Source organism: Pieris rapae, chromosome 11 (genome assembly GCF_905147795.1).
Source record: "Pieris rapae chromosome 11, ilPieRapa1.1, whole genome shotgun sequence".
NCBI classification, from domain to species: Eukaryota; Metazoa; Arthropoda; class Insecta; order Lepidoptera; family Pieridae; genus Pieris; species Pieris rapae.
Window position 1 is genome coordinate 4848368 of NC_059519.1, and position 72089 is coordinate 4920456.

General features: G+C 32.5%; 3 protein-coding genes across 3 annotated transcripts; all 3 read left to right on the forward strand.

Annotated features, from left to right (window-relative positions):
* Positions 1–16150: 16150 nt before the first annotated feature.
* LOC123689536 lies at positions 16151–18480 on the forward strand. Its single transcript, XM_045629963.1, has 3 exons — positions 16151–16223; positions 16750–18291; positions 18431–18480. The coding sequence occupies exons 1-3, from the start codon at positions 16151–16153 to the stop codon at positions 18478–18480; spliced, it is 1665 nt and encodes a 554-aa protein (XP_045485919.1).
* A 4436-nt stretch (positions 18481–22916) lies between these two features.
* Positions 22917–56865, forward strand: LOC110998944 (lateral signaling target protein 2 homolog). The gene is made up of 15 exons (XM_045629985.1): positions 22917–23158; positions 36309–36449; positions 45573–45710; positions 46405–46595; positions 47527–47674; positions 48007–48112; positions 49326–49481; positions 49960–50062; positions 50173–51239; positions 51652–51868; positions 52537–52641; positions 52994–53193; positions 53847–54039; positions 54490–54617; positions 54818–56865. Exons 1-15 carry the CDS (start codon positions 23096–23098, stop codon positions 54949–54951), a joined length of 3090 nt encoding a protein of 1029 aa, XP_045485941.1. The 5' UTR covers positions 22917–23095; the 3' UTR covers positions 54952–56865.
* Positions 56866–60293: 3428 nt separating this feature from the next.
* Positions 60294–65217, forward strand: LOC123689537. Its single transcript, XM_045629964.1, has 7 exons — positions 60294–60412; positions 61078–61292; positions 61937–62167; positions 63073–63216; positions 63870–64036; positions 64485–64577; positions 65148–65217. Exons 1-7 carry the CDS (start codon positions 60304–60306, stop codon positions 65215–65217), a joined length of 1029 nt encoding a protein of 342 aa, XP_045485920.1. The 5' UTR covers positions 60294–60303.
* Positions 65218–72089: the final 6872 nt, after the last annotated feature.

Sequence of the window (72089 nt, forward strand, 5' to 3'; positions counted from 1 at the left end):
ACACACGTACACGAATAAACACAAACATTGGACGCTAAAATACTTAAATACTGTAAAAAAAAATTTTTTTGACATTGCATAACTACTTAAAATTGCATATGCACTTAAGTCATAATAATAACCTTCTTTTTGTCTCGGTAGTTATAACATATAATAAACAAGGAAATTATACAACTTTGCTTACGATTTTTTTATACGTCAAAAAATATTCGTATATATGTATTAAATATTTCGTATTTTATATTTTGTATTTTACATGGTCATGCTAGTCATGCAACGTGCAAATCATGCATGGACACTGTGTTTTCTTTGCGAATAATTGGGTTAGTCTAAACATTATTGTTTGGTATATATAAATATTTGATTGTCATTAAATGATTACTTTTTATCAAATAGAAAGTATTTGAAAAATCATTTATTATAGTCACATTTATGTGGAACACGAATCAAGTTGTAATAAATAACAATACAGGACCAAACTATGGACATGAAATTAACATTTTTAAACTTGTACGGACCTCAAAAACAAAATGCACAAGGAGAAATAGTGATAATGAGGCAAAAAGGTAAACACTGAACACGTATCGAACTAAATATAAATGTCTCGGAGACACATTAAGATAAACAGTGGAATGTTAAAAGCTATTTAATATTATGTTCTTTTCAAACTTTATTATAGTCAGTGTATGGCTGTACGAAAGTTTGGTACACGATTTTCATACATAATCGACTAAAATCTTTTGAATTACATACATATACATGTATTAACTAATATAAGATGTTAGATGTAGAATTATAATCGTTATATTTTAAATTACCTTTTCTTTTTTCTTTTTACAATATTTATATTACAAGATGTGTATTTGAATATAATATACATAATAGAAGAAACTTACGGATTAGATCTGATTTTGTGTAGCGACTTATCTATACTAACAGTAAAAGAGGTTAGTGAGGGTGTAGGGGTAATCTCGAGATCTACTAGACTTTCCGAATACTATGAGATCCGAAAAATCAAAATACTTATGCCTGGTAGTTAGATTTTCAAAGCAAGTCGATCGAACGAAAGTATTTTCAACAGACATACAAAAAGTCACAAAGAGCGTGCCTAGCTTTTGTTTTTATTAATAAAAACAAGCACTCTACTGTGTATATTTTTCAAATACTTTGTGATAAACATGCGGTTTTTAAGAATATCTAAAATTATTAACAATCAATACTGATTAATTTGGTATGTAACTTTTCAAGGCATATACGAGATCAGTAGCTCAAATATTGTCTCATTTTGCATTACAATATATATATATAGGTACTTGTATGAAGTTTGTTCAACTCGTCCCTCACGAAATTTAACATAAATTGTGAGCATTAAGAAAATAATTAAATAATCAATAGTGGTCACACTTTTGACGTTTGACATATTACACTATGTTAAATGATGTTACAATTACGAGAACGAAGAATTCTTATAAAGTTAGGGGTTTAAAAGCAACTTTCTCGCACCCATACTGTGCTATAGGACTTACAAGCCACAGGTATTTAAATGAAAGCGTGATAAACATATTAATGTTCTGAGACCCCTCTTATTATAAATATTGAACAATTTGTATACCAGTGTTTTAAATATTTAATAACAATCATTGTACCATTTCATACTTCTTTGCAGAAGAAAAGTTTATAAAAACATTTAAATATTTTAAAAAGAAGAAAAAAGGTGATAGTATAAAAAACGTGACATTGAGAGTAATCTGTATAATCATAATGAAAAATATTGATTCGTCAGTCACATGCTTATACATTATATAAGTATATATTATATATACTTATACATGCTTGAGACAAATCGAATGGGAAAAGGAAAAAAATAATATAACTCTGATTATATCTTTTATTTAATTTTTTTATCTTTGATTACTGCTATGTTGTGTGTTTATGTGTGTGTGTTTTGTTTGTAATAAATAATATGTCTATGTCTACATGACACGAAGCGGTCACAGATTAGTCGAATCGACAATAACATAGCATGACTTATACCGTTCTGGCCATCAGTTACATAGAAGACTCTTTTCAAATGAAATATAATATATATGTATATGTGTTTTAAGAATGAGAACTAACACATAAAAAAAACTTGATTAACATAAATTTTTAAAAGGTCTATAGTTACTCTCAAACAATCAGACCTTTGCTAAGTATTAATATTAATAATAGTAATATACATAATAGTAATAATAGTAATATACATATATTATAACTAAACCAATATTAGTTCTACAACTGCTCTCGTGTTAATTGAACAAAAAACTTCATTTGTTCACACGGTGTAACAACAGAGACAAAATTTATTCGTAAATTTACTGTGGGTAATTATATCTACCAGTATACCAGCATAGCCACAGCAACATGCACATAAAATATATTAGAACTTAGAAATTATTTACATAATAGCAAAAAATAAAACATTGGTAAACAATAAAAACTAAAACTAAATAGAAACTTAAATCTAGGTAATTAAGAGGTAAATTAATTAGGTAATATGATACTATAACAACATTACAGAGCACATAGAATTAAGCCCTTTCTCCTGAGAATTAAAAATAATAGAAAGAAGAAAATTTTTTATCAAATATAAGTACTAAAGTCAAATATTTTATACAAATAAACAAATTATTCTGAGCGGATAGCGGTAAGTCAATGTGAATCTGCTTACTGCAGTAGACTGACAGATACATCTGGTAATGTTTTTTAGCGTCAATTGTCACGAAGTACAGACTACAGTCGCGAAATAGTATAGGTTCTAATATCGCGTACAAAGATTCACTCTTGACAATATGGAGCTCTCCTTATCGGGCTTGTACTAATAAATCGCGTAGTCGTCGCGAAATAAAGTCGTCACGATATCGTATCGGTATCGCTGCCCACGGACGGGAGATATGTAGAATAAGGCTTTAGATATAAGGATGCAGGAAAAAAATGTTTTTGGCGCAAAATTAATGCATCAGAGTCGGAATTTTTTACCAGTTCTTGCCCGTCCTTGATTTGAATAAAGAAACGGATATTTTAATTTTAACTTTTTAAGCTTGAAATAAAAATTAACCCCACGCCGTCGATTTTTTTAGTCTTAGGCATACCGGTTTCTTCGATATGTTTTCTATCCACTGTGCGATGTTCAATGCGCTGATTAACTGAAAATCCCAGTGCACAGCCGGGAATCGAACCAGCATCCGACCACTTCTATTAAGTATTATTCTTATTTTTTGCACTGATTTTTATTTTAACCAAGCTCAAAAATCAACGTGTTATATATAATAACACAAACGAAATCACTTAATACAAATAACTTTGTAATTTATAGAGAGAAAAGATTTATAAGGAATACTCAAAAACTAAAGGACTGATTCTGAATTCCAAAATACTAAACACATATTACTAAATAATTAGATTTAAAATCGTCCTATCAAAACAGACCCTAGGATTAAATCAAGTCATCCCAACATAGTTTCAGCTTGCGTTTTATCTTGTTCATATAAAATGTGAATGACGTGAGCCCGTATTGTTAACAAGTATATGTTTATATGTCTCATAACTTACCGTGAAAACCGCCCTTATCCCTGTTATCAATTTCGTGATTTTATATTGGATTGTCTATGCGCGTAAAAGATTTTTTAATCGTCAAATTTTTACCAAGACAATTTGATATATAATCTAGATGCAAGCTTAAAAAAATTAAAGTACTCTCATGTCACATTACTTCTTTTGAGTGTAAAATATATTAAACTTAATGAATGTTTCTTCTCGTAGTTTTTTTTTTGAATTAGATTTTTCTACACTCAGGATTGAATCGCATAGCTCAGACATACAAAGATCATTATTTAAGCCTTGACTGTAAGCAATCTTTATTAAGGTTGTTGAAGCAATCGCGGAATATGCTTAAACCGAGCATTAAGAAGTTTCATAGAACTAAGCTAAATCAGCTGCATTATGAGCTCACCACACATAGGTACACCTCACGAACATACTTACTTTCACACCATCACACACCACAGCCGAATTAATTATTACATATTTAATATTTGTTATTGTTATTTATTTCTGTATTTATTGTTATTATATATATTTTTCTTTCGTATACCTTTATGTATTGTATATTAACTATGAATTTATTTTTTGGCTATATATTTAATTGATTTATATAAACTTATAATTCTTGTCAGTTGTAGGATTATGAAAGAAATAAAATATGACGTCATCATTGCAGCGACACATCACACAATTAGTGTTTAACACTGCGATGACGTCACACGCTGAAACGGGCTAACGAAGTATTTCACTAAAGATAGTGGCTCGGCTTGTCGAGAATCCTCTCTTTAGGTTGGAGGTAGAGCAGCACCTTCCTTCTTACTCAATTCTTATGAATATATAAAGATTGCATTTGAAGTTTCTGTTCCGAGGACAGTTGACAGGTCGCTTTAGCAGAAAAAGTTATACTCGATAATAAAATGTAAGGGCTTTTCCAACGGAAAGAATATATTATGATCACGGGATATTAGGCACGATGCACAGGGTCTGATAATACTTCAGAATCTTTATCGGTGAACATGGTAACGTTCATGCCGTATACTGATGGTATAGTACCTACTACCTACTTTATAGCAGCTGTTATTCCTATTACTAAACTATTCCCAAACCAACCTTCAAGATTTACTTTTGCAAACCTCCTGGCGTTTTGTCAATAGGCGTTCGTAAAAACTAACACTAAATGCCAACTCTTTTGCCTTCTGTCCCATAAAAAACTTTGGTTTGAATCTTTTTATAAGACCGAGTTAGTGATCAGAACTGCACCTCTTTTTCCCCTGAACAAGGCAGAGACATTCCAACGAGAGACAAGGAAAACATCGAACTCTTATTATATACTTAGACCACAGAGTCTAAACAGAGAGGTAATTTAAGAATAAATCATCATTGCGTAAAAGTGAAAAACCAATTTAGTGGGTCATTAATTCTTGAGAACGTCAAATGCAAAGGCATTTATAAAAATAAACGTCAGACGAATTCAAAATAGGCGCAAAATCAGAAGTCATTAATGTTCAATAAGTTAAAAAGTTATCTGGCGTATAATAAATCATTTTTATTCGTCTCTCGTCTTTTTTCGTTTAACGAGAGTTGAAAAAAGGCAATCAATTGAGTTCTTTTTTCAAATTGTAACCTCGTGAATAATTTGGGCCAATCAGAAGCGTCCGATGCTCGTTGTTGCCACCCTCCCGGGTTATGATTGGTCAGTTTGGGATCTGATTGTTCCATGCTTCAACGGATTTCTTGCGATCTCATTCTTGCGATCGAATGACGAGATAGTGTAGATAACGTGTCGATAAAAATTATAAAACAAACGTTTAGTGGTGTTATTTTCAATAGCCTTTGGTAGTGGTGTCTGATATTTATAAATTATTAACGTATACAATAATAACTACTATGTTATTGTGTACTCTTAAGTAAATTGTAAATTGTGTGTAGCTTTAAAGAAAAACGATCAGTTTAACAGATAATTAAGGTATAATTTAGTTTAAATAAGAATTATTCTAGTAATAGATTAACACAGATTTATATGTACTATAGAGAAGAAGATCTTAGTCTTCTTTTGTTCTATGCCTTGATTCATCCAATATTTATTGCAAAGGACAACTGAATCCGGGATCATCAATACACATTTTTTCCTAACATGATACAATAAATATCTAGAAAATATGTGTCGCAGCAATGACCTACTGTCAGCTGTCATCGCCATTTCACAGAGCTCATATAAAAACAGCAGGTGTTACATGGCAGAGAGTGTTACAGTGCGGGATTGAAAGGAGGCCTTTGCCAAAAAGGGGCACACAGAGACCTTAATTATTTGAAATGGAAACGTGTTTAATAGTATAAGAACTTATCTAAACTAAAAAGCCAATATTATCATAATATATAAAATAATTAGTATTTATCGATATATTTTACAAATAGCCCTTCACTAGCAATATCTAATTGAGTCAGGCCGCATAAAGTTGAGTATCGCCTATTCAACTTGCAGACATACGATATTAATTTCTACAATATTGGAGGTTTAAAAATATATTGAATAAAATTCATTCCGTTTGATGTTTGCGTTTTGGTGTAGGTAAATTTAGATAGCTTTTTATAGGTACGTAAAAGGCTAGGGTCAGAAGGCTCATCTGATGTTATGTGATACATGGACACAGATATTGCCTGAGGGCTTATCGGTCTTTCAAGAACTGGTCTTTTTTTCAGCTTTAGTTCATTTGAACATTTACAAAATTCGTAAAAAAAGTATGGTTTTGTAGTTCTAATACTATTCTCATGTATTCTAATGTTCTAATGTTCGAACCACGGACCAATGAGGCTATGACGTAGGTATAAACTCATATGTTGGATGAAAATATGAGAAAAGTGTGAGACCCCAATAGTTGATGTTGGGCATTTTTGCATAACTGAAGAGTCCCAGACTGTATTTTTATACTAATAGTATACCAGTAAAAATTTGTTATAACGACTACGTATCGTCTACTCATATTTGGTCGTAAAAACCGATAATTGTAACAGCCGATGACTATTAGGAATCTAATACATAAAATTCAGCCGATACCTTTGATTTTGGTTAATAAAACCGGTATTTTCTAAACGGTGTTGTCGTAATTTTGGCTGTATATCAATGACGATTACCTACGTAAGGAGCATATACTTATACAAGTTTTTACCAAAAGCTAATGTGCATATACATTTGTGAAAATACACCGGTATTAATAGTCCATACATAATACATATACATAATTGTCCATTTTAATTAGGAAAAAATACGGCATCACCATCAATCACCACAGACAACAGCAGAACCTTATCCGCTTCCCGACATTATAGTATGTCGCCAGCTGCATCCACTTCTCCATGCCAATTGTTAACTTGTGACGATATGAATGTCCTACCACTGTGGGAGCAGCTACCCACTAAAATATTTCTGAACCAATTCTACTTAGGGTCCTTCAAAAAAAGATAAATTCTTAAGCCAGGACCAACCCTGTCGAGTTCACACCCAGTACGCTAACAACTAAGTTTTTATAAATACTTTCCATGGTAAATGCGGTAAAATATATGCAAAACTGGAATAATAGGATGCATATCCAACGATTGAGACGCTATCTTTAAATTACTTATCGATAAACAGTTATCACAACACTAATTTGAGCAATCGAAAGTTAATTTTATGTATCGAAGTTTAATATACTAGTAATGATGCTTGTTACAAATGATAGATGGTGCACAAATTACAACAAACATAGACATGGCATGGTTTTAGCCAAAAATAGACTTTATGTTTTGATATTAAAGTTTTTATTTAAGTGTATTGCATCTACCATATGGTATGATTTATTGAATGTACATGCATATTAAATACCTAAAAACCATGCATCGTTTAAGCGAGTCAATCGTGCGGCTTATGAAATTCTGTTCGGTAAAACCTTTATATACTTATTCTATCGAAATCGGATATCATTAATGACATAAACAAGTGATGGTGATAAAGTCTTGAGAGATGGATGGACACAACTATTACCTATGTTTCTGGTACACACTTTGTCTGTGATAGACCTAGTTAGAAAAAATTTATGAGTATATACTTTCAGAATTTACCTATTTCTGCGGCACAAACTGACCAAAATTAAAATGTATTTATAATAATTATCGTTGCAACATATTGGTCATCTATAAAAAAAAACACAGTAAATTATTTTACGCCCAAAATTAATATGCAATCTCAATCCAATTTAACTTATCTCTCTCTCTCATTTAATTTAAATCTTGATGAGCATTTCAATCCATTTCTAAAGAAAAGCATGCCAATATTCATGCCATGAAATTGAAATAGAGAGATGGTCCTTGTTCTGTTGAGTCAATTCTATGTGGTTTTACTATATTAGTTTTTATCCTATGTTAAGTATTCTAATTCAGACTTATTTGCACTTATTTACAACTAATAAATTTATTTAGTAGTGTTAGACTTCTTTAGGTTTTATCATAAAATAAATGTATAAACGATGTAACGACATCTTGTATTGAGTAGAACATAACACTAGCGTTGCTTACGTGTGCAGCGCGGAAGACAGCAGACTTACTTACAATGTTGATATAGTTTTAAACAAGTTCCACAGATGGCGCTAAAACAGATGGCGAAAATAATATATCTTATCATCTCTAAAACTTGTGGCGGGCTTGTAGCGGCCCTGGGCCTTAAATTTATTTATTGACATTATTTGTATCTCACTTGGGATTTTGTTGAAACAACGTATGCAATGCCTTGGAAATTACTTATCCGTTGTATGCAGCCTCGTGGTTGATGCGCTAATTTTGTCTTTATTATAATATAATAATAATAATAATAGCCTTTTATTCAGATCAATTAGGTACATGGATTTGTTAAGTTAACATTAAATTCTAAAGATTTATATTATGCTTAAATTTAGTGTAGTATTTGTTTTGTTATCTTCCCTAGATCTGTTTGCCAGTCGGCAAAGGCCTCCTCCAACCTTTTCCATTCAGTTCCGTTAGATTTTCTTCTTTTCTCAAGGTGTACATTGAGGGATGCTATGTAAATTACTAATTTTTGGTGGTTGTTGTCTTTATATGTTGGAGGGTTGTGGTCGCTTTCCCCCTCGAGGACCAGTCGGCTTGGGGGAGTTCGTTGTTTTTTGTTTCTTTGTTGGCTGTTTTATTGTTTGGTTTTGGTTTCCGTTTGTCGTTCTTGAGTTGCTATTGGTTTTTATTAGTAATAGGCATGTTCGATAAGGAGCTGGATCTGTATCGCATTAGATCAAAAGCATTTGTCCTGTTAGTCTTCATTGCGTTTTCGGTTTGTTGTTTTTTTGGTTGATTGTTACCTGAAGAGGGTGAAGCGGATATTTCCCTTTTCCTTTTCTCTTGGCTGTAGTTGTTCTCTTTTACAATAAGTTTGTCGTATTTCAGATATGCTATATTGCCCTTTTGTCTCTCTTCAGTTAACTTGGCTTGCAGCTCCTTTCTTTTTTGTAACACATCCTTTGAGTAATCTTCCGCAATGTGTATAGTTTTTAGATTGTTTTTATTTTTCAAAATTTCAGTCTTTTTCCAGTTGCTTGTAAACGAGCACAGTATCGGTCTTGGTTTGTTGCTCTCTTTCTTTATTTTTCCTAAGCGAAAAGTTTTGTTGAAATCATATTCTTCCGTTTTAATATTTAAATCTTGATTGAAGGTATCTTTGAGCTTTAAGATTAATTCATAAGAGGATTTTTCGTTTTCGTCTAAGCCGAATATAATAATATTATTGTTTTTCTCAGACCTCTTAAGATAATCTATTTCTTTTTCTAGTTTTTCTACTTTAGTTTTCAGGTTCTTATTTTCTTCTATTATAGGGATTAGTTTATCATCTATTTTTTCCATAATACTATTTGTTATAGACTCCTTCAATTCAGCGTTTTGACTATGCATCTCTAATTTAATTTTTTCAAATAATATTTGGAATTGACCTTCCATCTTATATTTGTTGTTTACGTGTAGCGGAACGTAATAGCTATATAATATTTCTCACAAATGGCAACACTGTTTGATATGTCAGATTACTTGACGTTTACGGCAAGTGTCACTGAGTAACAATTTGTTGTTTTTGTGTTTTCTAACCTCCAATACAATAGTTGATATTGTGGTTGTAGATTTACGGTGGATTCCAGTGATCACACTTCCCTGTTTGTTTTTTAGTCACTTCCAGAGGTCCCAGTACTGTATCGACGGATACTAGCAGCCACAAATTACGTTCACTATTTTATTTCACTTAATTTTACTCGGAGTTTATCACTACGGTGTTGACAGTTCTGATGCCGGAAACGGAAAATTTTGTCTTTATTACGAGTAATATAATAATGGAAGCTACTATTCTTTTTAGAGATATCTATATTTATCCGGTTGTTGGGCGGCGCGTAGACCGCGACGGCGACCCGCGAGCTGAAGGTCCACGCCGAGGACATCGCATTCGGTTACCGCCACATCTGGCAGCAACCTGTCTGGTATCCGACGTCTCATCATGACCGCCAGGCCACGGTAGGCGTAACCACGGGCGTCGACGCGGTGATGGCGCTAGACTTCGTAGCCCGGCATACGAAGTCTAGATGTGGGGGCTAGGTGCGTCTCGCTGACTAGGGCGATGTCGATGTCTTATGAGCTGAGTACGTGTTTTAGATGTGTGACCTTATCCCCGAGGCCACGCGCATTGCAATGTAGGAGCCGGAGCCCACATCATCGGCGACTGCGGACTCGTGTTGGTTCCTTGAGGGCCGACGCCGTTCCCCTGAAGAGCGCGGCTGGGTTGTCCCCGGCTTATACAGCCTGGAGCCATGTCAAATTATGATAGATTCATCACAAACAATATTACTTTCTGAACATCGTGTTATCATGGATATATATATACATAGATGGCGCTGCGGATAATGGATTTTACTTATTCTAGTGGGAGTTATTTCATACATTTTCTTTTACTGATCCAGTTTTATATTATTGTCAAGTATAAAAACACATTCAAAAATTATAGCAGTTTATTCATGTTAAATATAATAATTTACACGTTTTATATTTGTTTGTGCTTATTTTATAATTTCTTATTTAGGTAATATACACACTATTTTTCCTGATTTAAAATAATCTAACAATGCGTTATCCAGCCCATAAGCATTATCGCTGTACGTGAAGTATCATTAGGCTACTCTGCTGTCTTACGTTTACTCCCCGTTACGCCCGTGGGCTTGCGGGGGGTTTCGCACCCCGCTCAACGGTCGTCGTGGAGGGCCTGGAGCGGCCCTGGGCCTTGGAGGTGCTGTGGAGCGTCTTTGCTTTCAAAGCACTCGTTGTTGTGTGTCGGTGGGGCTGGAGAGCCCCCCCACAACGGCAGTAACGCACCGGACTCGCGGTCATACCACACCGGGTGAGACCCCCGGTTGACCCAAGGGAAGCCCAGCGAGGAAATGCTGACGAAGTCCTTTGTGCGCGCCGAATGAAGTATCATTAGATTTAGGGCCTGTTTCACAATGTATGGATAAAGTGCCAAATAGCTATGCAACACATAAATTATTCGAAAGATAAAAGTTCCAAATAAGTAATAAATAGCTTATTTGGAACTTATCCGGACATTGTGAAACAGGGCCTAAGACTTATTAAATTGTGTTTCAAACTAGATGACGGTGACTTCTGGTTAAATCAGTAAAATAATCAGCTGATCTGAATTTTGCTTTATTAAGTATATCAAAGCAATATCTATATAAGAATACTTCATTTTTTTTTAAATTTACAATATACATACTTTTAAATTTTAATATTCTGCGCTAAATTTAGTAAAGGCATGACACACAGGTGCAATTTTTAATTTAATTGGTAGTATACTTTGTCTTAAGTCATTTTTAATATTTAAATATCATATAGGTATAACAGTAAATAATATTAACTTATATCAATACAAACAGGGTTTGATTTGAATTCATAGCGTAGATCATATTTTCATGGGACTTCAGTGAAAGTCGGTGAGTGAATCCTGGACATCCGATTGGTATCTTTGTCTCTGGTCAGAGTCTTCGTCCGTATAATCGCAAGGTATCAGTAACTGTTGAAAAAGATTAACTTTTTAACTATAAACGTTATTGTTTACAAATCAATCAATTTTTTTCATTCATATAAGTATCTATGCATGTACATTGTACGAAACCATAATATATGTAATATACTATAAACGCCAGTGTTAAAAATAATATCTCCTATTAATTTTCCTCTGTTATTTGATAATAACCGAATAGGCCATAGATTATATATTTAATTGTAGATACTCATTTAAAAACTCAGGACAGAAGGAAATTTCTACTGTGTGAGAGCGCACTGAGACGAAAAGGAGAAGGTATGCTCATTTCTTACCAGCTACTTAGTGTACAATACGCACAAATCAACTTGGCACCTGATTTGGCGATAATGACATTTGGCAAGGTGTAAGTGCCTAGTTAAATTGCACGCACAAATCAACTTAGTACTTTAAAAGTTTTGATAGCGCGTGATAGTAATATGACAGCGACACCAGAGCCTTCCTAAGTTAAGCGGCCTTATAGTAACTACTAGAATAGAGCCTTATATTAAGAGGCAAGGAATATGGACCACCTCGAGTATAAAAAATACTAGTGTCTACGAGTACTAATTACTACACAAAAATTATACCCGATCCGAAAATGCTTTCCCCTGCAATAAATATTTCAACTTCTGCATCTGGCATGGAGTCAGAATCTGGTCCAGAGTCTGATCTCTCTTATGGTCCCGCTTTCCATTGGTCCACCCTCGGGAGTATTGGAATGTTTGACATGCAACTGTGGTTAGTATGCCGGCTATGAGGATGAAAGTGATATTCGTCATATTGACAGCTGCAATGAGAGTATTATCGTTAGTTATGAACGCATACTAGAATGGCATAAACTTAATATTATATTATATGATACATGTATCCAAGTTCTGTGAAGTTGTAGGTTCGATCCCCGACCACTAATGGATTTACTGTCTATGTGCGCATCTTGCTCGCACAGTAAAGGTCAACATCGTGAGGAAACTGGTATGTCTGCAAACCAAAAATCTATGCACGAGGCATGCTTTGAAATAAAAATAAACTAAGAAACGGATGCAATCTACTGCCAAGATTCTGTAGGTTTGAAGCGCCACTGGATTATTATTATGATTTAACTAATAGGTACGGATTTAATTTTATATATGTTATATAAAAAATTAAATACTAAATACTTGAAAACTAGAAACGTCGAATCTATCTAACAGATCTCGTAACTGCATATTTATGAATATTGTATAAATATGCCGATAGATCTGTTAAAGAGGTTTGATTTAATTAATATAAGTAATAAAAATATATTACCTATAATGTTCTATAGTCAAATCAAATCAAATCAAAATTTATTTATTCAATTTACATGCGACTTAAGGCATGCTTATGAATGTCAAAAACGTTTACAAAATTCGCGAAAGAGCAAAACATGTATAGACAGAGAGGACATTAAAAAATATAATTGAGTCGTTAGTCTTTGACCCATAGTAAGTAAATTGATCTATCATTACTATGGTTTGAAATTATCATGAACATGAACTTAGGTGTCGCTAATGTTACATTGAAATTAAATCAGATTCCAATCTAGTGCTTTTTATATGGAGGATCACAAATAAAAAGCTTTAGTTTGTAAATGGCACCCGAAGGTCAATTAATGTATTTTATATATTTATCTATCTACCCATTAGTACGTTTAAACGTATCGGTCATCAGAAGTTATATTGTGTTTTTAATTTGAAAATTGCACTAACCTTTGCGAATTAATTATACATGCAAATTGAAAACTCAATTAACGGCGACGCATAGACTAGTTACACAATTTGCTCATATTAATCGAAAACTAACGATATTTTGTATAAAAAAATGTTCGTTTGTCGCTATTATACTTATTTATAGAAGTTGAGGTTTAAACAGGAAAACATAAATAAAATGTGAAGAAACACTAAACTACAATTGTATTTTCCAATAAAAACTGTCTCTAGCTGGGAAATATTTGACATTTTTTTAGAAAAAAATAGCCTCTTGGTGGTCTGGTCTGTTTTAAAAAAAAATATTAAGTTTTGTTACAAAATGTAGGTAATACGAGATTCACAGGATCATTTATTATTTCATACAATTGCATCGCATTCGTATTTGCCTACTGTTTATTTAATCAATTTGAAGTTCTTAACTAATTACTGTAAAGCAACTTTAGTACATTACACTATGTATCCATTATAAGTTCGTTACTAAATTCCTTGGGAAACTTTAACATCAAAATCTATTTTAAAACAATTGTTGAAATAAAATGAAAGTTCAAATTTATAACAGGCATTTAAGAATTGCCGTAAATATTGGTTTGTATTTGGTTTGTTAGTTGGAAGACTACTATTTAAAGCCTTTACATATTAACCACTTATTGACATTGTTAAATAACAAAATATTCATATACATAAATAAATTTACTGTATATTTCTGGTGCTTTCCTCGCAAAACACCGAAAGATTTGTTTTAATTTTATATTCATCAATGTTTAAATATAAATAATAATATATTTAATAAAAAATATTAATAAAATAACCAAGTAAGTTCTAACATAGGTATAATATATAAGTTAGCGTAACTGTATCGGACCCAAAAATATCTGTTAACCATATATACCTAAAATATTGATATTGATCCAAGATATGCTTAAAATATTGTCACCATTACAGCATTTTCTATAATGTTTTTCTTCTATTATCTTGATGTGCAACGCAAAGAAAAGGTCGCTTTCCATTCTAAATTTACCATCCTATTTTTAGAATAATAAACATGTTTACTTTAAAAATGTAATGAAAATCAGACTATTTTTATAGAAGCTGTGCCCCGAATTTAGTCGCGGTACTTTCGTTTTTGTTCGCAGCGCTATATTTATGTTTCATTCCTCGATAAAAACATCAAAAAGCAACAAAAGTTTAACTATTTTTACGATATTTTTCACTACTGGTAACCAGCATTCTTTGCCATCCAAGCCGAAAGAGTTGTTTGGTCGTCGTCATAGGTCTTAATCACTGAGGCATAGATAGATACAATATTTGATACGTTATTTACGAGAAGCAATTGTGTATTTTAATCTACACATATGCATTATATATTTGAAATAATAAAAATTCTAATTTCAAAATTCTCCAGCTAAATATAGATAGCCATTTTCCATTCCGTTCAGGTGTTAAAACGCAAATAATGAAACGCCTCCAAGGCCTCATTTTCTTCTCGATTGTCCCTCTTGTCTATAATTATGAAACACCCTTTTTAATTTTGCAAATAGCTTAAGACAATAATGCTTTGGAAACTTAACGCTACCCGTTAGGTTTGCAAATATAATAGACGATATATTTATTAGATTATTAGATACAAATTAAATAAACTATAGACAAAAATACTTAAAGACAGGCGTGACCCAACTCCGAAGTTCACTTCTGTGTTATATTCACACCCTTTAGTGCAATTTAGTTTAGTTTTTAGTTTAGGGTATACAATAATATAAAAGGGTGATATTGCATCTGTTTCTTGAAGTTAATGATAAGGGAATGACATATTCAGGCTTGGTCACGTGACTTTTGTATACAAATTTGGCGTTTGTGGGTCACGCAGTAGAAAACAATTTTTGCTCTACGGACTATAGAGCGAATGCAATGTCTAAAGCCGAGAAGTGATCTAGAAAACCTTATTCCCTTTAATATTGTGAACATGTGTGAATGTGACGTATCACATAACAATGAAAATAACGATACAGTTATTTCCCCTTTTTCTTTGAGCTCGCTACTTGTTATTATAATCATCACAGGAAATGCTTTTGTATAATGTAATATAGACGTATTGCTTGGTGTAGTGGTTAACATAAATACAAGTATTTTTTATCCGTACAAACTTGGACATTTCGGGCTTACATACTCTTGCTGAAATTTTATGTTTCATGAATCATTCAGGACAAAGATAATTTTATGAAGGTGTGTATAAAAAGATTATTTAAAATAATAATCTGCTAGTGTTTCTATATTAACAGCATATTTAATTGTAAGTATTTTATTACGTCAAGTGCCTAAAACATTCATATGTCGTCTAATGGACGAAAATGACTAGGTGACGCAAGGAATCCTAGTATCGGTGCTACTGCAGTTTCTCTTTTAACTATACATCCTTTTTTATTGTAAGGAATAAAGTTCTTTCGTGTAATGTACATATGAAATTTGACCGCGATCGATTTTTAGGAAAATATTTAATTTCATTTAAACTTTTATAAACACTACTAAACGTGCTCAGAGAATTAAGTGAATATTATTATATCTATTATTTTTGACAACTATACTGTTTATTCTATTTTTTTAATATTTATTATACAATCGAATTGACATATAAAAAAAGGACTAAAATAGAAATGGGCTGGACTTACTATAAGAGGAGCAGATAAATGGAGCAAAATTGTAACACTATGGAGGCAAGCAATTTAAAAGGTGGGCTAACGAAATTGTGGAAATGGCTGGAAAGACCTGGACGAGATTGATATACGATAAGGAAAAATGGAGGAAAATGGGGGAAGCCTTTGCCCGTGTGCACACAGAATAAGTTATCATAGAATACAAAAACAATTGCTATGTTTATATTTTGTATTCAATAAAAGGCTATAAATAAATAAATAATACAATCGAATAACTGAACTTTTTGGAGTAGGTATATGTACTTTTTTCCCAATGTGTTTAACTTATGGGAGTTTTGGAAAAGACACCAGCATCATCCTATCACGTCGGGGTCACCATTTATGGAATGTTCTATATTTTTATAAATCACAACCCATTTTTATCTTTGTTAAATTGTTATATTTCTTCACAAACAACAGTAATTAATTTAAATTCTTATTACGTAACAAGTCTTAATTTCCAGAAGCCATTAAAATTTATTCAGACTTAACTCCAGCTCAGCAAAAATATCTGCAAAATTTAAACGATGAACTAGTGCGACGTCAGGCTGCGGGAGATACTGACATCACTATTAAATACAGATCTGGAATACCCACTATTACCAAAATGTTTTCAAAAAACTCGAAGTAACAAACACAATCAAACATCTCAACACAGATACGAATACCTATGAAGTCTTAGAAAACCATAATCAGCTACAGCCGCACAAGTCACGCTTATCGTTCTTATACCTTAATGCTAGGAGTATCCGAGTGAAAGGCAAATTTGATGAACTCAAATGCATTTTAAAAACAATTTCTAAAACTGTTCATATCGTACTCATAACAGAAACATGGATCACTAATGAAACTCAGGCCCAAGAGATGAATCTACCAAACTACACTCATTATTTCAATTATAGATCGGATTTTAGAGGTGGTGGAGTCTCAACTTATGTCCATAACAGTATAAGACATAGTTTGTCTGAGTCAACATATAAAGACGGCAACAACTACCTGTGGGTCAAATTAGACAGATATGCCACCGAAATTGGACTTGTATATAATCCTGGAGATACAAACTTCCTAAAGTTTTTAGAAGATCTTCGATCGCAACTAGTACAAAGAAAGAGGGCTGTAGTTTTCGGGGATTTTAATATAGATTTAGTGAAAAAGAGTGATAAACAAACTAAGCAATATATGGATGTAATGGACGAGGCTGGATATAGCATCATAAACAAAATTCAGAAAAAATATTGTACACGTGACTCGAAAACACGAAAATCAATAATCGACCACGTATGTACAAATCTAAGAGATGACTGTTTTCATATGGCATTTATTGAGACTGGAATGTCTGACCATAGGCAACTTTATATTGAATTAAAAAAATCCAAAGCCCCACAATTGATATATTCTGAATATGAAGCCATTGATTATTCAAGATTTTACAAATTATTCAAGACCTACAATTTAGATATAGCAACACTTGATTATTCTCTACTAGAAGAGACCATTAAGGACTGTGTAAGGAAATGTAAACAAGTGAAGAAAAAGATACTTAATCCACCTCAGAAAGATTGGATAAATGGAGAAGCTATTAATGCAATTAATTATAGAAACCAATTATGGGCTGAACAGAAAAAAGATCCTACAAATATAGTTGTTCAAGCACAATATACTACTGCAAGAGACGAGGTCAAAAGAAAGATAAAGGAAACTAAAGATAATTACTTCTCCAACGAATTTGTTAAATACGCTAATAACCCAAAAAAAATGTGGAGTCTAATAAATAAATTGGCTAGTAACAAATTAAACAAAGATTGCACACCTTCAAAACTTATAATAGACACCAAAGAGTTAACTCAAACAACCGATATTTGTGCAGCTTTTAATACATACTTTTCTACCATAGGGCTGAAACTAGCTAATGAAATACCAACACAATTTCACACTAATTTTACATTAGCACTTCCTCAAAGTCTTAATGCTGAATTATCTAACTTCAGTCCATGCACAACACTTGAAATAACAAATATAATAAAAACACTAGACACAAATTGCAGTACTGGAATAGATGGAATCAATACTAAAACCATAAAATGCATTATCAATGATCTCTCTGAATATCTCTCGGTCTGCTTTAATAAGCTGCTGCATAAAGGTGAATTTCCGGATTCTCTAAAGAAAGCCAAAGTTACTCCTATTTATAAATCAGGCAGTAAAACTGACCCCGGCAATTACAGACCAATATCCATTCTACCTTCAATTTCAAAAATATTAGAAAAAATTATTTATTCAAGACTTGATACTTACTTACAAACTAACAATTTTATTTTTAAACGCCAATATGGTTTTAGATCAAAAAGCAGCACTTTATCAGTCACAGTCGATCTTATCAGTCATATAAAGGAAAACATTGACTCTAAAAAAATGGCGCTGGGTGTCTTTATAGATTTGAAAAAAGCGTTTGATACCGTAAGCCACAATCTATTGCTTAAAAAATTAGATCGTATAGGAATAAAAGGTTGTGCGCTAAAATTATTCAAATCTTATCTATCAAACAGAACCCAGATAGTCAAAATAGGTAATGCTCAAAGCTCAGAAATACCAGTAACATGCGGCGTCCCACAAGGGTCTATACTGGGTCCACTGTTATTTTTAATATATATTAATAACATTCACGAGCTCGGTTTACATGGCCAAATCACTCTCTACGCTGATGACACCTGCTTATTTTATTTCGGTATAAATATCCAGACTATGGTTGCTCGAGCTCAGTCAGACCTAAATTCTCTATATTCTTGGTTTCAACAAAATCTGCTAACCATAAATATCTCAAAAACATCTTATGTAATATTCAGAGCAAAAAATAAAATCATTCCTATGTTTCAACCGTTAAAAGTTCAAGACGTTGAAATCACTAACAAAAAATGGGAAAAATATCTGGGTCTTAGAATAGATACATATTTAAAGTGGAACTTTCATATATCACACATAATTACCAAACTAAAATCACTTATAGGCAGATTTTGGTCAATATCAAAATGTATTCCTCAATCCGTACGTCATTTAATTTATAATTGTTTAGTCAAGCCACATTTCATATATCTAATTGAAATATGGGGTACGGCATGTAAAAACATAATTTCTAACTTACAAACACTACAAAATAAATTAATAAAATCATTATTTAGATACAATTTTTTAACACCGACTAATAAAATCTACCAAGAAACCAAAATTATGACAATTAAACAACTGTATGTATATAGCACCTGTATTTTGATAAAAAAAATTTTAAATAACTCTATCCATAGTTGCTTGTCGTTTAAAAAAATCAAACACACAACGACACGCAATACTCGTCGAGCGAGTTTGCTTATCTTACCGAAGCCGCGTACAAATTATTTGAAGAAATCTATTAGGTATGAGGGTGTGCAATTATTTAACCAATTACCAATATTGGAGTGTTTGACAAATTCAAAAAGGCATTAAAGATGCATGTTAGAATGAACATAGCTGACTAAAATTGTTACGGCTAATGGCGACGTGTATCTCGCTCGTATATAATATATACATATTAATATTAAGTTTCTCATGTAAATAAAATATTTCTGTTTTTGTAATGAGAAATAAAGTTCTTTAAACATTAATTTATATTCTTATAGAAACGCTGAAAGGAAAAAATACATGCTCACTCATCTTAAAAGTCTGTTCTGAGTGACGTCTGTTTTATTCTTTTCTTAGTGTCCTGTATTTATATTGCCACATACATCAAAATCGTATAGAAAATACTACACCATATAGTATGTACGTTTTAGTGCGTATCTACGATACGCTACAAACTATCTTACAAGCTAACAATATTATTATCTATACAAATATTTAATAGTTAATAAAAAAATCTTGATACACATTTTAACACAAACATAAAACACAGTAACACTTATTACTAAGAAAAATATGATGATTAAAAAGGAAAATTATACAAAATAGTTTTATTAATAATTTATGGTAAATAATATATAATAACCGATTTAATGTCCACTAAAAATCAATTTCAGATTGGATTATAGAATTATCGTGCATTATTAAAATGTAAATATTTGATGTAGGTACATATTATGTATATTAAAATTTAATTTATAAAATTATTTTCATCCGCACAATTTCTATAACACATCCTAGTGATCTATTAATTAAATGCTGATAAATATGAAAAATCTTACCTTCTATACACCACTATTGCCGAGCTACCCCTTCAGCGGACTACGCAAGATGACACCAACCCCTTTCTTTTATACGCACTGGGGTCTGGGACGCGACGACGCAGTTTGACGGGACTAAAATCCCACGCAAAATATTTATATACTATTTGCGAATATGTATACATAAATTTAAACAATTGTGAATAGGACTAGTTTCAGCGCTGTGTTGTTTTATTTAAACCAAAAATTGTTTGGTGTATTATGCCAAATATGGCATACTGACACATTTCTGCAATTTTATTTTATTGGTGAATATTATAGGCAAGAAGCTGACATACGATTTGGATCTTAGACAAGTGAATAAAGTATATTAATTGTTCCTATCCCAACATTACCTGTCTAAGAATGTGTATTCAAGACTCTCTCTCTCTCTCTCTCTCTCTTAAAGTCTGCCGGGAGTAGTCTAATGGGGTGGTAGTCTAACGGGGAGTGCATAACGCCTTTTTTAATAAATGTGTTTTAAAACCTCGACAGAAAAGGGGAGAAGACGCGGGCAACAACTACCTCATTATAAGTATACAAACCCTGTTATAATTGATAGATTGGGTTATCAAGACTATTAATTAAATAATTAACTCGAGATTCAAATTATCGCTCCCTCGTTGTGATAATGTCGATATTTGTAAAGGATCCTAAAGTATATATTATCTTATACCTACGTATTGGCGTCGAAGTGGACTTCTTTCTATATACACATATTCTGTAAGGTGTGTCAATACAATTATGTGTTTGCATAAATTCACTAGATCTGCGAAACATACTTCATAGTTCATAATCTAACTTAATACCACCGCTATGTGGAACCAGCTGTCCACTGAAGTATTTCCGAACCAATTCGAATTGGGTAGGTATCACTTAACATCAGATTAGCCTAGCCTAGACAGGTCGTCGTAAAAATAAATGAATAATACTGTACTACCATACTATAACTTACCCATAATTGAGTGTCCATAGACAATCATCATTCCCGTACAACTATTACCCACGAGTGATAATAATATTTAATCATTGCGAACACAGTTAATACTACAAATATATTGCGCTTACGTATTTATTAAAATTTATCTTATTGGCTGGCTGGCTTCTTGTATTATGTAAAAATTATTTAAAGTATAAGAAAAAGTTGAAGATTTTGTTATATAATACAAACTACAATTATACTAAGTAGCTTAGTGAAACTAAAGTTCTTTGTCTACAGTTGGTAAGCTTGAATAACTGTCCTTGAGAAAAATATACAAAAAATTTACGCCAAACATTATCCTTAACCTCTAAAATTGAAATAGAATATCTTAACTCGTTAGTTGTAATACGTTTTTCTTTTGTAACGTGAGACAAACGGTAACAAATGTCAAAATATTAGTTTCAATATGATTTCCTGTTATTTTTTGGTGGTGGCCAACGAGGTATTTAAGGTACTGACTAAGGCAATTAGAATGATTAAAAATAAATTATATATATGTAGTACTTAGTAATTTGATAAGTAATAACAATTATTTTAACATATATACGGTGATAAATAAAATTATGTCCGGATGGCATTCGCATGTTATCTGAAATAATTATTTGATAATTTAATTAAAATACATGTTTCATAGAAAATAAAAAAGTGATTTGATTTATTTGGACAAAAGAGACAAGTATATTACTTGCTTCTACAAATTATCAAACAAAGATAAATTTAATTTAAAAGAACAATAGATTTTTTTACTTCTTGCTACCAGAAAAATGATATAGGTATGGTTATGTATTTACTAAAGGATTTTTATTATTTTGACCGATATTTATAACTTTTTTTCTTTTATACGGTTTATTTTTTTCCGGGTTCATTTATTTGTAATAATAATTTTAAAATATTCCTATACAGTTAAAATATCATAACGAGTTGGAATAGTGCCCTCTAGCAGAACCAGTTTAAAACAACAGTTCATTTTGCGCTCACTATACAGAAGAGCAATATCATAACTCTTAATTTTAAAAAGCTTTTATAGATTAAATGTTAAATAACCAGCATTAATATGTAATGAAAACTAATTTATTTTTTACTTATAATTAATTATTTCCAGCAAATAACTCTTAAGCCCAAAACAGGAGAAACGAAATCGAAGTGAACATGAGGATTCAGGAACGATACGAGAATCGAGATACGGAAATTGACATTGACGTAAGTACTCGGTCATCGTACAGGATGATGTCATTCTCTTTGGAAAATTCGGAAATATCAATGAAGCTGTCGCAACAGCCCTTTTTTTGTTGCTAGACTTGTGATAGTTTCTAATTAAACGGCAAAAAGTAATATTTATAAATTCTCGGTTCGGTTATTTTATATTGTAATTAAAGATATTTGAATAATTGCACGATGGTATGCCATGATTAGTATGGTTGTACTTCTATTTAGAATAATAAAGACCTTTCAGTAATAATAAAACTGTAATATGAATGAACAGTATTGTTGTGTTCTAGGCACATACCCTTTACTAAAAATAAATTTAATTTATAAACAATTTTATTTTTTGCAAACGTAGCAAAACGGTAAAGCAAAACTTAACCGTAAAACGGCAACATCGATCAAAATTAATTTTCATTCATCATTCAGAGTTCAAACGTGAATAGTAAACGCGTTCCGCTGAACATGTCCGCTTTCTGTGTTTTTTGACGTAAATAATAAAGAAATTGTTTTGTGCATTTCATCTACGTGTTGAATTTTGGTGATTGTTAAATTTTATCATGTGTGTGATTGTGTTGTGAGCTGTTCTTATGAGGCTGTTGTACAAAACTGGTCCGATGGAGTCTCTCAGAAAATGGTTTTACAAACCAAAGGTATGTCATAACATTGTAGTAGTTTCTCTTTTTTTACTACTTTTATTGATACTAGGCAACCAAATTTAGTGTCGAAAGTAGACCCTGTTCTAAATCTACCTCGTATTTATCTGCAAATAAACTTTGCAGCAATGATTTCTTTGTTACCACGCATCAAGTACGATTGCAAAATACTTCCAATAGTTTTACCTACCCATTGCACATCGGGGCTAAAGTTATTTCCTTTTCTAATCGCCACAGCAGTTGTTTTATTTCGCGATAGCTATTGTTTCATATTACGTCATGGCTTATGGTTTAATAACTTTGTAAATGTATTTGCTTTTTAAAGTAGATTTTAGCCTATCCACAACTATTTGTTTAGCTAGTAAACCTGTATTTTGTATATTAACGATATGGTATTTATTTGTAAACAGAATTAGAAAACCAACCATTAGTCTAAAAATATGGATGTTACAAAATTGGAACATGGTAATTTAAATTTTTGAGACTGAGTATTGAATTTAATTTATGTTACTTTTCGGTAATACTAAATAACTACTTATTATGAGTGATAAATATTTCTCTGCAATTACGGTTCTGTAATTTTACATCAAAATACATTTTTTTTATTATAATCAATAAATTTACAATTTTAATAACTATTTTGACCAAAAAGTAAAAGGTTCAATATAAAAAAATATTACATATGTTAAATGACAAGAATAATACTTGAGATAATAAAATATACTTTATGATAAGAAGAGTTTTGTTATTAAAGTCAATAAATTTAAACTGTGTATGTAACCAACTAATGTAGCAAATTAGTATTTTATCCTTAATGTATGGTAATAGGTTTAAAGAACAAGACTTACTTAACCTAAACAAGGTTTCCACAATGAAACTTTGTCAATTGGGGCAATATGAATGTAGGTTATATTTATTGTCAAATTCTGATTTTTATTTATTTTATACCTGGTGGCAAATAGATTTTTTAAAGGTGGTGTATGTTTTCAGTCAAATGTCATACAACCTGCCTACCTTAATAAACTATCTTACCTAATACAAATCATTACTACTCATAATAATAACCTATATCCTTATGGGTAATAAACTATGTAGATAGTATAAGGTTTACTTTCACTTAGGTGACTTTCGCTGTTTACAGAATTTCAAACAGGCACTCAATTGTGTTTTGTGTGTTTAAAGTTTTAATTTATAAATTTTCAATGTATTTAGCTGTCTTCAAGCAAACTCAAAATTAAAATCAATTCTACAAAGATTTAAGAAAAAAAACTTGCGACTACTTATAATCAAGTGAAAAGATTAACAATTGCTCTTCTAATAAAATTTATACAGCAACCCATTGGATATGTTAAAATATATTTATTTATAAATATTCATGGATTTCATATATGTATTAATGCTAATCCAAGGCTAGTTTACAACACACTAAACAAAACGAATGAATGGATTTTAATCATCCATTATTGACACAAGCTCCAAAATGTTTTGTAAATTGTTTCCTCTATTTATGTAGAATTTTACATACATATTTTTAAGGTGCCAGGAAATAAACAATAATATTTTTTAATCTAATACATGTGACAATAGGAGGGTGTAAAAACCTGATATATTTTTTACTTGAAATGCTATCTGCTGTTGGAACATGTTCTATCTCAGAAGATATAACATGTTGTTTTTGTTATCAGTTCAATGTTAAGCGATGCTGAATTATCAGAATTGTTAACAATAGGTGTAATACTTATAGCATTTAGAAAAAAAATGTATGAAAAAAATAGGTTTTTAAACGCTTCAGATGTTTCATTCTTAATTGTGTAATCGGAAGTAAATATATTTTCACTATTGAGCTACCAATGTAGTAAAATGTTTGTTTGAGCTGAGTAACAATCGAACACGGTAGAATGTCGTGTCCATCCAATTTATACTAGTGTTCATGTTTCACGCGCTCTATAGTTGTACACAATCTTAAAGCAAGAAGGCTGATGTATCCTTAGTTAAGACATTGGGTTCGTACTTACGATATTATGAAGTGTTTACTTTTTTTATATTTAAATACTAACATGTCGTAAGTTACAATGCTAGTACTATGTAATATTGTAATATTTATTGCCAGTAAATTAAGAGTACATTTTGATTGATGAATGTTTGACTGCAGTAATGGTTATTCCCATCCTTTTTTTAATTTTTAAACAAAAAGATTCAGAGAAATATTCCGTCCTTTTTAGTTGTACTATTTTTATAACAACCTTGCCAGCGCAAGACCACGGAAACCTTTTAATGTGGGTAATTTAAATATTTTATGATTTTCACAATGCATGTAACTACATTAAGTTTATCTGGACCCTTGACATTACTGCTTTTCTGGAGGCGTTTAACATCAAAAAGCTCGTTTTTGAATTTTGACGAAATTTTTATGAATACAAGTTAAAGTAAATCTTAAAATAACGATGTTATTATTTATTAATTAATAATTATTCAGGACTTTATAGGAGTATAGTTTTAAAAGAACAGCATAATTTCCTAGCTGGCCTTTTATAAGATGCTAAATTTTGGATTGGGTTTGGATTTCGACACTGGCAATTTTTTGTATTCGCTAGTGAAATCGCAGTACAACATAACCTGTATTCTTTGTAATTTTTTTGTATTGTTCCTTTATAATCTATATTCGTTGCTATTTTTTTTATCCGAAACCACGTATACGAGTACCATTGTATAAGCTCTTTTGTAGCATATTTGTCCCTAAATTGGGTGTTAAGGATTTGTTAAGTTGGGATCTTGAAGCTTAAATTATAATAAATTCTATTACATTTGAAAATAAATACATTCATAAATAAGAAATTTGAGATGTCCTGTCTCAATGTCGAGGTCGGGAAGCGATCGTGCATACAATTGATATTAATAAAGTGACGATTACTTGGTGCAAAGGGGACGTGTGTGCGTTTTTTGCACTTTCTTTATAACAAGACGTAGCGAGGCTTTGTGCCTGACTTACTTACTTATTTATTTATTTAATACTCCCACAGCTAACATAAATTATATATAATTACAAACAAATACACTTAAAATATAGCCAAAGATGGAATACATGATACATTTTACGACAAAAAAATTTATAAAAGGGAACAAACAAACAAAAAGTATTTAATTTGATACATTTAACTAATTGTGATTTAATTTATTTAACTAAGCCTAAATTGGTTGTGTTGTGTGATGATGTAAAAGTGTGGGTATGTACGTGATGGTGTGTATGTGGGGTGTGCTCATGATGTAGGTGATTTTGCGCTACGTATATTCTTAATACACATTGGCTTTCTTTGTGTATGTAAACTTTGCTTTCTTATCATGAAACGAGATTTCGCATCTCTAATGTACCATACATTTTATGTGAGATTTAATGATTGCATAATAAATAAATAAATTAAGTAACAAAAACAGGTTTCATATTTCAGGAGCCTGTGACCTCCCAGTTACATGTTTGACACATTATGTATTTAAGGTTTGTTGACGAACGAATGCACTTTTAATTTTATTTTTAATTTTTTTTAATTTATATCAATAAAAACGAAATGTTTAATATATTTAACAATAAGTCGGTATAAACATGAATCGGGTATGTATTTATCTTTTATTTGACTTCTATTAGTGAAAAACAACTTGTTCGAAAACTTATCACAAGTGAATAAACAGTTTTTAATTTGAATTTGGAATACTGAATAAAATAGAGTTATCTTTCCCCATATTTCAATCCATTGTTACAATTCAGAACCTTCTTACGTTGTAACTTAAAACGTATTTACTGTATGTGGGACAATATTGTGTAAAGGAAATCCCAGTTAGTTTTCCTCAAAGGATACCCAATGCCTTAAAGTTGTCTTTGGAAACTGGTTTGAAGTTTTGTTTTAAATGTTGTGTAATTTAAAAGACTGCTAAAATCTTTCATAATATAATCTTATATTTGGTCGAAAACCGAATCAGTACAAACGCATTCAATGCATGAGGACTATTACGCTGTGTGTGCTTATAGTCACTACACATTATAATCGTAAAAAAAGTTTGTATAGTTCGTTCGTAGTACGAGTAGTTCGTATAGTATAAGTTTACTGATATTTAAAGTAGCAACAATCTGCTACCATGTTTTTATATGTATAAATTGTATACATAATGTATAAATATGAAATACTTTATCGGACATATAACGAAACAAAATGACATATAAAATTTTTAAACATGAAAATTCAAGTGCAAATGGCGGCCATAACGCGCAAATAAGGCAACTTGAACAGAAAAAGAAACAAACAAATTAAAATTGGTCGTGCATGAAGTATTCAGGAGACGAAATAAAGACTTTGTAAACATGTCTGATATTAAAACTAAAGAAAGGAACAGAAAATTAAAACGAAAAGGAAAACCAATTTTCTCAATACTACACAACACAACACACAGACAACAACTACTAATAACTAGACAGACACACAGACTAGCAATTATTTATAATTTGTAGCTGAAGTCGCGGGTTTAGCTAGTTAATAAAAGGATTGTATTAGCTTAAATACCGCAGCCATGAAAAACTTTCTACTGCGAATCGGCCGCCATTGGCGACAGTGAGACTTTCGATTTCGTTGTTTTTTTTTGAATGGACTGGTTTTATTTGGTGCGCAATTTGTTTTAAATGGCGTTCTTCATGGCTTGCATAGATGTTTAAATGTTTTTGACTTCGTGGCATGACAAACTCACTGAAGACTATTAAAGACTGATACTACACTACTAACTAAAATTATTACTTATGGCTCAGAAGAAGACAGAATAGGAAAGTAATTAATATTATTTACGAGACATGACCAATATTGCTAATAATTGTTTTGGAAATCTCTCAAATCTCCTTGACTTTTATCTTAGAATACAGTTTTTAAAGTAAGCAAATGCTGATATAAGTGTTTACTTAAAATCAACATCTCATTAATTCTCTGAGTTTGATAACATGTTTAGATTATGTGCGTAGAAGAATGTCATTGAAACAAAATTTTGTACAAATTATTAAGGCCTTTTTGATTTGTGCTATAGGTACGCTCGACTTCTATCCGATTGATAGATTATATAACTCGTGCGAAGTACGACGAGTAATGGAAACAAGTAAACTGTTTCCATTCTATTATTTAATCATGATTTGAGATTTATTTTTATTATTGAAATAATTTGTATAATTTTAAATTAAATTTGTCATCTACAAAATAATGTGACGGAACAATGGATTATGTAGGTATAATATTGTCATCATTTTCAAAAACCTCTGTTAATTGAATATTGTAGACAAAACATAAAATAATGCATTCCTATACATCTTAATCACGGATTAAAATATATACTTTAATAAAATAATTTCAGAAAAACAAAGCCACATTGTACTGTGTCAACACAGAACAGCGATAATCGTTGCTTTCGTAGCAATTAAATATGAATTAAGGATCACTTAAGCAAACGTGACAGTACTAGAAGCGAGGAAATGTAGGTGATATTTTATTGTGCCTTTAATAATTTATTAATGCCTTTAAAATGTGTTTCGAACTCAGATATGTATTTAATATGAAGCGGTTCATGTAGAGAGGTGACTGTCTGACGTATAGACTACTTAATACTCTCACATTGCGGGTGACATGAAATTTGTATGGAATTTGTACAGTCGTAAAAAGGTCAAAGACGTATGTTGTTGATTTAAGAACGTAACACCCCTAATTCAAAGGTAGGATTTTTGATATTAAGCCTAGAATCTAACTTTTTCGTTTCAAATTCAACAAGATTTTTTTTAAATTTACTTTTGTAAGTGTGTCTTAGAAATATGTATATATAAGCTATTATCCAATCGATTATGTCATACACTCATGTATCGAGATGTGTTGAAACATCGAATGAGGCTTTCACGTGCCTCGCGTTATTGGATATTGAAATTGGATCCATAATAATTATATCAATTTATATCCGCGATTTTGTTGGCGTGAATTATTTCATTAATATACTGATAACACAAGATTTCGTTTACAGAACTACACAACATACAATTTGTTTTTTTCTTTATTATACCGTACAGAGTTATTACTTTTTTAATGTTTCAGGCAAAATTATTAATCATAAGATAAACTTGCTTGATTGATCATTATACACAAGAATATGATAATATTTACTGACGCTAACAATATTTAAGTATTTTGCGAACAAATGAGACTAGTCCTGAAATATGTAAGAATTATGCATACCAGCTGAGAGTGAAACTTTAATGATGACTAAAATTAATAGAAAAGATAAGAGAAGATAGCAGCAAAATTTACTCAAAAATTTACTGCACTTTCTCTGCTTCACATAATGTGATGTGTGTTATTTTTATCATAGATGATAAAAGCTGGAAAATTACATTATAAAGTCCGTAATGAGAATAAATAATATTATCATGCTTATCTGTTAATACACGCGCACCCATACAATGTTTCCAATTGCGTGTGATGTAATATTGTACTATTTTAAGATTTAACAAAAGCAACGTTGGATTGTGATAAACTTAAAATTATTTTGTTCTAAATTTGCGATAGAAAGTAGAAATTTACAAATGGTTTGTCAGTTTTTGCCGCGCACTATCTTGTACCAGTTGCACACTGAAGTATTTCTGAAGTAATTCGACTTGGGGTCCTACAAGAAGAGTGTACCAATGATTGGCTGGCAAAGTGCTTCCAGACTTTATGGTATTGTGTCCATCACTTAACACACGCTAATCAGATGAGCCTTCTGCCCGTGTTATTGAAAAAATTTGCAAAATAACTCATTTGCTCCTCTGTCTTCAAACATAGCAAGCAAGAATTTTATTACTACCGACTTCAGAAAAAAACAAAGAAGCAACCAAAGAAGAAATTATAATATAATGTTTTTTTGTGTTTGTAAGCATACCTCCTCCTATCTGGAAGACCAAGGTGTCGATGTTTCGAATACGAACTTTGAATAACTTATAGTACCTTTATTCCCCGCATAAAATAAATAAATTATAATTTAAATTTCTCTCGGTACTTAATAAAAAAACAATCAGTAGAAATAAGAAATTTTGGAGTTGGTTTTAATTTTCTTCATTAATATTAACTTTGATAGCACGTCTAGCTTCGCACACGTCAATAGATAAATAATGTCTATTCTATAATAAGTTGTGACTTGATCTTTTATTGTGTAATGGTATTGGACAATAGAATATTCTTTCAATCTTTCTGAGTAATCTCTCTGTAATATGTTTTGATTGTCTCATTCTTACATAAGATTATTGTAACAACTATAATAAATACACAATAATTCAGATTTCTGGCTAATATTGAGTACGTGCAATGGTACAGAAACTATTCAAGTAATTCTTCATACCTAGTAAATAAAAATACATATAGATAAACCAGACTTAGTATGTTTTTTAGTTCAAAGTATGCATTAAAAAGACTTGATAAAAGGCCTTTCATAACCACTGAAGCCTCCATGCCCAAAAAGCCTTGAACTTAGCGGCGCCAGTTGGGCCATTCAGCACGCCCTAAGGTTAGAGTTCGTTTGAAGGTCTTACTGTCTAACAATATAAAAAATATTTTGAAACCGGCAAATAGTGCTTTCTACAGTAGCCTCTTTAAGTAGACATACATACACCCAGTGCTTAAGTAAAAGTTACGGCTCGAAGCAATTATAAATTATTTAGAACACGGATGTGAAACAATAAGTACGGTGCAGTATTAAAGTCTTCACTTTAGTTATGTTTTTCTAATTCAACGTTAATTTCGTTTACCACAAATAAAAATTTAATAAATATTCCGTTTAAATTGCACAGTAAAATATGTCTGATATTTAAACTTAAATATAGTTTCATGAGCTGTCAATCCGTTTTTATGTTTAAAGTTTGACAACGCAAAATACGAAATTATGACTTGGGAGTCGAATTAAAATATGCACCAATGATATAGCAACGGCCGATTGCTATGACGTTATATATTATGCTTTTGTGCATAACGCTAAATGTAACGTAAAAAGTTGATTAATGTTTTGTAATTTCTAGTCCAAAATACTAAAATAATATGCTTATATGTTATGTTTCAATCTACAGTAGAACGTATCGCTCAATATAATACCAACATATATATGAGCATTGTAATAACGGCAGGTGTGGTGTGGGTTGGTTTTTGCGTGACATTCCAGCGCTCCCCACGGGTGCGAATGACCGAAACCTTATTTTAGGCCTACATGCAAACGACTTCTTGGCAGTTTATAATTCCAGTGCAATAGGAATTGTAAAGTAAGAAATACAAGTGTCTGAATATTATCTGAAAAATTAAATAATATTATTATTTATATTGTCTCTTATTATAATTTTGTAGCAAATATTCAAATCTTCTTTGAGATAATGACATAGTTCTGAATTATAAGATTAGTACAGTTTTATTTTATAAAAATCACTGGGATGTATATTTATTGCGACGTTGTAAAGGCTTCGTTCTCAATCTTTGCGTGTGTAGATTTTTAAGTTGAGTGCACTTTTATATGGGGTTAGGAACCTTATAAAGTCACTCCCGATCGCTATATAGGTCGTTGACGTTGATTCAGCCTTAATTTTAATTGAGTTTTACGATCTAAACTTTTTGCAATATTCTTAAACTTATTGTAAAAAGTTAACTTGCACTTAATTTAGAAATTGTACTGTATTTAAAGAAAAACACTTTTTTAACGGATTATAGATATGTATTATTATATTTAAACTTATAATTATTTTTACATAATTTTAAATTTAAACCGACGTTTCGCGTGCTTTACAGCGTGCGTGGTCACGGTGACTCGTGACACGCACGCTGTAAAGCACGCGAAACGTCGGTTTAAATTTAAAATTATGTAAAAATAATTATAAGTTTAAATATAATAATACATATCTATAATCCGTTAAAAAAGTGTTTTTCTTTAAATGTGTAAAAGTTATGTAAATAAAAGACAATACTAATTGTACTGTATTTACAAAAATTGATTTATGCCAGCAAAATCCAGATATTACCAGTTGCATCCAGCGTCCGCTCTGCTTTTTTTTCTGTACAATTTCGTGGTAAGGTTCATACCGACTAAAACATTCTTTATATGCCCTGGGATTTGAATAAAATATAAATGATACATATGTATATTAGTAGTATTTAAATAGTGGAATAGTAAATAGTATTCATCCTAGTTGCATATCTTAATTGTGCGTTCAAACCACAGTTATGCTCTCGTCTTTTACTTTTTTTTAAGGAAATGGTTATTAAACGCCATCTATTCGGCACACACGGTAATTCTTTATCTTGAAATAGTTTCATTGAAAATCAAATCTCTCAATTAATAGGTATAGAGTAGGTACCTATAGAATAATCATAGGTCATATTTGAGAAAGCCAGGCACATTTCCGTTTTGTGGTATACTCTGCGGGTTAAATCTAGTTTTATATATAGATCTCATGTTTCCTTCATCTCAATCGCTAGACTGTAACTGTTCAGTAGACCGGTAAAGGCATATTATTACCCAGTCTCTGTGAAGTCCATGAAACGGTTTAACGCGTTTAATAATTTTGTATTTTTATGTATTACATGTATTTATAAAACATATTTGTAGATAGTTTTATCTATAACATTCGGGTAACTCAATGAATGTTTATAGCAGGGATGACGAACAGTACATTTTAAGTCATGTTAATTTAAATAAAACCATCCTCTAGGGCTGGGCCTTAGGTTTCTGTATGTTTCCTGAGTAATTGATTAGCCTTCTAAGTGTTTCAACACACCGTTGAATTTTCGGTCTAAGGCATGCGGGTTTCCTCACGATGTTTTCCTTCATCCTAAGTGTTTAATATCATAGAAAACATAACTGGGATTTGAACATTTGACCTCAAGCATGAGAGATGCACGCTGAGGCCACTAAGCCAACACTATTCTTCTGCCATGGCTAATTAAAGCAACTACGCGTCGTGCTGTCTTATCAGACCTTATATTACACAAATGTCAAGTAAATATGACTTCTAGACGTCTGACCAGGCTTATCACTGAAAATATTTTTTATAGGTTGGTGTAGACAAGTTACTCAGGTATGATGAAGCATTATAATCGTGAAAGCTTTTGAAATCATTCCAAAGTTTTTCAAGATATTCGGTCCAAATAAACAAATCTTTGTTTTTAATTATACAAGAATACAAGGATTAAGTTGAATTGTGATCCTTAAGCTTACAGACCTTGTCGTGACTCACCTTAAGTTATTTTTAAGTCTTTTGAGCTTTTTGGAAATTTTAAATACTATTTTTAAATGCAGGGTGAACTGCTTGAACAATAATGTTTCTGTTTATTAATATAATCTTATATACAGGAAACCGTCAAGGCGTGACCAGTCTGACCGTATCTCCTTCTCCTTTCATGTCGGGAAATATTAAAATGATTACAATATTTGAAACGAGCAATCTACTATTCAAATACAAGATCGTCTATAAAAAATGTGTCCAAACCAGTCGTTTTTACATTTATATCTAGAATTTATACAAACAATGAATAGGCTTTTCTTTGAATCAAAACACAAGGAAATATTCGCGGTTGTGTAAGCCGAATACATATGCTAAACGACGAAAACTATTAGAAAGAATATTTTAATGCATACTTTTAAAAGGTAAGGTTTGCTCTCTCGGTTATTTTAAAATAAAAATAAAATACCGTTATTGCAGAATATTTACAGTTAAATAATTAACTTAACGTTCTAACGAAGACTTAAAGTTGACTGTGCCCTAACACATTTACCCAATCTTAATATATATATTTATTGTGTGCGTGTGTATGTGACTGAACTCCTCCTAAACGACTGGACCAATTTTGATGAAATTTTTTGTGTGTGTTCGTGGAGATTTGAGAATGGTTTAGATTCACAATTTTGTCTGCTGGACAATGTTTTTTTTAATTAATTAGTAGTTGTTGATTTTGGAATGTTTTACATTGGATCCGACAGACGGCGCTACCATCGCACTGTCAAATTTTAAATAATATTCGAATTTTAATTTTAGTCTGTCCCGACAGTTAGCGCTGCGATCAAATTAAAAAAAAGTTTTGTTATCATTGTGTTATTGTAGACCATGTGCTGGATCGTTAGATATTGTCATAACATTTGAATAATAATTTTCATCAAAATGGTCCAGAATGTTTTAGCTTATTAAAAAAAGTTTGAAATTTTCAAATTAAAGACATATAGACAGGACAACGTCTGTCGGATCTGCTAGTACACATATAAAAAAGATACTAATTAACGTGACAAAAGCATTACAAATATGAAATGAACACTTATAAAAACATAAAATGTACAAGGATTTAAAAAAGCAATCGTTTGGTTTATAATTTACCAAGTGTTGTAATAGTACTCGTAGTACCTGGCCGTTTTAAATGAAAATCTTTAACACTTATTACAAAGTACGAATAATAAAACAAAAAACCAATAACATGATCTTAGCATGGATAAAATAAAGCTTATAACATAATTTATAAATAACTTTTAAAAAATGTTTCCGAAATTTTAAATATGAAATGGAATACAAGTGTTGTAATAGCAGGTGTAGTACTCCTTGGCCTTTTTAAATGCACATGCACAATGACCTCACGGTGCGGGTGTATTTTTTTGGTTTCCTGAATTTTGATCATTGCCCTTAGCTGATAAGTAAGGTGGTTAAGCCAGTTTTGCGTACATCGCCGAAGGAAATGGACGTGAAGGAAGCACTGTTTGTATACCTCTTGTGCAAGAGTATACGTAACGTATGTATCGTATGGGATTGTGCGCGTGTGATTTTGTGCAGGATGGACTTTGAATGTGGGGGAGGGGGCAATGCAAGTAAAACGGGTTAAGATAAATTAATATTTTGATACGTCTTAGCACATATTACATGCTTGAACGAAATGTTTTTTTTTCTGTCGTCATTAAAAGGCGCGCCTTCACCTGTTGCAAGAGCGAAATCGCAACGGCATAATAAAGTACACTTAAAAACATTAGTACAACAAAACAAAGTAGTTTAATAGAAACACAATATGAAGTGAATAAATTTGTGTGGTTTTACCTACTCATTTACGTTGCACTACTTTTAATTGTTATTAGATATAGTGTAAGTAATTATACTAATTACTACGAAATCATGATATTTCTTTATGTACGTTCACGTTGTACGGTGGAGTATGACGGCAAAATTCCATACTCAATTCATTATTATTACTTTAATATTGATTTATTTATTAACGACTTATTTAAGGAAACAGCCCAGTGAACGGTTTTTTCCATCGCAACCGATTGAATGGTGAAATAAATATCTTTGATTAAACTTGGTTAAACGGCTTAATGCACGATTCTGAATAAGTCTACAAGTCGCTACTATAAATTACGCACTAAAGGTATTACACAAAGGAGTTATCTTAAAAGTAATTGAGGATTATTTATTTTAAGCGTTATCAGAGTAATTGAATATCGTGACCTTTATTGCACAACATATTATGTATGTTTGGTAATACATGGAAGCGGATTTGTTTTGATGTGATCTGATATTAAGGCCACGTCCAGATAGTTTTGTTGTCATGCCGTGATTGCTTTCTAGGATTATTTTGGGAACTGGGTTTTATCAATGAATTTTATTAGGTCAAATGACCTTAGACTATGCTGGATACAGACAAGCCGACCCCAAACTACGGTTGGGTTAACCTATATTAAACAAAGAGAATTCATTCAAATATGTATATATGATTTGTGAATAGAGCTAAATCATGAACCCCTTTATCAGTAAGTTTTATCTTTGGTTAAAATGACTTGGAAAAGCCTGTCGGCCTATCTTAGACCCGCGTGGAGAGCTTATGTATTTTCTTACACTTTATATAGTGTTATAATTTCACCACCGTCAATAAAAATCCTTTTGTTACGATATAAATCGTGTCTAGTCCATAGAGCATTATCAATAATAAAGTAATAATTAATTCTAATATTACCTAACCAAACTCCAATTGAGACCTTATTACCTCCAGGGATTATATTTGAAAGTTTGGCTAGTAAATAATTTTATACCACCCACCTTCCAGTACCAGACATCTTTTATATTTAATTAATTAATAAGTGCTGCAAATTCTTTCAGAGGGACGACCGTTCGCTGCTAGCGCAGTTTTTCTTCGCTGACGATGCGTTAAACATGATAGCTGCTGAGTTGGATTCGTTTGATGGAAGAAAAGACCCAGAGAGGTGCTCCACACTCGTCAACCAACTCCGTCATGCGCAGGTTTGTACAATTAAACTATTAAAGCTGTTATCAACTCTGTAGACATACGATGTGTCTTTTAAGTTGACCTGGAGCATTACAAGAAAAGTAGCCACTTCTATATTGTGAGCAGTGTTGGCCTAGTGGCTTCAGCGTGCGACTCTCATACCTGAGGTCGTAGGTTCGATCCCCGGCTGTGCACCAATGGAGTTGTGTCTATGTGCGCATTTAACATTTGCTCGAACGGTGAAGGAAAACATCTTGAGGAAACCGACATGTCTTAGATCCAAAAAGTCGACGACATGTCTCAGGCACTGGAGGCGGATCATGAAACAGATTTAGAAATCTGAGGCCAAGACCTAAAGAGGTTGTAGCGCCACTGATTTATTTTATTTATTTGTAATTGTTAAATAATACACGATACCGTATTTTGTATGTATTGTCAAAATACATTAATTTTACGCATCAACGCATCAACGTTCCAGTCGCTGTTGAATTGCAGCTGTCGTATGTCGAAAACAAGTCGTTACACGGTTCCATATTTATCTAAATATTTTAATTAAAAAAATATAACACAAAATAGTGTACAATTTCTTCAGGACAGTCTTTATATGTACGATCCAAGAGTTTGCACTTCTTATGTATGAATTTAACCCCTTAAATATTTTCTTCTACAACCTATATAATATTGGAAAATTTCCTTCACAAATGACAATTCACAGCCTGACAGACTTTATACATGACGATACGAAACAGAAACCAATTCCTTTGCAACAGGGTACCTGTGGATAAGAATGCGATGAAAGAGATTGTAGAAGAGAATTAAGAGCAACATGTACATTTATACTACGTATATTCGTGTATACTAAATTAATGTGTGAGAGACACCCCATTTCGTCACTTTTTCTAAATAAAGACTTGCTATACAAAAACGTAGTCGCCCCGCATATTTCTACGGCCCCGAAGCGTACGGTATCAGTGCCGTAATTATCAATATAAAAAATAGGTATTCATATTGTAATAATTACTTATATGTTCACTTTTTGTTCGTTGTTTTCCTAATAGCATTCATTCGAACTTATAGATACAGCTGTTTATAAGAAACGTGTGCTTAATACGAACAATGATTCATACTGAAACAGATTAGAAAAAACGCTGTACATAAATGTTATGATTAATTACTGATAATCGTTTAATAGGAATTACCATACTTTCCATTGTTCTTTATAGAACGAATCGCTATTGTTATTAGTGAACTGTATTGTCGATATTTGACTTGATGTTTTTATAAGAAAACCTGTGTTACGCCCTTCATAGAATTTGAGTTTTTTTTTAAAATTTTCATTCGAATAGCAATAGAAACAAGAGTTTTCGTCTGCAAAACTTGAACGTGTGAAAAGTTTTATGTAAAATCGATTCTTTGAGCTGTCCAAAACTGAAATTATTAATTGACAATAAAGTCAATATGAATCAGTACACAAATATTTTGCTACGGACATTTAGTGGCATTTTTAGTTAATTGCATTATTATCTTGTATGTAAAGTGGGTAGACAATCGGCCCATATTGCGTTTATCCAAAAGTACCTTGAATGCGTATTTGGTTGGTATGAATCAGCCATTGGAGGCCGAGATAAATCACCGTGACAATTGCTTTGTGAATTTTTTATGCTTTATCAAAACAGTAAAAAAGGAGTCCGTACAGTTGACTATAGGTAAAAATGAGAATTGAAAGTGGTCAGACAGCTTTTGAGTCAATTGGTAAAATTGGGTGGAGGTTTTGAAGATTTGTGTGTACAGGCAGTCTTAAAAGAAATGTTGGTCTATTGATTTTTTTTTGTTATCCCAGACTCGTTTTTTGGTTTTTCTTGCATTCGTTGGGAATATATATAGCAAATACAGAAACGTCGATATTATTTATTTCTATAACATCTTATCGTCAGCGCTTAGCTACTTGTAAGAACTTATCTATGCTAAACAGTGGACCAAATAAACCACAAATATTTTGATAAACATTACACAGATATAATCGCAACTATTTAAATGATTTTGTCGACAAAGTATACTTTTATGTTTTCTCTGTCTGGCCTTGAAAATATTTTAATGTAACAATATTTCCGATTCCAGTAATTCCATTACCCAATTTACAATTTGAAACTGTTGACCTAGCAAAAAGAATGATTCACATTTCACAGTTCATTGAATCAAATGAACGATGTAAGCACCAAATCTGAAGCGCATGACTAATTGAACTAAGGACCCGAAGAAATGATTACTACTTAATTTAAACACTAAAAACGTTGGTTATGCAGCAGTGTTAGTCTCGTGGGTTCAGCGTGGCACTCTTATGCCTGAGGTAGTAGGTTCGATCCCCGGCTGTACACTAATAGAATTTCTTTCTATATGCGCATTTAACATTCGCTCGAACAGTGAGGAAACCGGATGCCTTCGATCCAAAAATGCCGACGGCGTGTGTCAGGCACAGGAGGCTGATCGCTTCATAGATATTTGGATAAATTTCTTCAAATATGTATATTCTAAATTTTTAATAGGGCATAGGCAAGATAGAAAACAGGTTTGACATTACTAGTTTAATGCCATAAACAATTTGTTCTCGTTAAGTGCATTTGTCCATAAAGTTTACATATTAGGGCTTCCTTATTCGAAGCGGTGGTCTTCCAACAGTGACATATTTATAATATTTTTGTATCTTACTTGACTAGAGCTCTGTTGGCCTAATGGATTCAGCGTGAGTTTCTCATCCCTGGGGTTTCCCGGCAGAACATCAATGCTCCTTATGTGCGCATTTAACACTCGCTTGTACGCGGAAGGCAGGTATCGTGAAGAAACTGGTTTGTCTAAGTCCCAAAAAGTCGTTGGTGTGTCAGCCACAGAAGGTTGATCACCTATTTTCCTATTTTATTATCATGTAAAAGATACATGCATCTGTGATCTGATACCAAACTTAAAAGGGTGTGTCATTGGTTTTTTATCTTACTTATTACCTTCTACATATATATGACATATATGAGAACATCAAATATATGTAAATTTTGGTGCATTTTAAATTGAGCCTTATTACAAAGCAATCTGCCACTACACTTTATAATTGACAGTTCTGAAACAATCCTATTTGTATTCCTGAAAAAAATCTTTTTTCGTGACTTTAGGTATTTGATATCGCTTGGGTAATAAGAAGTTGTAACTTACAATCCATTTATCAACACAATTTGAATAAATGAAACAATCGTTCGTTTGTTATCAATTCAACTCATCCGTGTTGATAGGACATGTTTATCTTTGATAATACTTTTCATCCTATTTATAAACTTTGTAAATTTACTATAACTAGCTATAGTCCGCTATAATAATATTTTGTATAAATTAAATAACTTATGGTATATTGTTAGAAAACGGTCCGTATTTTAATCTCTTGATACTAAAGTTTTTAACTATAGCTACATATAAAGATCTAACTTTGTTCCAGGTTAATTAGATCGGTTAATTAATAAGTAAAACGGGAAAAGATTTACAGTTTTAGAGACGGACTGAGAAGACGGGTCTGTTGGTTTTTCCTGATATCACACTCATTCTTAGATTTTTAAAATATATTATTAAGTATATATTGGTATCACCGTTAATTTGACTATATTAATGGGTATAGCCACTATGCCTGCTGGGCTACCCTATAAAACCCATACTGATTTTGATTAATTCGCTTAATAAATCGCTTGAAATTATTGTTTTCTAACGATTAAATTCAATATTGTAATTAAGTATCTAATGAAAATTAAGAATTACGTTGTAGATTTATATTTAAATCAGACGGGGTAGGCCTGTGCTTAACGAAACGCAATGTTGCAGTCAACGCTCATGTATACGTAAATAGGAACGCAATACAAGATCACGTCATTTGATCAAACGTGATTCAATTGAGTCATACACGGCTGCGATAATTGAGCTAAATGCATAATATTAATTAAAGGCGAACATTTATAATAAAACCGACGTTCAGTACCTGCTTCGCACGAATATTTATTTTATTACACTGTGTACACACTTTTTGTAGACATTGATGTTTTCTATAAAGCTTTGAGTTGTGTGTTTTTACCACACCTTGAGTTAAGATTTGGAGCTGTTCAATAAATAAACAAATTAAATTATAGCGGGCGTTCGAAGCTTAGCTGTGCACAATTGAATTGATATACACAAGAAATTTTTACCATTTATAGCGTTGCCAATCGTTGGAAAAATCGTGACTAAATTAGACATTATTTTAAATTTGAATTAAAAAAATACACAATCAATAGAACTTTTTTACTCGAATTTTATAAAAAAGTAATTAGATACGTACTGCAATATACTTGTTCAAATATTATAATTAATTCAAAAACCATTGTTTGGCCATATAGTTTATAAATAAGTGCACAAAAGTATATATACATGTGAAGACATGTCGTTAGACAAATCTAAGTAATGTATCGGAACATATTATATTTGCCATAAGATCTTATATATCTTATTTTAATCTCATGTGTATATGTACTTCTGATATGCACATATTTTAATTAATACTTAAAAATGTTATGCTAAAATACCTAATAAGACTCATACGTATCAAATTTACACAAGGAAACCGCTAAAAACACAGTTTTGTACTAATTTGCGTCTACGACTTATCTCATTTCACGCTTGTTCAAAATTTAAGAAGTATTTTAATGCTGCCATACTTATTTTAGTTTATTCTGTAGCTACAGATATAATTAATAAGTAAATCCAACGACACATATAGATATTTGATACAATGTGCAGTGAACGTTACTCACGTGTTTATTGTAACTGGTTCTGCGCACGCGAGTCATGAATAACTACTCTGACAACAGCGATCTATATTAAATTATATCTAGTTTTGATTGACATCAGTACATGTGCGCATTCCTAAATACATATTGTATCGATGTTTCTATGTTTTGTGTTGTCCACCAAATTTTTGGTATATTAATTAATTTCCTATAATGTTCTCAGATTTTTTGATCTTTAGTAAACACGGGTCTTTGAACCCGTGTTTACTTTCATACGTTTCAGACTTGTTTCGGGATAGAATTGACAAAATTTTATCTAAATTCAGTTTAAAAAGAAATAGTTCTAAAAAACCTTTTCCGAGCACTGTTAGACTGAGTACATACATATATATATTTTTATATTTTTATTTCTATAGGGACGGTGTGTAGCATAATCTTTGATATATATATGTATATATATATCAAAGAGGCCCAAGTTCAAAGCCTAATGAACATGGACTGACTGATCGTTAAATTAGTTCATTTCCAACCTTTATTTAAACCATATTGTATCTCACTCTCTTGCGTGCTGAATTCAGGTATTGTAATTATTTCTAATATTTGTTACTTAAGTTTATATAACTCACATGTACTGGCTAGTCAACTTGCCTCTTTTATGTTAAGGACTAACTCACACTCCTATCTTACTTTCCCTATAAATAGTTTTAAACCACTACACATAACTGCTTACTCTTGTACAATCGTGCCTCAATACCTACCATTGCATAAACACTTCAAAATAAAATTACTTGATCGCCAATTCCTAATACATACCCTATCCTGCTTCATCCTACCTTGCTCCCTACTGGTTCCTCGCTTATGGAAAACGCCATATTTAAATACACCTCTCTACCCCATGGACCTCACCAAACCCAGATATGGATAGATATTTTGATGATATAGACAAAACATCAAAATTCTCCTCAACCCTCTGCTCACAATTACAATTACAAACCAATATTGACTCCTTTTCTAATTCTGACTGTGTAGAATGTAATATTGAGGACGTTCATAGTTTAATTCATAACCCAAATCATTTTACTAAAGTCTTAAATCAGAATATTCGTGGTATATCAGCAAACTTTGCAGGTTTACAAACTTTGTTAGTTAGGTCACGCACAAGTTGGGATGTCATTATACTGACTGAATGTCGGATAAGGGACAACAATAACTTGCCAACACTGCATGGCTATAATTCTTTTCATACCACATCAAACTTACTACAAAACGATGGCGTGGTAATGTACATCAAGGACTATATTCCTACCCATATAGAGGAACCGGTGTTCATGGATGCTAATTGCTTGGTAGCTAAAATTGACCCAAATACAATTATCATTGGCATTTACCGTTCTCCATCATATAGCAATAAATCGAATTTTATATCATCACTAAATAACTTACTGACAAGATACACTAGCTACAAAACTATTGTATTGACAGGCGATATGAATGTTATAATTAATAGAGAAATAATAAAAGATGATGTCAGAGACTATTTAAACCTAGCAGCCTATCACGGTTTGCTCCCTACCCACACATTTGCGACACGAGTAGATAACTGCCTTGATCATGTCCTTCTGAAAACTAAGGTTCAAGCACACACATTTGTTGCCCAAACATCACTGACAGATCATAAAACCGTTTTACTATTTCTTAAGTCTAAATTAAACCATGGTGGTACCGTGAGTAGGCCGTTAACTAAAATAGACTACGAGGGCCTCGCACTTAGCCTTTATAATATGGATTTAAGTCCTCTCTTTAATTCGTCTGATGTAAATTTCGCTGCGAGCTTTTTGATTGCATCTGTTACTGAAGCCATCAAGTCGAACTCGACGCAAGTTAGTCCCTCGAAAAGAAAAATGATAATTAAACCCTGGATAACTCCCGGTCTTTTGAAGTGCATGCGAAACAGGGATAACCTACACAAAAAGGCAAAAAAATATCACAATAATGAGATAATAATTACCACATATAAACGATACCGGAATTTCTGCAACAATTTGTTAAGAAAACTAAAAAGGAACTATGAAAATAATGAACTAAATAAAGCCAAAAACAATCCAAAACTACTTTGGAAAACAATTGACACAATAACAAATAGACAAAAATCGCTAACACCTCCTAATGAATTGCTAAAAAATTACTCCAATAATTTGGTAGCGGTCAATGATATAAATCAATTTTTCGTGGGCGTTGGCAAGAATCTGGCGGAAAATATATTACAAAAGAATTATTCTAATTCTGTTGTTGAATGCAGTTTTGGAGATAATAATAACCATAAATCTCTTGTACTATTACCAACTGATGAGAGTGAGGTGGAAAAACTTGTTATAGCCCTCAAGAGCGATGCCACAGGGCGAGACGGGATTAGCGCTAAGATTCTAAGGTCATATAAAGCAATTATTGTACCCCCTCTCACATATATATGTAATTTGGCTCTCAGCAATGGTTCCTTTCCATCTGCTTTTAAACAAGCGTTAGTAATACCAATTCATAAAGGAGGCCTCGCTAGGGACCGTGTCAACAGTTATAGACCGATATCCATCTTACCAGCAATGTCTAAGGTTTTGGAAAAAATAATCAATAACAGGCTTATAAAATTTCTAGAGATGAACAACATTCTATCTACTTCCCAGTACGGTTTTCGCTCTGGAAGATCCACCGGGGATGCAGTTCATGCACTTACTGACTACATTATTAGGAACCTAGAGGGGGGCATGAAGTGCATAGCTATATTTCTGGATCTAGCTAAGGCTTTTGACACGGTTTCTATCGAAATCCTATTAAAAAAACTTGAGAATACTGGTGTGAGAGGGGCCCAATTGGGACTATTCAGTGACTATTTGAGCAATAGGACCCAGGCCACAAAGATTGGTGATAGTGTGAGCGAGGACCTTCCTGTTCGATACGGTGTCCCGCAGGGTAGCGTATTGGGTCCTACCCTGTTTTTAGTGTATATTAATCAGCTATGCAACCTACAGTTAACCAATGGAACCATTGTAACCTTTGCGGATGATACGGCTTTATTATTTAATGCACCGACTTGGGGGGAGGTTTACGCTCACGCCCAATCTGGCCTGGATAGGGTGACGGATTGGCTTAGCGACAATGTCTTAACGCTCAATGCAGACAAAACAAAATACATGGCATTTACAAAACGAGGGTGCCATCCACAACATCAGTGGACAATCGTGACTCATTGCTGCCCCCGTCTGCAACGCTCGAAAGGTTCGTGCGACTGCCCACGGCTGCAAAACGTTAGTACACTAATGTACCTCGGCGTACTTATAGACCATAATCTTAGCTATAATGGTCACATTGAATTGCTTTCGGGACGCTTGCGTAAGCTAATGTATGTATTCAGGAGCCTGCGTGGGGTTGCTGACTCTACTACAATTAGAATGGTGTACGAGTCGCTTTGCCAATCCCTGCTAATTTACTGTGTCTGGGTCTGGGGAGGCACCTATAAAACCTCTCTCCTGAAACTTGAGCGAGCCCAACGTGCAGTTCTTAAAACCTCATTGTCTCTCCCCTTCCGATTCCCTACTGATGAACTTTATAAAACCTGTTCTGTACTTACAGTTCGTCAACTTTTTATCTTATACACTATTCTGAAACAACATTCGCTCTTATTCTTTGATACCGCTATATTGGACAAACGTCGCAAATATAACGTTTGTACAACCCCATCTTTTTCTAATTTTTCTCAACGATCGTTCTCTTTTCTTGGCTGTTACTTATATAACAAACTCAACAAAACTCTGAATATATATGCTAAAACAAAAAAATGTGTAAAGAAAACAATTCATAAATTTTTAAGTACTTTGAGCTATGATGAAACTGAAATTCTACTAGAAGTAATAAAATAATAATTTTCACATAATATGTTCTTGTCATGTCAAACACCCTTTAACACTCACTAACACACGCATGCGTACCCTTCCCCACTATCACACACACTCACATACACAATCCCTTACAAACTACCTTTTTGTTATGTATATGCTATGGAATGGAAGCCTGGTTATCCATATTACAGGTTCTTACCTAGTTTGGAAACCAGTCTCCCAATACTGTTACTATATTAAGAATTATTATTGTTTAATGTTTAAGGGAGAAAAATAAATAAATTATTATTATTATTATTATTATTATATATTACGTTCATTAAAATTGTTGGCTCTACAATTTATTGGTGGAGATTTCCCGGGAGAGGGGACCATTTGCTATTAATAATGTAATTTAATATAAATAGTTTGTTAATTGGTCACGAAATGTTAAACTGTGGTATATTAATTTCAGGATCGAGTACTAAACATAACCAGTCAGATAATGGACCAGGTGCTTGGCGACGAGCGGGTGGCGAGGGGTTTCCGTGTCAAATTCCCAGAGGACGTGTTGCAGGACAATCTCGCTGGACAGCTTTGGTTCGGTGCTGAGGTGGGTTTTGAAAATTGTCTTAACAAATATATGTAGTAATATTTGAATCGTGATTAGAAAGGTCTTTGATTGGTGGTAATTTTTGTTTTTCTTTTCTTACTAGGGTTGCCTGGAAGAGATCGCTTGTTAGCGATAAGGACGCCCGTTGCATCCCTTGTAATTTTTATGTATTGTGTTATTTGTGTTTCTTTGCAATGAAGTGTGAATATGATGTTTTGTAAGAATAGTCACTAGATCAACTGGGATGAAATAATAAAGTAAAATGCGGTATAGACCGACTGTCCTAGTCAACCCGACTATAATGTATTTTATTTAATAATATATTTTATACGCTTTTTGTCTATGACGTGCTTGTACAATTATGTTGGTACACTTGACATCGTTTGCGCTAAATTATCTGTTCTGTTTAGGTATATACTTAAGAACTTTATAAGTGGTAGCGTCAGGTGTTTAGGCACAAATATTCTTTATATATTATAAAGATTCGCTTAAGAATGAGCAAAATGGTTTGAAAAAAAATATACTATTACTGTTTTTATTATCAAATGTAGACTTAAAATCGAATCGAAGTTTAATATACGTTTTATTTACGGTCTCTTGTAGATTGAATTGCATTATGTTTCAAACCGATTTTGTATACCAAATAATGAATTAATAATACAAATTCTAATTGTTATTTTTTTACAAATTCCAGTGTCTGGCAGCCGGTTCCTCAATAATGAACCGTGAAGAGGAATCGGCGGCTATGCGCCCCTTGGCCAAGGCACTCACGCGCAGTCTGGAGACTGTCCGGTCTCTGCTACGCGAGCAATGCCTAAGACCACGTGGCCTGGCCTTGCAAGACCACGATGATATGTTGCACGAGAGTCTACGTATTTTTGACAGGTATAACACTTACGGATTTTTAGAGGCATAATAAAGCAAGGAATGCCATCGTAGGAATTACAGATTTATTTTCACGATAATAAATGTTGAGATATTACTCGTTGTAACTGATTGGCTGACTAAAATATAGCCCTTTAAAATATTGATAAAACTTGATTTAGTATTTATTTCAAAGCAACTATACTATATGGCATTTTCCTTGTATCCTTGTGCTCGTATTAATTTAATTTAAAAGTACATTTAAATTTACATTTATTAAATCATTTTTGTTGTGACTTAACTTTTCAGATGATAAATAAAGACCAGTTTTTTCGAGTTTTAAAATTTAATTGCTTTTGCTTGTCCTTGTACTAAAAGATCTAGTCAAAAATATTTTTAAGAGAATAATTTTAATCAGAAAGCTGATAATTCCTGTCTAATAGTTGAAGGAAGTTGTCTTAATATAGCTCTATTTTACATAATAGGGAGCGTTAAAGTATTACGTCACGCCGTTTTTGGAGATTCTTGCCCCCCCCCCCCCCACATGTAACGCGCCGTTACGTTATTCTGGACCAAATAGTAAAACGTTTTGTTACCACTCAGTGACTCACTGAACCCAAAAGTTGCCATGTATGTGGTGTGAAGTAGCGAAAAGTCGATAATATTAACAATAACGCATAATTCAATCCCAGCAACGTAACGTTTTACCCAAAAACCCTCCAAATTCGTTACGTCATACTTGAACGCTCCCTTATTAGCCTAGGCCGTTTAAAAAGATTGGCGGAGAGTTTATTGCCAGTTCTTCTCTTTCGTTCTACGCCCTTTGAGAACTGGCAGTAAATATAAAATTAGAATCATTTATAGTATATTTTGACGTTCATAAGTGTACATTATGTTACCTTTATTTATAAATGATTTTTGATTTGATTTAATTAAAAGTTTAATTTCACAGATTGTTTGCCGAGTTTGAGCTATGCTATGTCAGTGCAATGGTTACCGTAAAAACCCCTCACGAATTCGAAGCTCAGCAGCTCATTTGTGTGCTATTCTCTGAGAGCCTTCGAAGGGCGCTCAAACACAATCTTCTCACTCAGGAACAGGTAATGCAATACATTTATATACATACAAAACCCTTAAAGAATTAAAGACGTGAGAAAATAATTAACATCAAATGTATTGGTTATAAGTTTTATGTGTTACTATTGTTATATACAACACATTACTTATATTATTATAACTAAACTTTTTTATCAGTTATGCCATAATCCTTTAATGTTTTTACCAAATAAACAAACTTATTTCGTCTTTGCTAGTAAATTTCAAGTCATTTTTAAATATTTTTTGAAACTTCTTACGTACACATAGTGTACGTACAAAGATGTAATGATATTTTGATTGTGACGAAAGGTAATTAAATTATTGTGATTTTCAGGTGGATTCATATGACCCTGCTTTAATGTTTGCCGTGCCTCGACTAGCTATTGTCAGCGGTCTACTCATCTACTCTAGTGGACCACTATCTATTGACAAGCCTCCAGGTATTTTTCAAATATTTATTTGCAATGTAAACTATATATAACTACACGTTGTGTACACTGTGTGTAACAGAGTTGTCGTTAATTGGAAACATGAAAAATCTGTATTAGAAAAAGAAATAGTTTATTTCAGATTAGTGTTAATAAACATATAAAACATAATTTTTATTTGAACACTGCTGCATTTGAAAATTGCGTATAGACTGTTATTTTTGCCATACGTCTTTTGCTGCACCAGAAATAATATATATATTATATAATATTTTTACTTATTTTATTCATATTTTGCGATATTGGGGAATCTTCGTGATAGATGAGGCTCAAGCAATCCCAATTTGTAAATATTAATACGGATTTCTTGGAAAGTACGGTACGTATATGCCGATAGTCTAGTTTATTACGGGCTAAGATAATAAAGCGAAAAAATAACGTACATAGCATTTTAAAAAATACTTTTTATTATTTCATTGTCATTATTGAGGGTAGGTGTAATGCTATGTAGAGTATATCAGTGTATGGAAGGCAAGCTAAACCAACCACAGCCAAGTGATTTCTACGCTTTAAAGGGTGTGTCGTTAAATCCAGTGACGATACATAGACTTAAAGAAACCATAATTATAACTACAAATAAAAATTGGGGCAGTATATTTATATACTTTATTCTCTTTACAATACTTTTAAGGGTCTGTAAAAAGTTTTTCATTGACTTCTAAGGTCTCTAATCTATGTTATAAAACTAAGGTCTTTATTTATATAGTATCTAATCGTTACCGAAATTCGGTAATGCAGATAAAGACTAAGTCTCCACCTAATATTTTTATTAAATTCTGTGTCTTAGAGAGTACGACATACATAATACTTTACAATTATTTACATTATATACACATTAAAATAGCGTGGAGCACTGGCACAAATGAATAATAGTAACTATGTGCGCCGCCATATTGGCCTTGGCTGCTATGACGAGCGCCTTTCACTTTATCCCTACTCCGCGGCCGACCGTCACGTGACATGCGCCACACAGTCCAAAAAGTTTGAGACTGTGTAATAAAAGTTTCACTTTAATATACTATTAACTAGTTGATTGATTAATTGATGAATGATTAAACAATCAAGCTAACTAATATAATATAAATGTATATACCTATAGTTAATCACAAAACTTCCGTTTCCGCTCAGACTGTACTAATACTTGATTTTTCTTGACCACTTCCAGAGGAAATGTCAGACATGTTCCGTCCATTCCGCACTTTGCTGCACAAGATCCGATCATTGCTGTGGACTCTCGACCGTCGCGAGCTGATGGTCTTGGAGAGACTGCTGTGCACTAACGAAGATGTGTCCTGTTTAGCAGGCTTGGAACTGCCGCCAGGTATGCAAAGTATATGGGATGAGGCTAAAATGTTGTATAAATACAGTGTCAATCTTGTGTCTGTATGACTCGAATTTAATGACGTGGAATAAGTGATACCATGATGATCTTATGTTCCAAAATAAACGTATTTTATTTTTATTTTTTTGTATTAATTCATACATTTATGCGTTTCGTAAATTTTTTGTATGTTTATATGGAAGTAAAAAAAGCCTTTCAATAAATTGTATAAATGTGCTGAGTACCCATCTGTGACTTCACACTGCATAAAGATAATGTCGAATTAATCTGCGAATTCAAGATTAATTTTTCGAAACGAATAGTAATTATTTTTTGAGTTAAAGTTAGCTAAGTGGCAATGCGTTCAAGTTTTCTTTGTAATTCGTAGTTCGTATACGTGAAGTTCGTTCGTATTTCGTATACGTGAAGTTCGTTCGTATTTCGTATACGTGAAGTTCTTTCGTATTTCTCTTTATAGTGGAAGACTCGTCGGGTGATTCGTGCTATCCTGACATTGGTGAATTCGTCTCAAAATTCTACGCGGATCATGCGCACTGCCGAGATCTATATACACAACAAAGGTAATATATCTGACAGAAATATCATGCACAACATTATTTACGTTGGCTTCTTATTTAACTTTTAATGTGTGTATGTTTGTATAAGGTATGCTAACATTTTCTATTCTTAGTTCCAGCGAAAGAACAATAACCGACGCGGACTACCTTCCAGACAATATTGAGGTTATGACACCAATCATAGACGGACTCAGACGACTAGACGAGGTCACAGACGAAACGGAAGACACAGACAGACACACAGACACAGCGAGCATAGACACCTTCCAAACTAGCGACACAGAGAGATCCAGAAAGATTAGCAGAGACACCGATCTATCCTCAATACGAAACCTATCAACCAATGGCCTTATGACTTTCGACCCACTTCTAATAAACGCAGTATCCACAGACAACAGACAAATACCGGATCAAGAACTAGTAACATCACTGAACGAGCAAGTCACCGAAATCGCAGATCGATTATCGTCAATCGTTAGTGATGTGGAGATTCTCGATCAGATGCATTCGTTCTCAACGAATGACGTCACATTGACGGACGATTCGGAGGCGTTCGGATTTTCAGGACCTCGGAACGAACAGTTAAGCTGTATGCCCAGCACTAGTCATGGATATTTGATACCAAACGCGATAAGCCAAGAGCCCGTCGTCCTAGCATCATTATCGCATAATAATTCCGCTGTTTTTAACCAGGATGATGAAAATACGCCAAACGATTTACTGATGATGCCAGATTTGGAAGCGGAAATTGTAAATACTAATATAAGCATAGCTAACGTTAATTTGAGCTCATTGTTACTAACAAATGAGGAATTTAGGAACATAATAGAAGATGAAAGCGAAGATAATGCTAGTTTTCATTCAGCGAAAGAAGACGATAGGGTTAAATTTATTCTAGGATATGAGAGTGATCACGAATCGCCAGTCGATTCTGGCGTAAGCACAGAAAACACTAGTCTGGACAGATCGCCAGATGCCGACCAGAATAAAAAGAATAATTTTATTGAAAACAGGGTGAATGAAGAGTTCAATGTTAATATTAATTATAAGGAATGTGACGAACAGAAAAATGAAGCTGGATCGTCAGAAATTGTGATAGATAGGCTGAATGGGGAGAGTTCTAGTGTAAATAATTGCAATAACGAAGATGAGTTTAGGACAATAGAAGAAGTTATTACAGGTATATCTTTACTATATATGTTATTACATTTGTAACCATTGTAACTAGCCAGATAGCTCCAATATATGTACATACATATGTATCTGTTTTAACTATTGTTTCGCTCTTTATTAATCGAATATATATATTACATTCAGTATATAAGAATTTACTTCTATGTGCGTTAATGTCATTCATAAATTTAATTCTTAAACAAGCCATAGCTTTTTCTTTATCATTCAAATATTTAATTGCAATATTATTTAGCAAATTTATAGTCTTTCATTCGTTGCGTGTCGCTTGACATGAAAACGCTTTTTTATGTCTAATGCTTGAAACTAATTTTAATGAACTGTCTAAGATTTATACGTACGTACGTTCGTGTTATAAAATTTCCAGTCGCAAAGTATAAAATTATTTTTTTTATATATAGAATTACGAAGACAAAGAATATCAGATAAGAATCTAAACACGGTGGTAGAGGAGGTTACAGAACCCACAAACTCTTCTAAAAATACGAGTAGGAAGAAGAGAAAGAGTGGCGGGAAGAGTAAAAAGAAGAAATGGTCTCCCAGTATGGTCACTTTGGACAGTAGACACGCGCAAAATGCACCGCTCAAATTGAATTTGGACCACTTTGTTGATGAAAGGTATTTGATTATTTAAATTTAATTTTTATGCTAATACGAATACCGCTGGTATTACTCAGTTGATTTTTTATCTGGATGCAGTTATATTATTTTTAAAGTTCAGTGGCCAATTATTAAATGGCGACAATGACAGAATCTTAAAAACAAAAAACGTGTGGCACTCGGGGTCTGCCACGGTAAAGCTATTGCATAGCATTTTTTATCCACTTATGCAATTATAATTATTTATTTATTTATGCAGTATTTTTTTTCTTTGATATTAATTAACTCTACGAGACTCAGAATAACACGCCTATATAGTGTGTCTCACTCTAACGCGTACAGGCTGCACCGGCCGCGCTTACGTCACCAATCTTGTCAGAGAGACGTAAATTTTCGACGTAATTGACGCATTCTGTCCCACTCTAACGCACCTGCGCTGCGACACCGATCACTGAGCTGCCAGACTGATGTGAGACGCAGTATGCGTTCTGTCCTGCTCTAACGCGTATTGGCTACACTTATATTACGTCATCCTGTGTTAGGTTATTTTCGTTACGAAATGTCTTGAATAGGTCGCCATGCTCAGAGCCCGCGATATAATCTACGCAATAGCTTACAAATCGTATCCTACTGGATTATGAGATACAATTTCATTAATAAAAACATATTTTCTTTATAATTTTCAGCGGCACATCATGCGGCACCTCGGAATGCGCAGACGACGAACAAATAGCGTTAGCTTTGCAGGCGCAAGAGTTGGCTGCCAGACATCAAGCTAGAGCAAAGTTCAAGTTAGTGCACATACTTAATTTTGTAACGTTTTTATAAAGGAATTTGAATACTTACATATATTTTACATATCCCATGCTATGTTCATAACTCAAAAACTACTTTTCCGATTTTGATTAATGGTTCAGCGCGAAGGTGCCATGGTCAAGGTCACAAAATTTAAGATACTTTACTATCAAATTAGAACCGGTTAAAGTTTGCACGCGCGTGTAAATCAGTCCGTGATAAACCGTGACGAGCTCAACGAGCAGTCAAAGTTTCATCGAAATGAGTTCAGTAGTTTTTGAGAAATGGGTGTCCACGTTCTCCAAATGTAATATAAAAGTACGTAATACAATTTCTTGAAATTTTCAGATCTAGTGAAGATTTAATCCATCGTCTGTTCGTCTGTATCGCTGGCGTAGCTGATCAGTTGCAGACAAACTTTGCGGCAGACTTACGGAACATATTAAAAGCCGTGTTCCTTATGAATCAGACCAACGATGCACCACCAGAAAAGGAGGAACCACCCGCAATCGAATACCAGCCGACTGAGGACCAAGTCATACAAAATGGTAAGACTAACCGCCTCTAATGGTAATAATATTAAATTACATTTCCCGAGGATGATAGAATCCACCGATATTTTCCAACAACTTGAGTGGTTGCCTGGAAGAGATCCTCTTTTCCATTTAATTATGTCAATTGTGTTTCTGTAACGAAGTGTTAATAAAATAAAATATTGTTTGGTACATCGGTTTTAAAGAATTCATCAATTGATATCAAATTGCCAGAATTCACTAATTCTACATGGGAACATACATTTCCTTAGGTACCCGTTTTTTTTGCAAGATTTTATAAATAAAGTATATACAGGACAATTTACCTACTAGTACATAATTTAAGCTAAGTCAGTTTTAAAGAATTCATCGATTGATATCAAATTGCCAGAATTCACTTCACGCGTATAATTTACACGATTATATAAAAATACTGATTAGGTACGTCAGACAAATAAATTTCTTTTTAATAACTGACATCTACACGAGAACATACATTTCCTTAGGTACCCATTTATTTGCAAGATTTTTTTGATTTTATAAATATAGTATATATAGAATTTACCTAAGCACTAGTACATAGTCCTATATTTATAAATTACTTTTAGTTCTTTCTTTTTTCACACGACGCACTCAAACCATAAAATTATTTTTTCATTCAATTTCAGGTAGTTCATTTGACAGTGTATATTCGGCAGAAGAAGTATATGCAGATAGCAATTCTGATTCGCCCTCAGAAAGCCATATTGAGAGAAGAAATACTGTTAATTCCACTATTAATGAGGCCGTTAATGAGAGCAGACGGAAATCTGATGCTGGGAACCTACAAGGATCTGTCTCTACCGGTGATCTCACTTTAAGGTATGAATGATAAAAAAATATATTTTTAAATATTTTTTTTCTATGTAATCAAAACAGGGACAGCAACAGTGAATGCTATATTTTTTTTAAATTTGTATGTTTTTTATTTAAAATTTCGTGTAATTATCCTATCTATTACTTATTTTTATTATACAACCCTTTTCTAGAAATATTTTCTCGGATCGAAGGACCACAAGTTCCATATAGCCCATCTCTCATCATATCATGTCTTATACCCTTCAAAGCAATATCATTTTTATTGTTGATAACAACTAAAATACATCAAATCAACTTATATTTACATAAGAAATCGTGTTATAAGTGGTTTTTTTGATATATTTTTTTTACTACTTAATATCGATTTATTTACCGTAACCGTAATATATTAAAGGCCAGCTTTGTCTAACCTAATATATCTGAGCAGTCTTAAAATAACGTAACTAATTACAGCGGTAGAGAAGAAAGCGTTCTAGTAGAGCGTGCACCGGAGTGGGTTCCAGATATTGCGGCGGCTTCTTGTATGCGTTGCACCGCACATTTCACCGCCTTTAGACGACGCCATCACTGCCGAAATTGCGGTATGTATAAGTCTGTAGCACATAAAATGTGCCAAACGGTGAAATGTTTTTAAATTAAATTTTAATTGAATATTCAGATTTTTGGGTGCGTTTGCACCAGGACTTGGTTGGTTTTCGTCTGTATAACGTATAAGTATTGGAATCTACACTTGATAGTGCAGGTTTATTTGTACTATATTTATGGGATTTTCCTTATGCAGGCAAAGTATTCTGTGCGTCATGCAGTTCAAATTCAATACCTCTACCACGTTATGGGCAAATGAAGCCGGTACGTGTCTGCGAAGAATGTTTCCAGGATATCGCAAGGAATTGTAGACGGACATCGTATCGGTGAAACTGTTTTTGTTATACTGTGGTCACGTTTAAAGCCATAGTGGACGATACCAATGTAAAATTGAATATCAGGAATAAATACAGTGTCATATGCATATCTGTTAAAGGTGATTTACTATCAAATACTCAGAATTTTTGAGCAATTATGACTTAAAGCAGCGAATAAAATGATAAAAAATCTTGAAATTTTCGTAATTTTTAGATAGATTAGTTTATTTTGCTAATATCGATTGAAAAAGGATTAGTTATTTTAATAAAGTTAATTGCAAAGGTAACGTTACGTTACCTATACGTTACGTTACGTATACGTTAGTGTTTAATGGTAATATCACGCAAATGGACACGGCAACGTATAATTATGGAAAATGTTCTTTATATTGGTTTCTTCCTGTAATTATATTTTAGAAACATAGTAATGTATAAGAAATTGCCACAGACAAACCTGGTTCAACCTGTGCCTGATATGTTTGTATTGTCTCTGTTGCAAGCATCACATTTTAAATTCGCTCAATATTTTTTTTTGTTAATTAAACTTGCAATAACTATTTATGGGGTCGACTCTGATCTTGGCACATGTTTTCTAGGACCAAAAAAAATAATAATAATGCGTTTGAATTAGTAAAAATAATAATGATTAAAGAGAATATAACGGTTTTATTTAACTTAGTTATTCACAAAATAAAGAAATTTCAAATATTGTAAAAATCTTATGGTGATAATTTAATTCCACGCCTTCTACAATAGCTTCCTTTTGACTTTAAATCTTCGTCGTACGTAAGATTAATCTTCAAGAGTTTTCGCTAAGTCACGACAATATGAAGAGTTAGTACTGGCATATTAAAACAAATATAATTTAATTATCACCGGCCGTACTCAGAGTCTTCCATTAAATTATCTCTCATAATACATTTATCGAAGTTTAAACGTAAAAGACTGATTAAAGGAAGCACGACAGAGGAAAACGTTTTAGCTTTCAATTTGAATTTCTATTTTACTAAATGGCTGTTTAATGATCGATTCTGAGTAGTGCCGACAGTACATATGTTTTGAGGACCTTTTTGAAATCGCTTGTTACCATGGTAACTAATTTTACTTGGAAAAATATTGAAACACTGGTAACACGATAGTATGGGAAGATTTTTGAGTCGCGTCTTACCGCTAAGTACGCCTTCCATGTGTCAAATCTAATGAGTCTGAAGATCATATGTAATGTATCTTTATTATTTTTTAATTCGTCAAATTGTGTTTACTTTATGATGAAAAGAGAGAAAAAGAAATTGCTTAACTTCTTACCTTTGACGAAGATTTAAGTTTTAATTTCCCTTTTTGACTGATAAACGATTCAAGGTATTTTAAGTTAGGTAGCTCTCTAATGCTTAATTTAACCGTAGGTTTATCGACGTGTTTAACTAAATTTTGGTTTTAAAATAAAATATTAAATTGTCAATAGACTCGGGAGTGTATGCTTTTTCGCCATAAAAGTTGACGATAAAAAAGTGTACAATTTGGCACAATGACTTAGTACGTATTGGTGTCCCGCTCGTAGCCCAAACATAAGAACAGGACCACAATACTTTTCAATTTACTGTTTCTGAATTGGTATAAAAAAATGTATAATGTACAAAATTTTCTAAAATAATTGATTAGGAATTCCTCCTGGTCGGTTTTTTTTAAATTTTTATACATTATACAAAATGACGTTGAATAGATCTATTTTAAGTACGAATGTTTATATTTTTAGCAATAATCGTTAAAAAAATTATATTCCATACATTTTTATAACCGATTAGTATAGTTAGTGTAAGATTTAATGTAAATTTTGTAAGATAATGTACCCCTACATTCGCTTTTGTATAATAAGAGGTACGTGATATCAAGATACTGTTAAAATGTAAAATAAATTTCTTATAGATTATTCGCTGTTTCTTTTACCTATAAAATTTTCATACCCCTTCCTAGAACCGCCCTAGGTCATAGTTCGTCCTATGACGTCATAAGCCTTCCCAAAAAATTGTCTGTAATTGACGCCTTCTACCACTATTACCCGCAGTCAGAAGCTGTGTGCAAAATTTTCCAGTAAGTATATTATATTTAAATATTACTCAGTTTTTAAGTATTTTTTTGTAAGAAGTAAACAATGCATTCCGCATATGTGCAGGTATATTTTCTTTTGTAAGATTCTCGATTTATATTATATTCGCAAAACTAAATTACTAACTTAAAATAAATGTAAGTGTCAAATCTTAGACCTATGACGTATGCGAGTCTACCTCTAAATCGAATCACCCTCTTGAGTTTGCGTAGTTGGTGATGCAATAACGCGGAATACTTTTGTATTAACATTACTTATCATGTATGAAGTTTTGTGAGAAAGTAAATAAAGATTATTATTACTATTATTCAAGTATCTTTCTATAAAACGTGCATGTGTCTGCTCTATACGCAATTGTATATGAATGTATTTATACTTACAAACTTTGAAACTATCCGCTTAATAGTGGGACAACCGGCGTGAAGTGATGCAATAGGTTTATCTTATTGTACTCGCGTTTCGTTCGGTGAGTGAGACTCCCGGAGCCCACCCCCCCCCCCTTCCCCAGAGTATGACGGGACAATTTTAAACGCGTAGATACAACCTAATACACACCACATACACACCATCACGTACATACCCACACTTTTACACCGTGACACAACACAACCAATTTAGGCTTAGTTAAATAAAATCACAATTAGTTAAATGTATTAAATACTTTTTGTTTGTTTGTTCTATGATAAATGTATCCTGTACTACGTCTATGTCTTTCGCTATATTCTCAGTGTATTTGTTTGTAATTTCATATAATTTATGTTAACTGTAGGAGTACTAAATAAATAATAATGTAGAGAGAAAAAAAACTTGTCATTAACATTGAATAGTATACAGAACAGATACAAATTATTATTAAAGCAAGGAAACTAACCGAGTATTGTTAAAGTTAATCTCATTCACGTAATAAGCTCAAGTGACCATTTCGTAGGAAATCCAATCAATGGGGTATTGAATAAATAGGATAAGAGCCAATTTGCATCATGAAATTGGGATTTAGTCAAATTTCATTGGCAAGGGCCGTGGCTCGTTAAATTATGGGATCCGACAATAATAACAAAAGGAATTTGTTATTGAAAGAAATGTGTGGCATCTCAATAATAAATTAAGTCGTGTTTGTTATATAAATATTACGGTTAAGTATAGAAAATTCTTCATATGATCGTGAATACAGGAAGTAATTAATGTTCTTCACACCCTGGTGGCTCGGGTTTGATTCAACAAAAAGGTTCAAATCGTTGACGAACAATCTCTCTCCGAGCGGCTTGATCCTTTGGCTTTGCATAGAGATGTGGGGTCTCTCTGCATCTTCTACCACATTTACCATGGAGAGTATTCAGAGGAGTTGTTCGGATTAATACCTGCAACTGAGTTTCATCATCGGACGTCGAGGCAGAAATTCCACCCGTATCACCTCGACGTCCGCAGTTTCACAAGTGCGCGTTTTTCAAGGCAGTAAATTATTTCTTCTTGACTAAGGGTCCATCAAGAAAAGAGTGTACCAATGTTTAAAAGGCCGGCTGCGCACTCGTGAGCCCTCTGGCATTGAGAGTGTCCATGGGCGGCGGTATCACTTAACATCAGGTGAGCCTTCTGCTCGTGTGCCCCCCTGTTTTATAAAAAAAAAGAAATATTTAAGAAGAAGGTTTCTTAAAATGTATATGTATTATAAAATATTTAAGAATACAGTTTCGTTATGATATCGTTATCTGCGTTGTAAGTACAAAACGATATAAAATCTATGCCCAGTTCTGAAACACACGGTTAATTCAGAATGTCAATCAAGCATGATATTGCAATTGCTATAACATAAAATGTCTAAAATATTACTTACTTATGTTATCAGTGCATGGTTGTTTGGAGGTAAGAAAATAACTAACAGAGTAATATAATTGATGATTGATAACTTAAATAAGACAAACAGGACGTCATCAAAACCGTAAAGAAATGTTATGTTGAGTTAAAAAAATTTTTTAAACTATAATGAATGAAAAGAATACAATAAAAAGTTTGTACGGAATAATTTGAAACAAAAAGCTAACTTAGTTTAATTCCCCCAAATATTGTTTTCTTTAATTGTTCATGAAAATCTATAAAAACTTTTTAAATGGATCTTTTTTCGTTGATCGAAACGTTCGAAGTTTCAAAACTTTATTAATAAGGCAAATGCGTAGAACCAGATGTAAAAACATCTACCCTTTTAAGTGTAATTTCCCAAAGTTTTACAAAAAAGTCAATAAAATTTTCCATTTTCTTTGGTTATCGAAAAATATTTCAGCAGTTCAACATTCGGTTTATTATATCAAGGCCAAACGGCACGGGACGTAGTTAAGCTTTTAGTTTCTTGTTTAGTAGTTAAATAAATAAAATAAAAATAAAAATAGCCTTTATTTGAGTACGTAATAACGACAGTAAGTCCATGTCTTTTAAGTTTTACATTAGTTCTCGACCTCTGATGGAGTGAAGGCCTCCTCCAGAGTCTTCTACTTATCTTTATTTGTTGCAATAATTTTCCAGTTTCTTCGCGCTATCTCTTTTATTTCATCTTCCCAAGTTTTCGGTGGGCATCCTCTCTTTCTTATTCCCACTGGGCCCTTTCAAATAAGTTATTTATATTTATTTATTTAACTACAAAACAACTAAGTTAAATAATATATGAAAAAAAAAATTATATAGGTAAAACCTCCCTAATTCAGTTCCTCCTCTGCATTTTAGTATTATAATAGGATAAATGGGGTGGGGCATACATAAAGGCCTTAGGCTTTTATCGCCTATAGAATTTAAACCTATCAAGAAATAGTTAAGAACTTATATTTAAGCACAAAAAAAACATCGAATTTCATGAAATGTTCTCTCGGTTTTAAAGTTAGTTAAAAATACAAGTAATGCAGAGTAGACGAGCTTTCTTAATCAGTTAAAAAACGCTTACGTCGTTTTCTTGAACTTAAAATTTATATTTATTATATTATACTAATCAAATCGTCTTTCCAGTCGGACAGTCCGAGCGACGAATCAAAGATGGCGAGACACTTAGTGTCCACAAACCATATGTGGTAAGATACAATCAACTCATACGTTCATTGATTTAATGAACGTAACTTCTTGCGAGTAATTAAATAACGAAGCAAAACACCCCATTTCAAGGTATACTTAACAAAAGCCCCAATGTCACCACAAAAATATGACTACTGGCTTTGTGGTGGTGCCCTAGTAACGACCTGGTTCGTGGTCACATCAGCTGCATGCGTCGAAGATGTGCGCCACATGTATGTAGTTGCTGGGTATAATAAATACGTCAAACCGACCGAGTTGAACACCGATAAATGCACGAAGAATAAAAGGAAGAAAGTTGTTTTCACATGTGTGCCTAAAAGTAAGCAATTATTTTAATGTTTAAGGTAGAAAGAAAGTGAGTACAATTTGAGACTGCAAATGATTGCGATGACAACCTGAACGCGTTAAAAAAGTTATTCCAATCGCTAAGGATATAATCTCCTTAATATACCTTTCTACTTTCTGGCTGGTGTCAAACGCTTCAGTAGCGAATATTTTAATTTTGTCACAACCCTTATGTCATAAATAAAGCTTTTATTATTATTAATCATGATAGTCATTATGAAGGTTAGTGAGAGCGATATAAAGCTAGTGAATTAAAAAAAAAACACTCCATCAATGTCACTTGCTATCATCAATCTCATTTAGGTTGATAACATTGGCAATTTGCCAAAGAATTATGAGTGTTTAGGTCATAGTTTAAAACCGCAAAATATAACATAACTACATAATAATTACTGTAACACTTACAGTGTAAGTGTAATGTGACAAACTACATTACATTATGCGAACATTTTTACAGTTTGAGAAAAATTAGTTGCGCCAGTTCTAACTTTACAATGTACAAAGACATTCGAAAAAAATTAAACCAAAAAGTTTATATTCTCGAGATGCGAGTTTTTGGACAGACTTTCAAACTTAGCAATGGTCACGATGATTCCAAAAAACTATGGAATTTATAGTTAATTTAAAACACTTTTACAGCCTACGACTTAGACTACGCACGTATTGAGAAGTGGTCGTTCGTTGACATAGCGATTGTGAAGGTGGAATCAGCGTTTAACCTGTACGACGAATCTTACAAGACTGACTGCACCTATATACCCGCCACCATACCTATTAATTATGAGCCTAAGTACCAGGAACCTGGGACTGATGCTCTCGTCATGGGATGGGGGCATTTGAATAAGTGGAGGGGGGTAAGCTTACGTCGTTTATTTAAAAAGCTTTAATGATAATCTTACATAAACATGTTATTTAGTATTTACTATGGGGAGGATATACTTAATGGATATTTAGGTTGTAGCCCAGGTTCCCGTGGTTGTATCCACCGTGGGGTCTGAAAAATCCAATCATGAGGACGCGATGCGCGCCTATGGCACGGAACTGGGAATTTCCCGTCGCTTGTTTTCGGTCGGTGTATTTTTTCGCGTGTGCGTCTATTATTGACCCACGAAATATTCTAGAGACCCACAAATTCACAATCCGCCCATGATAATATACTATTGAATTTGTTTTACGAGCCAGCTGCGGTGCTTACGAAGTAACATTTTTATTGTAATAATCATAAATACAATTTATCGTTATCGTATTATATGTTCTGTAAATGTGTCCCTGTGAGCACTGCAAGGTGATTTAAATGAAATATTACCAGTCGCGGTACCCTAAACCGACATGTCTTAGACCCAAAAAATCGACTAAAGTCGAAATACTGAATCATCGAAGAATCGAAATACTTGCCTATTAGATTTAAAAATTGATCATGAAACAGATTCAGAAATCTGAGGCCAAGACCTAAAGAGGTTGTAGTACCACTGATTTATTTTTATTTAAAATAATTCAGGAAAAGGACCGTGCAGACTACAACCAAGACACACTGCGGTATGCCCCTGCCCGGCTTTACGACAAAAACAAATGTAAAGAACATTACTCTCAAGAAATGGAAAAAATCATAGACAAGTACATGATCTGTACATATGCAGGTGGTAATTTGAACGACAAAGGCGAAATTATCAAGAAATCGGATCCAGTGGCTGATGGTTGTGTTTATAAGAAGGTTTTGCTTGATGGCATGGTATGAGTTTAAATTGACTTGCCGCCATTTTATAATGCGTTTGTAGATAATGATTCAAATGATTATCGTGCATCACCTTTTATTTGTTCTAGTCAGTTAAACTTACGCGCCTCATGTTGATTGAAAAGATATGAAAGTGTAGGCTTATAATTAAAACTGGTAATGATCAAGAACAATATTAAGCTTTATTTAAAATATATATTACGACCAAAACATTATTATGGGTTAATTAACTAAAACAATAATAAATCGAAAAAAAGTATATTATATCATTGAATTTTACAATTATCCTTCCAAATTTTTTAATGCTCAATGTCATTCATAAACAAAAAGACACTACCATACACAGCAATCAACGTCCGTCTGGGACTTGTCCTCAACATATTTTAAGACATTGGCTAAATCATAACACAATGTTAAAATGTAATTTTTTTATTACTATACGTTAAACCACATCATTCTTGGGATAAGAAAAGAATGTGTGAACTTATGTACACGCATTAGAAGCTATACTTCTTTGGCGTATGGACTTAAATGCAGTAGTAATTAATTAATTTTAATATTTATCGTTTTATTATTAATAATTTATTTATTTTCGCCGTCTTAAGCTTATATTCACCGTCGTATATGAAATTGATTTAAAAACACCAGAATAATATTTATTTATTCACACTGATTAATTGTACTCTTACGAAACACGTGCTCTACATATAAAAATACTAGAATATACAAGTTGAGCATAGTTATCGATTTCCAGACCTAACTTTACGATGTAGAATTTCACTCGCGCATCGTAAAAATTCACTTTCATAATTTTTCTCCATCGCGCCAAGAAAAGTATTACCTCAAAAAAAATGTATAATTTCTGCATGACCAATACATTCGTTTAAATATCTGTATTTCAGGAGTACCTGCAATGTGTGAATGGTCAGGACGAAGTAATCAATAGTAGTGATGAAACTAGAAGACTACTAACAGAAACTAGGTTGATGAATGCAACACTTCTTGGCAACCAGACGTTTGGTACTCGAAGACATGGGATTTGTCAGGTAGATTAACTAGGCACAAGGAATCATACAATGGTTTCATTTAAAAATCGTAATGTTAAACACACATATTTGAATAAAAACTTTTATGTCACATCAAGTCAAAAACGAAAAGTATATGCGGCTTGATTGCTTGATGCGACAGATACGTCAGATTTATAACCGCCTTTAAATCTTCAATATTATTATTATTGTGGTCCAAGTTCCATAGATGATTTTATATGTATATTCATTCGAATTTTTTGTAACTACTCTAACAATCACTCAAATTAATTAAAAATAACAATCAATAAAATTACCTAACGATGTAATAGAGTGATATCGAGGAACGGGAAAAGAAAACGAGGAGGTCAAATTAAAAGATGGGAGGACGATCTACCAAAAGGATGGAGAAGGTCTGCCAAGGATAGAGAGAAATGGAAACAATTGGGGGAGGCCCAAGTTGACAGAAAACCTGACCAAAGTAGTTGATAATAAATTATTATTTTCGCTATGTAAATTAGATTTAAGAACACTAGAAAATTTAATAAGAATACCATGTAAGTTAAAAAGGTCAGCGAATAAAGGGCTTTATTATTATTATTAACGTATAAAGGATAAAACGAGTAAAATGACGACAATTTTATAATATTAATTACTCGTTTTTTTAATTCCAGAATGACCACGGAGGTCCCTTGGTGACCTGGGTGGGGTCTCGAGAAGTACTAATTGGTATTGCCTCGGTGTTTAGGGTGTCAGAGAACTTGGAGTGTGAGGGTCCCTATCTCTTTACCAGTACACAGTGTAATGGAGTGTTTCTGGATTGTGTCATCAGTGAGGCCTCGTATGTACCACCCATATCAAATACCGAAATATGAAATGTATATGTTTTTAGAGAGACACGATGGAAAAAAATCTACAATTCATAACTGCGATATAGTTCTCATAAAGCAATATGCTGTGAGTCTTCTTCTCGGTTGTGTATGTGTGAATAGTTAGATAACTGAGATATTTATTTACCTACGTTTCCATTCCTATTTTTTTTAACGCAAGCAATATGCTGTCAGTCTTCTTCTCGGTTTTGTATGTGTAAATAGCGACACAATTCTGTGTGTTTTATTGATTATTATGATAGGCCTCGACACTATTTTTTTTGCCTAGAATCGTATCCAGGGCCATCGGATTTTAGACCGGAACCATGGAAAAGTTAACTTTATATTTTTACAACGATTTACTTTATATTTTGTATCAAATATTTTAACTAACTTAAGTAATCAATTAAACAAATTTAGAAAAGGTGGTCGAAGGCAATGCAGTCTTTCTCCGCAAGAGAGAGGATTCGATATCGTGGAAAGAAAAATATCCTGGATTAGTCACCCAGATGGGTAAGACTCAAATAATTTATTGAATACCATATTAGCAAATAAGTCAAGATTCATTCATTCAGAATGGGAACTACAATCAAAACCGTTTACGACGACATACCGATTTGATCTCAAAGGTCCCAGCTGAATTCTATGTATTAGGTACTCAATAACAACGTCAGCGGTTTTTACGACCAAATATGAGTAGTCCCTTTGATGTCGTTGACTATATGTGTAGCTTAAAAAGACCGTCAATTTAAAAAAAGAACAATCGAAATTTAACTTATTTTTTGTTAAGAAACCTTCACAGATTTCGTACTAGATACTACAAAAAAAAAATCTCTTTATGTTTTAATCCTATAAAAGCACCCGTTGCGAGCTTACCTTACATACTACTTTTACGCTTTGTATACGAACGAATAAGTCGATATAAAACATATGTATAACAAAATGGTTCCTCTTAAAAGCGTCCATCTATGGGTAACTGAGTATAACGTAAGGGTTTTTATAAACACCTTATTATCTAAATACACTATTTGTTTCATTGTGCTTCATGATTGTTGAAAGATCTTAATACGATTATATTTTCAGACCAGCGGAGAATGAAAGAATAGAGAGAATAAGGCTGCGACCCCAAATCCCCATCGATAGGTTAGGTTAAATGATAATAAAGAATGTATTAATAATTATTTTAATTTTGTTTTATTGGGACTAAAAAGTGTCTAATATAATACTAGGCTGAAACAAAACTTACAATGATATTGACATACGCTCTTGAACTATGAAATTGTTCCAAGAAGAACTTCGAAGTGTGACTGTTAAAAAAACCAGAACCGCTACAAAATATGTCTGGGCCTCAGATATTGTCTTATCTAATAGTAGGAGTTGATCGGCTTTCTGTGCCAGACTCACGCCGTCGACTTTTTGGGTGTAAGTCCTAAGACATGCTAGTACGTACCTAATACGCACATAATTTTCAATAGTTATATGCCCACATATACAGACAGTTCAATCGACTATCCTATAACTCTGTATAGACCTTGGTCTAAGATTTCTGCAATTTTTTTCGTAACTCGTAGTAGATAAGATATTTCTTTTAGAATAAAGAATATATAGCATGTGTTGAGTTATAATAAACTTAGAATAGAAGACAGCTGGCATGTGCTCGGTTAACCAAATTAATAAGTTAAATTATTTTCGTTGATTTTAATAGTTTGCAAAATATTTTATCTAACATAGAATAAAATACAACATAATATTCTTAGTTTTAAAATACTTGGGGTATTTTATCTGAAACATTTTAATAGACATTTTAATTAACATTTCGTTTTTATTTACAAGAATTTTTCGAAGGTTCATAAATCATAATTGGTTGTAAGTCTTGTGATTTAATAGTATCTGGATCTGTTACAAAAACTCTAAGGAAAATGTGAAAACTCTAAAAAATATATATAAGGTGTTGGAAATAAATAATATATCCAAGATTTCATTACCGCTTATAATAGGTATTTAGAATCTATTATAACGTTGGTGCTAAATGTTCTTTAGGTTCTTTACGCAGACATAGCAAAATAAAACAACTAGTGAAAATAGATAATGCAAATCTTTGGATGTTATAAGCGGATTTACTCTTGCATTCTACTCGAAGCTGCTTCGTGCATCGACTAAGAGTTTGGACTGAGTTTGTCTTGTTTAACATATAGTTTACGTGGTCTTGCCACAGATGTGAAAATAATAGACATGCCTGACATGTCCGAATTACACAGATAAGGCTTAAAAAATTAAATTGAAGAGGCAGATAACCGGAATTAAAATTACACAGTTATTCTTTAAAGTGATATAACCTTCATACAAATTGCGATTAATAACGTTAAAAAAGTACTAAAAGTAACGCGTCATCGATTTTGTGGACAGGATGTCGATTTTCTTTGATGTTATATTCTATTATAGTCATATATAGAAAATGCGTTGTGGGACCAAGTGTTCATTGCACAATAAGTCTTAGAAGATAAGTATTTATTTTAGAATAAAAAATATATAGCATGTGATGAGTTAAACACAAACTAAGGACAGAAGACAGTTGGCTAGCAGCAAAAATAGTATAATTATTCATGTATTATTTTCTTTTAGTTATGCTTATTAATACTGGCCAGTTACAAAAATTATAATTTTGGTATTCCGAAACGATCTATTTATACTAAGGTCTACGTACTCGCAAACTAAAGAGCTTTGCATGAAAGTTGCGCTGAAAGATTTAGATTCTATATACAGTATGTCCTAAAACCTTTGAAATACAAAGTCAAAGGCTTACGTAAACTAAAATCACTATTTAAAAAGCCGTTACTTTAAGTGCAAGCTTTAGGAGATTTAACAAAGATTTTCATTCTACTTTGTTCATGAGTTGGTGAACCGATTGAAGGATTTTAAGAATTCTTTTACTTTGCTGTAAATTTAAGATAGTAAATACATATAAAGCTATACCTTTTTTTAATTTTCCGAATATTTTATTAAACAATTGTTCAATCGAGACTTCCTGACAAACACTTCATAAACAAATTTTATAATTAATAAATATATATAACTGATTGGCGATTCTGAATGATCTTCTAGCAGTGAAGTCTATGCCCTTTCTCTCCAATTGTACATTGGTTATATAAATAACCTTGTACTTAATGCAAAAAAACGAAATGCATTAAATTTTGTGTAAAAAATGCAAGGGTTATTGATACTGGACCAATTATAAATAATGAGGAATTGAATCTGGATGATTTCTTGGAATTAAACCTTTCTAAACCATGGATTCAAAACTTCAGTGGTAGTCATATTAACCTATTGGCGAAGACGTAAGTTCTGCAGCTTATGCGGTTAAAAAAATTCGCTCACTGACTGATGTCGCAATGTATTTATTAAAATATTATGTATGTATACAGGTTCAAATTTAATGTCGTGGAATAAGTGGTATCTTATGTAACATAATAAACATATTTTATTTTAGGTTAGGCAGATACTTAAACTTTGACTAATATTTCAGTTTTGTATATGTTAAAATGTACTTTTTTAATGTATTTATTAAGATAATAATAATAAAATATAAAATTAAATAATATGTCATACTTATTTTAAACATACTGTATTGTATTGTAGGTACATTACTCCGCTTAAGATTTAAATTTAAAATTAATAAGTACTGAAAAGTGGTAATTTGTTTCTTAAATTTATAAGCTGTATTCTTAAGGATTAGAGGAATTTTTTACAATACATATCTTATCATAAATATAATATACTAAATACTCATATTTACTAATCCTCCTCCCAGAATCTCGTTGGTCACGGACAGGCTATTGTTCCCGCCCGTCTGGCCTACGAAGACCTCACACAAGCAAAAAATCACGACTTTAGATATTTTAAAAACAACCCTTAATCTTAAAATAATTATACAAAATCCACCTGATAAAATACACAGAACGAACTCACAGTATGCGGCCTTGAAACCAACCACCTTTTTTGTCAAAGTCCGGGCAGCAAAACAGTGCGTTACTTTTTTTTTGAAAGCAATCTTTGTTGGCCTTAAAAGCCTTTACATCTCAGCTCGGGCTGTTTTGGCGAGTATAGCTCGGCCTGAAGATGGAGCCCGTGACACACTGAGGCCTTTCTTTCATAGAAGGCGGGTGGGGATCGAAATCACCATTACTGCTTATGATATATTTTTGAACATATAGGTTATTTACAAAACAAATTAATCAAAGTTGACACGCCCGCCGCTCCCAAGCACTCCAATGCAAATGAAATCAGTAGTCAATCGAAATAACACGTGGCGATGTATTCAGCACACAAATGTTCTCTGAGAAATTATATTTGAATATATGAGAAGTGATTGATCTAGGCATTTGTAAAATCTATAGCAATCGAGACTAATTGAAAGTGAAACTTTCAAGAGAATAGGTAAATTCAACAAAAGTTCTTAGCGTAATTTTTACCTTTTGCATTCTCATTATTTCTAAGTAGCTTGTATAATGAGATTTTTCCTACAATTGTATAAATTACATTCACTGCTGTTCTTAAAACGAGAATGTTTTAAGTTTGTTAACTTCTGCATTATTTGATTATTTGCATTTGTGTTTATTCGGCATATAATGAAGTTTATATTACTTGAAAAGCAACGTAATTTAAACATTGCGCTATTTGTATGAGATCCTATAAAAAACACAGCTATGTACTTTCTGCGTCTATTCAATTAATAAAAATCACTGATGAGTATGTGCACGTTAATAAGTCAAAGTTTAATTCAGAAAGAAGACTTTGTGCGAACTATGACTTCCAGACAATTGTACGATCGAGGAGATGAACGATAGGTATATATAGTATATACTACAGAATATACTAATTATAATCTTTGTTATATTTTTGGTTACATAAGCTCAAATTTGATACATGCCCAATGTATGTACAGAAACAAAACAAATTAGTAGATATAAGGCTGAATCCACACGCCATTACACACAAAATCATGCTCCCCCATGCACACACACCCCAGAACACTAACAAAACAATGTCTGTAAGTAGAGTGTTCCCAAAACAAGTATCTTTTACTTTCTAAAAAGCTTAAACTGACCTTTAAAGATCTGTTGTAATAAGTATATTTTATTTTTTCATAAAGTAGTAACCAAAAATGTATTTATATATAGACTAAAATGAAAATCTCTGTTATAAAACTAAATTATCTCTTTAAATAAAATAAAGTCAATATAGACTAATTAGTAAAACCTTTGTTAGAATATTTTTAATTAAAATAAACGAGTAATGGCGTCATTAATCTAAGTTAGTATGAAACTCATTGAAACAAGAGGTTTTTTGCCGTCGAGCTGTGAATATTTCTACCACGAAATATTCTTACTATTTGAAGCTGTAGTACACTGGGTAATAAAACAGTGAATAATTATTTGAAGGTGTTAAAAATAGTGGCCAGAAACCAAAGCCTGATTATAAAATAGTCCAGTACATTTTTTTGTTTGTAATAAATATTTAAGAACCGATTCGTATTAGGGTACAGAGCATACCAATCCTTGAAGCATTGAGACCATCAATGGGCGGCGTTATAACTTAACATCAGGTGAGCCAAGTGGCCGTCTGACCCCTTGTTCTTTAAAAAAAACGTCGCCTGCACTTTCTTTATCATTTTTCTATTATAAAGGGGATAATAAATAATGAAGGAACTAAATATCCCACTAACCTAGGAACAAATAAATGATTAAAATATGCCAACTTTGAGACAAATCATTTATAAACATGAAAATACCCAGTGTGAACTTAACTTTAGAATCCGATTACAGCCTAATTGATGACTCATCAGTTTGATAAAAGAGGCAGGCCTCTGGAAGTGGATTTTTCAGCGAATTTAATTGAGATATTTTAGTATTACCAAAAAGTTTACCTCTACCAAATTTTCCTAACTTCCAGAGTTAGTAGGGTACAGTACATAAGCTATGCAAGCGTTTAAGCCTTAAATGTCCTTGATTCTACACCCAGAGAATAACAAATATTTAAAGGCGTTCTTGTCTAATTTTCAACCGGGGTTCTATATCCAAACTGTAATTGCTACGAGTATTTCCCCATTTAACCAAGATTGTTAAATGCGCTAGCATTTTAACTTCATTCTTAGATGAAACGAAATGTTCATAAAGATATTCTAGAATTTAAATTTAGTAGAACCGAAATATTAAACTTGTAAAGAAGGCTGTGCTGCAAGCAGACTTAACTTTACAGTACCTTGTTTTCTCCCAAATAAAGGTGAATTTTGCATAACAAACTTTCTTCATTACGGCATTGCTTATTTTGTGCTTGATGAACAAACTCTAAACTTGATAACGAAGTCTTTGTATGGAAGCAAAATGTACATAAGATATTAAGGAACCTTTATCAGTATGCTCAGTAGATCATTTGAATCCTGAATTAAGTATAAAAATAGCAGTTATGCTAGGGTCGTGTGTTCGGTTTCGGATTTCTTTAAAGAAATCTCTTTTGATCACTCGTGTTAATATTAACAAAATTTTCCTGAACGAGGCTAAAATAAACCTACCTAAAATGCTGGAAGAAAGAGCATCACATGTACGTATAAAACACATAACACACACACAATAAATGAACCACTTTGTTTGAAGCTGGATAACAACTATGTTTAAAATATTAGTGCATTGAAATGGTAAATTTTGAGGGCCAAACTGTACATTTTACAGAGAATGCAATTTTATGTATGGGACATGTAGGTTGGTCAATACAAGCTTAAACCCAAGTTTGTGGAGTTATGTGGGTTGTTAGCGGGGTGAAATCACGTTTTTGTTTGTATCTCCTAAACTATCGATCTATTTTGCAGCAAATCGCTTTGCCTACAATTGGTTTGTACTTGGGTTTTAAATTTTTGGATTGATGATTGATTGATGGAAACTTGGATTTTATTATGAACTAACTTGACTTATTGACGAGTTGGTAAATCTAAGTGACACTTATGTTTTTGAAAATTATCGGTAATGAGAATATTAAATTACAATTTATGAGTGTGGTAAAAACTAAGTGGCTCATATTGGCTTCAAGTGTGCCATGATTTTTTACGTTGATTAGTTAAAGTTTTAGATTAGTTAACTAATGTTAGGTTACGTAACTTGCGTAAGTGTAATTTTAGATTTATAGTCGAATATCGCAACGCAACTGCAAAATAAAGAGGTTTCATCAAATAATTAGGTAAATAAAAACTACCTCATAAAAAGTGTGCCATGTTTGCTTTTAGTCTTTCATTTCAAAAAATATCTTGTGGCGAAGCACATTTTCTACAAAATACAGAAATATAATTTTGAATGAAAGGATCTCTTGGACAAATTAATTTTCATCTCAAGACCTATGAAAATTATCAGTATGAAATATTCAAAGAAAAGTATTTCTTTGAATATTTCATACTGATAATGAGAATATTAAATTACAATTTATGAGTGTGGTAAAAACTAAGTGGCTCATATTGGCTTCACAATATAGCTTAAAAAAAGGAAAAATAAAGATAATAAGTTAATTTAATTTAAATAAACTTAAATTATTATGGAAATTTTAATAGTATTGAGCCGATAATGTTTGTTGAAAACATGAAATTTATGCGCCGCAACATATTATTAAAGAGAGGTTATGCCTATTAGAGATTATCAATCGCAAATCTTACCATGCTTCAGTGCTTTCCTTTTATATAGCTTCTTCTTCTTTAACTCTAGTTTTAAGTAAATTATTTAGTCCTCAAAAGAGGTTTACTTAATTATAACTAAACTTTTTTGCTATCGACTAATGGTATTTATAATTCTACTTGTATCAAATAAGAAACAAATGATTTGCAGTAAAATAAAACTGAATGAAAGATCTAAGCTATCCTATCTCTGAAGTTGGACCAAACTGCTCACGGTGTGCCAATTTAATTTAAAATCAATTAAGTAGTTTAGGAGTCCATCCCGGATAAACATCGTGATGGGAGATTTATATATATTGTAAGATTTTTATTTT

Excerpts from the sequence above, each read along its gene's own strand:
- LOC123689537 (XM_045629964.1), top strand. The coding sequence starts at position 60,304 with ATGTATGTAGTTGCTGGGTATAATAAATACGTCAAACCGACCGAGTTG. Across the intron at positions 64,037-64,484 it reads TGTGTCATCAGTGAGGCCTC|AAAAGGTGGTCGAAGGCAAT; the intron begins GTATGTACCACC and ends AAACAAATTTAG. Across the intron at positions 64,578-65,147 it reads TGGATTAGTCACCCAGATGG|ACCAGCGGAGAATGAAAGAA; the intron begins GTAAGACTCAAA and ends TTATATTTTCAG.
- LOC110998944 (XM_045629985.1), top strand. The coding sequence starts at position 23,096 with ATGAGGCTGTTGTACAAAACTGGTCCGATGGAGTCTCTCAGAAAATGG. Across the intron at positions 23,159-36,308 it reads AATGGTTTTACAAACCAAAG|AGGGACGACCGTTCGCTGCT; the intron begins GTATGTCATAAC and ends AAATTCTTTCAG. Across the intron at positions 52,642-52,993 it reads CAAGCTAGAGCAAAGTTCAA|ATCTAGTGAAGATTTAATCC; the intron begins GTTAGTGCACAT and ends TGAAATTTTCAG.
- LOC123689536 (XM_045629963.1), top strand. The coding sequence starts at position 16,151 with ATGGCTGGAAAGACCTGGACGAGATTGATATACGATAAGGAAAAATGG. Across the intron at positions 16,224-16,749 it reads AATGGGGGAAGCCTTTGCCC|ATACGAATACCTATGAAGTC; the intron begins GTGTGCACACAG and ends ATCTCAACACAG. Across the intron at positions 18,292-18,430 it reads TCCTATTTATAAATCAGGCA|ATCAAAAAGCAGCACTTTAT; the intron begins GTAAAACTGACC and ends ATATGGTTTTAG.